The sequence below is a fragment of the Pinus tabuliformis genome, chromosome X (genome assembly GCF_031772625.1).
Source record: "Pinus tabuliformis cultivar Carrire ecotype Pingquan chromosome X, CPIR1, whole genome shotgun sequence".
NCBI lineage: Eukaryota > Viridiplantae > Streptophyta > Pinopsida > Pinales > Pinaceae > Pinus > Pinus tabuliformis.
Window position 1 is genome coordinate 35,896,852 of NC_142308.1, and position 72,089 is coordinate 35,968,940.

Sequence of the window (72,089 nt, forward strand, 5' to 3'; positions counted from 1 at the left end):
AACTCATTCGATTCTGCTTCCCTTATGCACAATGTTCACATAAATCAAAATCCAAGGAAGAATTAGACATACCTTCTATCATACCATTACCACGTAATATACGGAGGCCCTTCTCTCCAATATGTCCCAATCTTTGATGCCATGGCATAGTCTTTTCACCAGAGATTACAAGATTTTTTGCTCCACTTTCAAGAACAACAAAACTGTGGCACCCATTAATAACAGTACCTCCCAGAAGCTTGTATGATTTTTTAATCTAAACTCCCCTCATTAATACCAATTCTCCTTAAACCATCTTGCATGTATCTTTCTCAAACACTATCTTTACACCTGCATCATCCATATTGCTTATAGAACTTAGACTTTTGGCCAATCCAAGAATGTTTAAAACACGAGGAAGTGTTTTAATCCTTCCACCTATCAGCTTTAGCTTGACTTTTCCTCATCCTGTGATTCTAGTCTTCCTGTCATCACCTAGGAAGACATCACCACCATCATACTTCTTGTTTTTGCAGAACCACTCCCTATGAGGAGTCATGTGGAAAAACGCACCTAAGTCAATTAACCATTCTCCATGATCTATGTGTGTACTTGAAGAAGAAGCCAAGTGCACATCTCGACCTTCATATCAAGTGGTTTTTTCCTCTACAAAAGGAGCATCATCAAATCCCTTTCCTTTCTCAAGAGTTTTAGATCTACATTCCTTCTTGTAGTGCCCTTATTTTTTGTATTTCCAACAAACCTTTAAAATTTTCCCTAGAGGTTTAGATCTCCCTCTAGATTTAGATCTCCCACTTGCAGACTTATTTGTATTTCTATTTCTATTTTGGTACCGTCCCCTTATAGACAAGGCATCTCCATTCTGGCTCTCCATATTTTTTTGTCTCATCTTCTCTGATAACAAGGCTGAGACTATTTCATCAAATTTCGAGGTAGTTGTATTGCTACCTATGGTAACAACCAGACTGTCCCACGATTCTGGTAGAGAACACAACAAACTCATGCATTTATCTTCATCATAAATCTTATTATAAACAAATAACTGACTTACAACAACATTTAAGGTGTTAAGATGCTCTATCATCGAGCCTCCATCCCTCATCCTCGAGTTAAATATTTTTTTTTTCCACAAGAATAGTTTTTTCACCGAGAACTTAGATTGATACAAAGCCCCTAAATTGTCCCACAAAGCCTTTGTTATAGCTTCTCTTGAAACATTCAATAATATTGAAACTAAGACACACAACTGTATTGTTCTCTTTGTCTTTTGATCCAACTTGGTTCAGTCTTCTATTAACATTTTCGTTGGTTTAGTACCTGGATCTACCACGATCCATTGATCTTTATCCACCAACAGATCCTCCATCTTGAGCTTCCACAACTCAAAATATATTCATTGAATTTCTCGATCTCTATCTTCCCACTATTTGCCATCTTTTTTCACCACAGAATTGATCCCGCAAATCACCCACTGTAACAGGGTCTACCACAAGCCCGAGCAAAACCCCTCAGCCGCAAGGGCGTCCCCTTGAAGCTACAACTGCTCTGATACCAAATGAAGGTTTTAACCTTGTATAGAAATCACTTGCAAATGAAATCTTTAAAAATAGAAAAAATATACAATGATGATAACATAAAATATACATAGATATTTTTTTCTGATGGAACCCAAAACGAGGAAAACCAAATTGATTTTTCATTATATTCTTTTCAACGTTATAATACATTATATACATGTCGAAGCATTCATAAACCCATTTTCATTAACCTTGGATTAGAACATAACCATAGTTCCCTTAACTAGATCCACAAAATATCGTGGGTATAACCATCATGCTCAAAACTATGTGCAAAACCATGGGTAGGTCCGCGCACCATCATTAGGCTTGCCCCCCATCCTTGGGTCTGCATTTAAAAAAATGGGGGTCGCCCCCCCAAATGTAACAATGCCTACTACTAGTCATGCAAAAAATATAACATAGACGGAACACCTACGTCGAGGAACTCTTGCAGCTAAGTCGTGCGAGTAAGGTTTGAAAGGGTTGGGGTGTCTTTCATTGTGTCTGGGACTCAGTTTCTGGGAAACCAAGTGGCATGTTCATTATTGTATTTTGAGAGTATGTTGAGGGGCCAACTCCTTGTATGTTGCAGATTTATATTATGTTTGTATAAAGATTTAAGGGGTGGACCAAGGGTCTCCCCTCCCTTTTATATATGTTGCACACTTGTCTCATGATTAAAGTGTGATGTTAAATACATTTGACATTCTTATGTAGCATATGTTCATGATTATATGTGGATGTTCATTTGGCATTATACTTGTGTTGAAGAGTGAATGTTAATTCTACTAACATAATATGTCACATGAGTAAGAAGTATAAGTGTTAGAGGTGTAGTCTAGAAGTAAATTAATTGAAACTTCGTGATTACCATTGCGATGAACCTTGCTAGTGTCACATGTCTAGAGGATTGATGCACCTTAAATCAAGTGAATGCCCTGGATGCATGACAAGTGGTATCATAACATATATTTGAGCATATTGTCAAAGAATGTGTGGCAACATGATGGAGGTATCTGAGCCAAGAGGTATGTTTGCAGATTTTGACTTTCTTGTGAGAATTGGTGTTTTGGAAAACATGATGACTAGTTGCATAGGTTATGTTTTGTGGATTTGGAAATATGTGGGAGGATTTCCCAAGCACTTGTGGGCTCAGGAGATATTCATAACTTCATGAGAACAAGTCCAGTGAAATAATTTGGAGTACAAGTATCTTCTAGTGAAGCAGAAGTGAAATAGTAAACTCAAGGGATAGAGAAGCCAAGGGATTCACTACGAATGTGCCAATTCAAATTGAAGATTGGAGTGGATCTATTGATTTTACAGCCATGGTGATAGACGACTTTGATGTGATATTGGGACAATATTTCCTTCAAGGATACAAGGTTGTGATGATACCTTGGATGGATGAGACAATTGTGGTTGGAAATATGAAAGTGTGATCTTTGCATACTTCCCCCAAACGGAAGGATGTAAAGGTGCGATTAGTGTCAACACTGAGTATGAAGAGGGGAGCATAGAGGTTAGATGTAGAGATATGCAACTGTCATTAGGGAGATTGGAGACAATGATGGAATGGGGACACCTATTATACGAGAGATTTTCAATGTTTTGGATGCATTTGCAGATCATATGTCGAATGTGTTTCTAAAAGTACTCCCACCTAAGCATACAATTGATCATCATATTGAGATTGATCTGGGCAAGCAGTCACCAACATCGACTCCTTACAGATTCTCAGGACCAGAGTTGGAGGAGTTGAAGTGACACCTACATGAGTTGGTTGAGGTAGGCTTCATATGTCCTTCATAGCCTCCTTATGATGCTTCGATGCTCTTTTAGAAGAAGAGGGATACCGAGGAGTTGAGGATGTGTCTCGATTATAGGGCTTTGAACAAACAAATGATCAAGAACAAATATCCACTTCCTCTTGTGGCAAATTTCTTCGACAAGTTGGCTAAGGCTAAGGTATTCTTGAAGCTTGACTTGAGATAGGGTTATTATCATGTACGTATTGTAGAGGGTGATGAGTAGAAGGCAATTATGGTGACAAAAAATGAGAGATTTGAGTTATTGGTGATGCCATTTGAGATGTGGAATGTCCCTACTACATTTTGTACCTTGATGAATGATATTTTTCGACCATTTGAGGATTCGTTCATAGTGGTGTATTTTGATGACATTGTGGTGTATGGTGACAACATGGAGGAACATAGGAAGAACTTGGCGTTAGTACTTGAGGCACCGTGGTCGCATCAATTATTCTTGAAGAAATCAAAGTTTATGTTCACTCAGACTAAGATACCATTTCTAGGACAATGGATTAGACAAGGACATATCTGGATGAACCCTGATAAGGTCTGTGCTATTGAGGAGTGGGGGGAGCTGAAGAATGTCCATAATGTGAGGGTCTTCCTAGGGATGGCTAAATAAGATGGGAAATATGTGGAGGGATATTCCAAGATTACAACACCACTGACTGACTTGTTGAAGAAGGACAAGCCATGAAGTGCAAGCAAGCTTTTCATGAGATGAAGCACAGGATGGTGACTTCGGTATTGAAGTTGCTATTTTGAGTGATCTTTTGAGGTACATACAAATGCTTCAGATTTCGCCATTGGAGGTGTCTTAATGCAAGATGGACACTTGGTAGACTATGAGAGTAAGAAGAATCTGGACAGGGAGAGGAATATCCCATTCATGAGAAGGAGATGACATCAATCGTCCACTGCCTTTGGGTGCAGAAGAATTATATAATTGGGAGGCATTTTGTGGTCAAAACAAATAACATTGTGACGAGTTACTTTTCATCTTGGCCCAAATTGTCAATGAAGCATGTACATTGGTAGGACATTTTAGCATAGTTTGACATGGTTGTTGAGTATAGGTCAGGGAAGCTCAATGTTATAGCAAATGCCTTGAGTAGGAAGGCACACTTGGTTGCGATTGCGGAAGAGGAGAACCTATCTATGCTAGGAGAAAGTTAGATTCAAATGATAGAGGAGTTGTAGAGGAAGATTCGTGCATGGTTTGAGACAAATACTACAACGAAGACCATTATGAAGCAAGTGAAGTAAGGGAAGACCAAGAGATTCTACTTTCTTGATGGTCTCTTATTATTTGGTGACAATATCTATGTTCCCAAGTCGAGTGGACTCCGTAAGGAGATTTTGAAGGAGTGCCATGACTCGCCTTGGGCTGGCCACCTAGGACAATGTAGGACATTAACATCACTAGAAAGAGACTAATTATGGGAGCATATGAGGCATGATGTGGAGGACTATGTACAATCTTGCATCATTTTTCAACAGGATAAACTAGATTGCAAATGGCAGGGAGAACCACTACAACCCTTGCATATTTCAGATAGACCTTGGGTAAGTGTCTTAGTGGAGTTCATATATCAGTTTTTTATGGTTTAGGGGGTTAATGGGGTGATGGCCATTTTCGATTGTTTCTCCAAGCACAACATCTTCATTTCGACAAAGGTGCCATGTGGAGTTGAGGACATAACAAATAAGCTCTTCAAGTATATGGTGTAGTATTAGGGATCACCCTTGAACATTATTTTAAGTAGAGATACAAGATTCACAAGGAAGTTTTGGACCTCATTGTTTAATCTTGCGGGGACCAATTTGTCGTTTAGTTATAACTTTTATTCGCAAACAAATGGACAAACATGACACATCAACTCATTGTTCGAGGATCACTTAAGACATTTTATGAGAGCTAATAAGGAGAATTGGCTGGATCTATTGGATGAAACATAGTTCAACTACAACCTCTAGAAGAATTTTGTGACAAGTTACAATTTGTTCGAGCTAGTCATTGGAAAAATGCCTATTGCACCTTATACATTAACGCAAGGATTCTATGGGGAGAAGTCCTTTAGCCTCGAGATTTTTGGTATGTTGGAAGGAGAACATAGAATTAGTTCAGAGGTAGAAGATAGGATGAAGAAGTGGGTAGATAAGGATAGAGGGGATGCACAATTTACTGTAGGAAATGTAATTTTCATCATGACGATGAAGGAGCAGTTTCCACTACTAAAGGGGATGTTGAAGTCCTTGATTAAGAGGTTCAAGGGTACATTTAAGGTGATTGAGAAGATCAAAGATGCTACTTACAAGTTGGAGCTGCCATTCCACTTGTGTTCCCGCTATCCAAAGTTTCATGTGAGTAAGTTGAAACCATGTTGGTTAGACATGAAGGATTTTGAGAGAGCAGATCCATCGAAATTGACCAACATTGATTGTTGATCATCCGAATTTGGAGCTTGAGGAGATAGTTTCATACATGACTACGAGGATCAACAATAATTGGAAGCAAGAGTATTTTGTGCACTGGAAGAATGCACCTAAGGAGGATGGATGGGAGATGAGAGAGTCACTTTGTAGATGGGAGAAGGAGCTTTGCGAGTTCGAGGAGAAGATTCACTTGGACATGTTGGGATTGCCAATGACGACAATGAATCATGGTGGGGGAGGATGTAAGCCCCCTATGTGTCCATAAGCACATCTCGCATCTCAAGTCGAGTCACCATCTCAACTGAGTGCCTCAAGTGTTGGTTCCTCCCCGTCGAGTTGAGTTGAAGGCGAGTGCACTCGAGTTGAGATGGAACGAGGACACTTGAGTTGAAACAGAATGAGCGTGCTCGAGTCAGAATGAGTGGTGGAGGTAAGTTGGCCCATGAGACGAGCGCTTGTGCCTAACTGAAATTTGGGGTTTCCTTGTGACGGGTTACGACATGTGAGCCCACGAGCAAGTTATCTAGGAGTTCCTGACTTTACCCGTGCCTATTCGACTTGAGTATAGTGCTTGGATATTGGAATGGAACGAAGGTTGGTTGAGCTAGGTGAATCATTGACTCAACTAAAATGACGCGTCTATTCGTGTGATGTATCCCTTCACCTCACCATGGTTGAGTATATATTACCGAGTGGAGAGACGAGTTAGACAAGCAAGCAAGGCACTAATCTCTTAGACAAACCATAGGTTTGAACGAGTAGAGAAATTCACATGGAACTTGTTATACCCTTATTTGCATGCGAATAGGAGAATCAAGCCATGGTTTGAGATTTTCATTGTAGCAGCAAGTTGAGAGGAGTCACGACTAAGACGAGCAACCTCTCACACCTACATTAAGGAACTGTTGCACCCGAGTTGTGCGAGGAAGGTTGGAACAAGTTGGGTAGTGTTTGTTTGTGTTTGGGGCTTAGTTTATGGGAAACTGAGTGGGTTGTTCATTGTTGTATTTCGATAGTAGGCCGAGGGCCCAACTCCTTGTATGTTATAGACTTATATTATATTTGTATAAATATTTAAGGGGTGGACTAAGGGTCTTCCCTCTATATGTTGAATACTTGTCCCGTGATTACATTGTGATGTTAAATACTTGCACCGTTCTTAGCATATGCTCATGGTTATATGTGGATGTTCATTAGACATTATGCTTATGTTGAAGAATGAACGTTAATTTCACTAACATGATAAGTCTCACACGAGAATAAGAAGTGTAAGTGTTAGAGGCATAATCCAAAAGTAAATTAACCATAAGTTAGTCATTACCATTGCGATGAACCTTGTCGGTGTCACATGTCCATAGGAATCAACGTGCCTTAACTCGAGTGAATGCTCTAGGTGTGTGACAATCTTGAAACAACTTGGGCAACAATGGCGTATTGCATGGAAAGATAAATCACCAATGATATCATCAGTAAGAGTGCTCACTTGGAATGTGAAACCACAAGCGACATAGTCTTAATAGGAGCTTGAAGAAGAAAACGGAAAAAAAAGGAGACCCCACTGCTTAAATGGCATCTAAGGGCTGGGTTCGTTACATATGTATCTTTTGTATAATTAGTCATTACCGAAGGCTATGCAAAGACTATAACGATCGATTAATTGTTGACCCCGCATTAATTTGAGTTTGACCACATATTTTTTTCCAATCTCTAATGTCTAAGACATGAAGCACAATTATACATAACAATAGTAATAATAATAATAATAACCAACAAAATGATTCTCTCAATTTTCATTGGAAAAATTGTTGAAAGTCTTATTGAATGCTCCACTACTCCCTATAAATATATTTTATTGAAAGACTAAGGTAAGGTTAAGTTTAATGCATATATTTCATTGAAAATCTTAGGTAAGTTCTATAGTTCTTATGATAGATATGTACGATCAAAATGTCAATGTGATAGATATGTACTATCGAAATGTCAATATGAAATTATAAATGGAGCCTTGTCCCACTGCTTCATCCCAATAGATATGCACTATCAAAATGTTAATGTGAGATTATAAATAAAGCCTTGTCCCACTATTTCATCCCACCACCTTGTCATGTTTCATCCCATCACCTCATCCCACCATTTCATCTCATCGCCTTGTCACACCATTTTATCCCATCACCTAGTTTCACTGTTTCATCCATCACCTAGTCACCTTGCTAGCTTGCTAAATTGCTATTTGCATAACAATTACAAAACCAAAACAACGATGTTACCTTTTAACCACTATTACCATAACAATACACAACGACAATGTTACCTTCAAATCTCTAGTTAGATCAAAATCAATAGAATTAAGAAAGAAGAAATAAAGAAATAAAGAAATATTAACATCCATGAGAGTAAAAATAGTCTACGGGATGGCCAACCTCCCTGCTTTTCGCCTTTTGTAATTCAATCCTTTTCTTACTCAAATTAATGATGAGCTGACCCAACCTTTTAATAGTCCCCTCACTGAAAAGACAATGCCAAGGAACCGATGTTAACATACTACTGTAACTGTCTCTAATGTCTCTGAATGTATCACATTCCAAAATGAAATGTTTTTCCAATTCCACTGCCCCATAAGTGCAAAAAGTATACACCCGTTCTTTCCGAGCTTCTTTAGATCTTTTCCACCTACCCGTTTCACACTGAAGTTGATGCAAGTTAGTTGTTATTGAGCAATACAAATCTTTGCTCTCCATAGAATGCTAGCTCCAATGTACCTTGGTGATCACAAGTGAGGTTGAATTCAAGAACACAATATTTCTTCTTTCTACCCAACTCTTTTCCCTATATATGCTTGCGGAACTTCTCCATAACAAAATTTTTTAACTCCTTGCTATTTGTGAAATAATTATTAAAGTAAATATTCTATTTTTGTATCTATTTATTGTTTTATCTCATCTATAATTTATTTCTTTCACTCATGATTGCTATTTGTGAAATAGTTATTGAAATATATATCCTATTTTTGTATATATTTATTGTTTTATCGCATCCATAATTGGAGATTGGAAATAACTTTGTGCCTTAATTGAAGACATCATCACGATGGTATTACATAGATCAATATCAATAGAGTAGAATAACGTCATCGAGGGCAGAGGTCGTTGAACTCGTAGTTTTTGCGAAAGGTTGGAGATAAAATTCCGTCAAACGAGGTCTTAGGTAGGCCAGTACATCTTTACAACAGGCAAAGCCGAGAAGAGAATCGATTAGATAGCACGAACAAAAAATGGCAGGAAGGATGATGGGAATGCTGAGAGGAGGCATGGTGGCCCGATCAGCCTCTGGATCTCTGCGTCTCAGATCAGGCATGGGCATGCCCGTTGGCACCACCCCTCCACCGGACAAGCCTGTGAGTTCTCTGTCCTAGTATTTGTATTGGGTTTTTTCTTTTTTTTGGGTCATTGGCAACTGCGTCCTGTTATTAATAAATGACTTTGCTTCAGCTTCACATTCAACATGAGCTTATTTGGGATGATGGGAGCGCGTATCCAGAACCTGCCTTGGATCGGATTGCAGCCCCCCAAGTTGGAAAGGTACATAAAGCATTTTAATTTGTACCTCCATTGTATTTTTATAGTTCAATTTGTGATTCTGACACTCCGAATCTGGTTTTATTTTTGGCCCTCAAGTATGAGGCCCTTGCGTGGCTCTGTGGAGGCTTGAGCTTCTTTGGTCTGGTGGGACTTCTAGCAGTTTGGAATGATAAAGCATCTAAAATACCTTATGTAAGTTCATGCGCTTCGTACTTAATACACCATTTTTTGCAAACTTTATTACTCACAGCCAGAGATTTGAAAACACGGAAGCTCAGAATTGTCCATGGTCCGGGATCATCGAATTTGTTATTGATATCTTGAACTTGTATGAGGTTTATGTTTTTTGTGCACTGCCTGTTGTAAATTGCTTTAAGTATATGTATTATATATATAAATTTGGAGGTGCTTTAAGAAGCTTCCTCCCGGGGCTGCACTGCAAAGAACAGGTTTCCTTTGGTTGAAGCGCCAAGTCTGAGGGGCATTTAAGAAACTTGGTCCCCAGGGGCTGCACCACAAAGAACAGGCCTCTTGAAACTCATGCCATATGGGTGGGACAGCCTAGGAGAATGGAACCTTGTTGGATGGTTGAACATGACATTGACTCTGCCTATGAAACAATTCTTCATTGTCATCAGTTCTATATATAAATGAGAATGAACTAATTGGAATTTCTGACGTTTCCAGTGCCTAGCTGATATTCAAACCATTAATGTGTAGAGACGTTGGCTTTCTTTGTTCTTAGAATTGCAAGCTGTCCTGTTAACTCAGCAACCGTAACAGTACAATCTAATAATCTTCCACCATCCTTGCACATAGCATGGGAGCAGACATCTTTCGGCTTAAGTGTCAAGTTGGGAGATGTATCTGTTCTGCCAAAATTATTTGGGTGTTGCACCTGGCCTCGTTCCTTTGAAACTCATGCCATCTGTGTGATTCGTACCACAACGAGAATAGAACCCTGATGGACAATTTACAATTGCTGATCTCACCAACGAACAATGCCCCTTTGGCACATTTGGTAAATTTTAAATGAGAAGGAACATGATGGAATTCGTGAGGTTCTAGTACCTCGCTGAGCTTCAAACACTTAACTGTCCTCAAAGGACTTTCTTCCTTCTCAGAAGTGCAAGATGCCCTATTAACATCTATAAAAATACACTCTTATAACCTATTTAATTGTTCTTCAACATAGCACCCTGGTGAAGATTCCAGGCTCTGCAAATAGTTAGCATGCTCCTAGCTAACAGTGGTGATCACCCGGATTTGCTAAACTGAAAGAATTGCTTAAAAATCTGGAGTTTGGCTTTTGGGTGCAAGTTGCCTCCTGGTGTGATATCATCATTTGATCCATTACTAAGATCACTTAGAGCTGCCTGTGTGCTTTGCAGTGTTTTTATAAACCAGCAGAACCAGAACCATAACCAGCTAGTTGGTTTGCTCAGTTTCACCCTAAAAGAGAAACAAACTAGCCCTCAAACCAGTTTGGTGACCAGTTCCTTACTGAATAGGCTGGTTCAGCATGGAACCGGTAAGACCAGCCTGTTTAACTGTTTCAATTGGTTCGACACACACATATAAATTTTGTATTTTATATATATTTTTAGTAAACTGGTTCATAAACCAAGTTGTCAGCTGATTCCCATCCGAGTTTGGTGTGACCTTCAACCAATTTCTGAATCTGCTTCCTTCTAAAACATTAGTGTTTAAAGCTTTGTAGGCCCTTTACTTGTGCTTGTTGTCATTATGATGCCTTCATTAAATCGAAGTGCCATGCCCCTTGTTGAGGAGTTCAGTCCAAATTAATATGACTACTACCTTTGCAACACATGGCAAAGGTATCCGTATAACCTTCCAGAAGCTGATGACATGCTACCTTGTCCATATTCACCAGGACATCTCGCACCTTTGCACAAGTTGACTCCTACATTAAGATAAAATTTAAAGTGATGTATTTTGGATTTGCATGGCATTCTTCTGAGTCCAAACTTAATATTGCAGTTTTTGTGTATTCTACGAGTTACTTTAAGATTTTTCTTTTGTCTAATTTCTTTAAATTGTTTTATTGTTTCTTAATTTTTTATATGATGCAAACATTAATTTACTTCACTTTACCTCACTTATAGAACAGTGGGGGATCATCTCCTTTTTTAGCGCTGCTCAGGAACTCTAGCACTGGTATAAAAACAAAACTAGCCAACAGCTTAGGTACATAGTTGGCATTAGAGATTTTGTGAAACATACTGTCATGTCAGTCTCTTCGATGCTGCAACATTTTTGACAAAACAAGAACCATTTCAACATGCATTGGGTTGACTGCCTGCAATTACATTCATCAAAAACTGTTCTGGCTTAGCCACAACACAGTTTGATATTCACATTATTGCTGGAACAACTCTCCCCTGGATCCCTTACCATGGATAATGTTTTCTGAAACTTGCAATCCAGGCTAGTCGTCGATTTAGGCAGCTGGCTGATACATTTTCCCTTTTATGGTGAATTGGTGTCAGTTGTTCTTCGCAATTGTTATTTACTCATTCGTGGGTCACTGCAAAAATCAATTGTAATACATGATACAAGGGTCAAACCATTCCCGACTTTACCACAATAATTTTCAAAGTTGATTTCAGCTTAAAGCTGGTGGTCTTATGTTTTACCTTGCAGCAGACGAAAACAACATGAATTCGTTTGAAAAGGATGTGTGAATCTCCTCATGGTCAAACTAAGTCAGTCATACATTAGTTAATTTGATGCTTTTCAATGCTCATTTCTTTGCCATTGTCCTCATCTTCATCAGATCTTGTGTCAAGCTGGTGGTCTTACGCCACTTTTTCGGTACTTAAGTTTAATGTTTATCCAAATAAATATTCAAGGTTATAGGTTGTCTCTTTGGTGAAACCAGAGGTTTAATACTCAAGGCATTGTGGTAATAGAGGATTAAATGTAGATATTTTTATAACCTTTGATATTCAGTACCTCAATTTTAAACAGTTGTAACTTTTGATGTAATGGTTTGCTTGGTCACTGTCACTGCAAAATCTAGCAGCCTAGTGGAAAGGCTCAATAGGCATTCTAGGTCTAGGGCAACAATGAGATCAGCCACAATTGTCACCTTAGTGGCCTTTCCCCTACTGTTTGTGGCTGGATACTATCCTCACAAGGGAGGCTTCCGCAACAAGATTTAGAAGTAGATGACCAAGGAATCCTAAGCCAAATGGCTCTGTAAGGAGTTTGTTAATTTTAGGATAACAATGGTATGTTCTATGCTTAGAGCAATTTTACTTCAATTTTCTTTATGAGTCCAATATCATATCTAGTATAGCAATCACATCAACATGATAGTAAAATGCAGATAGAACTTAAACAATAACAGTAAAAGACAAGCCAACACAAAAGGACACAAGATATGGCACCAGCCAGGGACAAACCCCAATGTGGGGAAACCCTTGATCAATTCTTCTTATAATTTTTCAAAAGTTCAGCAGAGAGAGAGAGTACAATTTACAGTATTCACTTGCCCAAACTGATCAGTCAACAACAGAAACATAAAGCCCTAACCAAAAAGTCAACATTGGTCAACAGGGCTGAAATTGACCTCCAAAACAGCTCAGTCAGCCTTGGTCAACTCGGCCTCCAACAGCAAGATAATGTAGCCCAAAACAGTCTGAAAATAACCATTCAAATCTGGTCAACAAAAGTCAACGCAACAACCCAAATTAGGGCAGTCAACGCTGGTCAACGCAGGGGTCAAACTGCCTTGGTTTTTGTGCCCAAAACAGTGGCCTGCCCAAACAGAAGTCTCCCTCACAAAACCGAAGTCAAACAGGGTCAACGCTGGTCAAAGTCAGACTCCTGAAATTTTGGTCAAATCTGGCCAACGTAGCAGCTAGAAAAGACAATCTTCCTTTCGCACGTGTGGAGAGAGAGAGAGGCCCAGAAATCTGTACCCAATCAACATGAGAGAGAAAAAGATAAATGAGATGAGATGCCGAAATGAGGAGGAGGCACCTTGTATTTATATGCAACGTTGAAGGTTGGAGGAGGCTAATTTGATGGCTGGCCGACCTTGATAATTTGTCCATAATCAAAATAAATTCATAACTTCATTTGTACATGTCTCAGAATGGGATAATCTTTAGATCAATCCTACACCTCTCAGAAAGAGGAATCCAAGAAAAATATCAGCTGCCTCATAAGAGCTGTCCAAAGTGATGTTTGGCCCTAGTTGCCAAATTTAACACTCCCTCTCAAGTAGGGAGAACATCACCTGACAAACTGTTTGACAATCTGTACCATTCCTGTCACTGCTCTGCTTTGCTTTGCTCTGCTGAACCATGAAGAAAGAAGAAATGATCGAGAATGTATCATACGATTCTCCACTGACTCGAAGTCGGTGTCCAACAACAGAGAGTGTGTCATACCACTCTTAACTGACCCGTAGTCAGTTTCCATTGATCCCAGATCAATATCAACATCCTAGCATAGGGAGTACGGTAGTACACGATGCGTCCATTGGTAGTACTATGGTCCCGATCCTCATTTCCTTATCATTGGCCAGATGAGAGTTACTTCCCATGAGTCCGAGACTGCATGGGTAGGATGTGCCCTATTTTTCGTATGTTCCTTTTTATCTTAGTTCATCAAGCAATTACCAAAACCAAAACACAAAGATCAGGGAGACTAGATATAGGCACTTAGCCAGGGCTAAAATCCCTATATAGGGGAAAACCCAGTCAATAACTCTTCCTTCAGTAATTCAAATTGAGATCGACCAAGACCCTAGACCAACAATTTTTCCTCCTCCACCAAGTCAACCTTCCAAGATGATATAGTAGTCTCTTCTTATCCAACAATTTCAGCCCAACAACAATCTAGTAATTCGACTTCCTAGTTGTAGAATTTCGACCCCCAACAACAGAATTTCGACCTCCTAGTTACTGCAGTATTTCGGCCCCCTTCCAGCAGCAGCACAACTTCACATGTGTGGGAAAGAGAGGGAAAATTTCAACTTTTATGCTTGAGAGGGTCCCTTCTTCGCTATCCTTCTTCTCCTCTTCTTTGAAATTCACACTTCTTCTAAGACCATAAATTGCAGATCGAACTTGTTGTGAGTGAGTGACAAATGAGGTTGAGTTGTTGCCTTTATTTAGTGATTTTGCTGCCCAGTTTTAGGCCGACTTGTCCAATTTCGAGGATGATTTGGTGAAGGAGGCCTAGAAGACTTATTTTAATATAAAATAAATTTATTTCTTGACAAATAATTCTCAAGAAGGGTTTCTTACAATATGACATGGACAAGGACACTTGACATAAACTCTAGAAGCCTTCAATGGAGGCTTTGACCTAAAAACAATTGACCAAAGTATGAAATCCATGCTTTAATAAGTCAATTTTAATAATAATAAAATTTCTTTTTCTTTCTTTTGACAAATACATTATATTGTGACTTGAATACAATTATGAAGACCGAACCTAGTTACATTCTTCAACAAATGTCGGACTAAACCATCGAGGTCTCTTGATAGAAGTAGAAGGAACTCTTGTCTTCCCTTCTTCCTTGAAGATTCTTGTATTGCTCTGGAAATAACATGTGACCTTGGCTAAACCTTTGGAGTTTCCTGCTCCTCATCCTCTATCAGTGGAATAGGTTCATGGCACTTTTTGGTTGCAAAGTCTTCCTTAGACTTTACACCTAAGCTCATTATTGTCTTCCTCTGCTCTGGAATATGAACCTTGTAAGCTAGTGACAAATAAACCCTTTATGTTGGAGGGCTTCAACTTGGTCCTCTCCTCTACTGGTACATGGATATAAATTGTACAAACAAAGATGTAGAAATGACTCACTTATGGCTTCACACCAATCAATCCCTCCTTTAGTGTCTCAACCTCCAAGATCCTGTGAAGACACTGGTTTTAGATGTAGGCTGTTGTGTTGCATGCATCTTCCCAAAGAAACATCAAAAGTCTTGGTCACGTGTCATGGCCTTAGTAGCGCTTATGATGGATTGATTCTCCCGCTCTACAATACCATTATGTTGTGGGTTGTACGACATTGTTGTCTCCCTCTTGATTCTTGCCTCCTTGCAAAAACCCTTGAACTCCTTGGAGGTATACTCTCCCCCATTGTCTAATCTCAAGACTTTGATCTTCTTCCCTGTTTGGTTTTCAACTAGAGCTTTGAACTCTTGAAACTTGCTAAAGACCTCATCTTTGGTATTTAAGAAGTATATCCAAGTCTTGCGAGAAAAATCATCAACAAAGAAAACATAATACATGCTTCCTGTTATGATCCTGCGGACATTGGTCCACAAACATTTGAATGTACGAGGTCTAGAATCCCCTTAGATTTATGCTCGCTGCTTGGGAAAGTAGCCTTGGCACACTTGCTAAGCGTGTATCCTCGACATCATGTTGCTCAATACTGAACTTGGGAAAACCCATGATCATCTCCCTAAGAATAGTCAGCACCTTGTGATGCAGAAGCTCCATCCTCTTGTGCCACAACTTGCATAAATTGTCATTGGTATGCACCAAAGCTCGAATAGATTCACTTCACAATCTATACAAATTACCTTCACTAACCCTTATCACTTGCACTGTATTTGGGCTAGAATCCTTTGGCTTAATGAAGACTTGTTGGTTCTTGAACTGCACTGTAAAGTTTTTATCCTCCACAACCGAAATCGAAAGAAAACTCTTCATGAGACCTAGAAAAAGCAAGACATCGTCAAAATCTAAAGAATTACTTGACTTAAGATGGAAGGGGAAGGGGATAGTACAAACTCTTGCTACTGAGTACTTGGCATCATCACTAAGCTCAACTTGTATTCTTGATTCTTGTATGTTTAGACTAGAAAACAATTGCCGAGCTGATATCATATGTCAAGATGCCATGCTGTGCACATACCATGCATCCCTTGGAATCACACTTGTAGAAAGGCAAGATATTATCGAGAAGTCCTTCTCGAATGTGGCAACAAACTCGTTCATCTCAGTTTCTATGGAGATTGTTACCTGATTCTGTTGCTTCTCTATGCGCTTCTTCTTTTGTCACTTTGATGCACAATGACTGTGCTTATGACAAACAAAGCACTTGATTTTTACTCAAGTCCTTCTTCCTCGACTATGAGGTTGATTCCTCACTCTTTCTTTATCCTTGCTGGGCCCTTTGCCTTTGTTCTTATTTGATTGATGAAATAAAGCTAGGCTCTCATCACTACCCTTTTTTGTTGGCCTTTGACTTCATCTGAGTCCCCTCTTGGAGATTGGGCGCAATACCTTTGAGAAATGGATCCCATGATGCTGGGAAACCATTTAGTACCATGTTCACCAACTTTGCATCTATGGCCTTCTCCCCAACTGTTGTAAGTTGATCACGAATTTGTGTGATCTTCATAAAGTAGTTGGTGGATCTAAGTTTGTTCCATAATATCATCTTGCTATCTATGTTTTGATTCTAGAAAAGTCTAACTAGGGCATCATACATCTCCTTCGTCATAGTTCTCTCAGATACATGTGGGATCAGATGGTCCTTTATGGCATCCAAGATCATCTGCTTGGCCTTCAATTCCTTTCATTGTGAGTTGCCAAGTCTTGCTGATCTGTAGGTGGAGTCACAACGTCCTTAACAATATCCTAGAATTCATTTTCTTTTAGTAAGAGTGCAATTCTCACTTTCCATGCTATGAAGTTTGAGGCACCATCTAATCTATCCTCAAACTAGAGGCCCATTGTTGCAATCTCTAATATTTTTTGCATAAACTCCCATATTAAGAAAACTAAGAAATTCTTTCACCGCTGGTCCTTCTTCCTTGCAATAGATTTAAAGCTACAAATCCTTGAGAATATCAATTGGAGATCAAGCTCTGATACTATTGTTAGAATTTCAAGCCCTAGGTGACTTATGTTCTTATGATCTCAATAGATTGGTGAATTTAATTAATGCTGATATTAAATTTTAGACGATAGCATCTATCACACATAGCTAAAAATTAAATAGTGGAAGCATAAAAATTAATCTAACATACACATAGGTAATTGCTCCTTCAAATTGTAGAAAATCCACGAAATTATGTAACTGCTAATATGAACAATTTGAAAACTACTTTCTTTTCATATAAACACGAAATTTCTCTACTAAACTTTGCAACGGAATAGGAACAAAAATAAATCACAATCACACAATAGCAAAACACAATATTTTTTCTAGGGAACCCAATTGGGAAAACCCTCTGCTTGCTTGGGAATTTTGTTGAAGAAATTTGAGCAACAGATCTCTTACAAATACAACTTGTTTCAATCTGAAAACAACCTTGTTTTCCTGCCTTGAAGCAGGTTTGAAACCTTTGCAAGATTGCTAATCCTTGCCTCCTAAATTTATGCGCACAAACTTATCTTGGCACACCTTTCTCTCATGAGCTCCACACATAAACCTGTGCAATCTTCTCACACACCCGTGAGCTCTATTGTCTTGTCTCACCAACTCATGCTCACAAGATAATGATTAAATTGTGCCTTTGTTCCTCCTTTTAAATCAATTCGAATGGCTAAGTTTAGTGAGTTTCTAATTAAGGAGTTTGCTTTTGTGATTGATTTAGTTAACTAAGTGAAAACACACATGCAACTCATCTTGTCTTAATTCTAGAACTTAAGACACAATCACCCATACTTTTTCTCATGTAACTCGCACTTCCACTTGAGCGCACTAGTTAATTGCTTCTAAAATCGTCTTGATTTTTAGGAACGATTTCTATGTTCTAGGAAATCATCTTAAAATATAGGGAACTCAAGCATGCCAAGGAGAAACTCACAAATCAAGGAACCCTTTCTTGCTATTATTTTCAACACTCCCTCTTAGCGAGGAAGTTGTTCCTTGAAGAACCTCGTCCACCTAGATTTGTCTCCAACACTACCATGATTTTCATTGTTGCGACTGCTCCATCTGCACTAGAAGACTTCCCTACGTTCTTTTGTGAAACCTGCTTTGAAGACTTGTTCTTTCCCATTATGCTCTGCAAGTCCACCACTTTAGTTATAAGTGCCATGTACCCTGTGTACCTCTATGTCTACTTCTTGATGCTGGGAGACTCAACTCTCTTATGATTTCCCTTAACCAAATCCTCTGCCCACTTGGCTCGAACTCTCCCTATATTGGAAGTCTCTGACTGAGTGGTTGCCTCCACTCGCCCTAGGCTATGCCCCTCATCATCCAGCTGGTCAGCCCAACTGCCAACTAGCTTAGATTGAAACTGAGATACTGGCTGAGGCTCCATCTTGAGAGCTCTATCCTGCTCTCGCTCAACCACCACTTCTCCACTTTGAGAACTCCCTGCCTTGCTGCTCAAGGTTGCACTTGTCTTTACCTGCAACTTGTAGAGATTCTTCACGCTCACACCTATCTGCTTCTTACATCTAGAAGCTAAGTGCTGGAGGTAAGCTTGACCTCTGTTGAAGATGATATCATATCCCTTGTCCTCAAGGGTAGCTATCGAAACAAGATTTTGCCTCAATCTTGCAACATAGAGAACATCTCTGAGATGAATAGGATTTCCAGACTCCCTCTGAAAACTGACAGTACCAACTCCTCTAGTTGCATACCGATGATCATCTCCTAACTCAATCTGAAACCGCATGCCCTCCTTCAGGAGGTTGAAACTCTTCTTGTTCCCGATCACGTGGAAGGATGCTCCTAAATCAATATACCATATATTGCTATTTGCTGAGCTTGCCATGCAACACAATCAATGAGAAATCTTTCTCGAACTGGGCAAAAAATGCATCTACCTCCGCTGGTGCAGCAACATGATCCTTGCTGAACTCCTTCTTCCGATTATGACACTTAGAAGCATAGTGCCCAAATTCATGGCAATGGAAGCACTTGATCTTGCTTAGATCCTTCTTCTTTCCCTTCTCACTGGACTCAACCCCTCCTTGGCCCTTCTTGCCCTTGGTCTTCCCTGCGAGGGCAAGGTTCTATTCATCCACTATCATAACTGATCTCTCTTCTATGGTTCCTCTTCGGATCTCTTCCTGTATGCAGTCAATCCAAAACCTTTCCCAATTTGGGAAGTTCTGTCTCCCACTAACAACATCCTGGAACCCTTTCCACAACTTGTGAAGTCCAAGTAAGGCAAAACTCACAAGATCATGATCAGATACAATCACGCCCACCCCACCTAGTACATCTCGTACCTGAGTGAACCTTGAAAATATGGGATGATGGGCTCATCCTTGCTCATCCAGATACTCCTCAGCTTCTTCTGAAGTGCAAACTTCCTGCTTTTACTGGTACTCTGATACAACTTCAGGATTGTATCGTACATCTCAAACGATATCTTCTTCTCATGGATATGAGGCACTATATGATCTTTGACCCCTTCTAGAATGACTCTCCTTGCCTTGATATCATTCTTATTATGCTGGGCCAATTGATGGGGGTCTTGACTCTTGAGGTGGTGATAGTGCCTGCTTGATGTACTCTCCCACCCCATTATCTTCCAGCACTATCGTGATCTTCCTTTTCCATGGAACAAAGTTCAATGCTCCCTCTAAACAGTGATTTGCTCTCAACCCTTGGTAAGCCATCCTGCTACCCCTAAGAGCTCTCTAAAACCTGCCCACTAAAAACCTGTAATCCTTCACAAAAGATTCTACTTAGGGCTAGGAGGCTGGTCACTTAATTTCTCCTTTAGTCCTTCAAAGTCTGCAAACTCTTGGGCTTCAATATTTCTGCCACTGCTAGCACTCTTGTCGTCCTTGACAAGATCTGCTCTCCGGCCACAATTAGGCACCTACTAACAACCCTCCACCTATACTTAAGATGCCACCAAAACTGCCCCAAATCTGGTCTCAAACACTTAGAAAAAACATCAACTACATAAGGACATACTACTTCAGGATGTATCCTTCTTCGGCGTGTGCACTTCCTTTTGAATTTTGGTCCTCTGGTTAGGGCACCCTGTGGCACTACAAGCATGCTCGTACTTGGCCAAATTTCCATTCTATTCCCGTGCAATTCCCTTCTTAGAAACCCTGCCTCCTGCGTTGTTCCTTTAGGTGTTTCTGCCCTTGACTTAGGTTTTCTCCAAGACAAAAACCATGGCCAGGTCTTCTCGTAATAGGGCTCAACCCTTCTTGAACAAAACAGAGATACTACAACCTCTTTCACAGAGAATTACCACTCTTAGAACATGCACAAGTGACAAAACTGCCATTAAATATGCTAGCGAGTTCCTCTAACTAGGCCTGCTCCAACACAGAAAGAACTCTCAAGAAAACTCGTCTTTATCCCTTTGGACAAACACCTATAGAGGATGCGGTTCTCTTAACTCAGACAGTCTTCTTCATGAAGATTTGCACTGGTGTTGTTCTTAAATCTGTTCGAAGAACTCTGATACCATGTAGAAAATCCACGAAATTCTGCAACTGCTAATATGAACAATCTGAAAACTACTTTCTTTTCATATAAACATAGAATTTCTCTACTAAACTTTTTAGCGGAATAGGTACAAAAATAAATCACATTCACTTGGTAGCAAAACACAATATTTTTTCTAGGGAACCCAACTGGGAAAACCCTCTGCTTGCTTGAGAATTTTATTGAAGAAATTTGAGCAATAGATCTCTTACAAATACAACTTGTTTCAATCTGAAAACAACCTTGTTTCCTACCTTAAACCAGGGTTGAAACCCTTGCAAAATTGCTGATCCTTGCCTCCTAAATTTATGCACACAAGCTTCTCTTGGCACACCTTTCTCTCACAAGCTCCACACATAAACCTGTGCAACCTTCTCACAAACTCGTGAGCTCTATTGTCTTGTCTCACCAACTCGTGCTCACAAGACAATGATCAAATTGTGCCTTCGTTCCTCCTTTTAAAGCAATTCAAATGGCTAAGTTTAGTGATTTTCTAATTAAGGAGTTCACTTTTGTGATTGATTGAGTTAACTAAGTGAAAACACACATGCAACTCATCTTGTCCTAATTCTAGAACTTAAGACACAATCACCTGTCCTTTTCCTCATGTAACTCGCACTTCCACTTGAGCACATTAGTTAACTGCTTCTAAACTCGTCCTGGATTTTAGGAATGATTCCTAATTTTTTTAGGAAATTATCCTAAATTACAGGGAACTCGAGCATGCCAAGGAGAAACTTGTTGTGGTTCCTTTGATTAAGGCACAAATCAAGGAACCCTTTCTCACTATTATTTTCAACACAAATCAGCTTTTCATTCCTTCAAAAAAACTTACAAGGAAACCTCCACAATTTATCCCATAAAACAATATGCACAAATACCAAAAATGCCTCGAAATGAGCTTGTATAGCTTGTTGAAAAACCCATAAACAATAAAAAAATTGTTGTACAATCTAAGGGGTAATTTCTATGACTTGTATGGATCTGACTGTATGACTGTACATTTTTGAATGAGTTTGTCCATATGATGGTATAGAGCAGTTTTGCGAACATCTCGATAACATCCCGATTTTATCTCGAAATCACGATTTTTTGGCTGAGCTGAAATTTGTCGATTTTTACCGATATTTTGATGGTATCTTCATTTTGCCGATGTTTGTTGATATTTAGCGATATTTTCCTGATTTTTACGACTTTTTGGTTTTTCGAACCAGGCTTGCCGATTTTAACCCGATGACGATGTTTGCAACATTGGCATAGAGTTCCATACAACTTTACGAAATTGTACATACTGTTGTCTCAAACTGTGTGCAGCCTTGGAAAGTCTCTTCCTTGATTGCCTGTTCTCTCTCCATTGCTCATCTGCTCAAGTGTGTGTGTAAAAGCCTCTACCTTGCCTTGTTTCTATAATTTTAGCGGAGAATCTATTTTTAAGATTACTCCTAGTCTAAGCATAATTTTAGACTCAACTCCTAAAATAAGACTCACTTTTTTAAGTGAATTAGAAAATAGAATCACTTATGCAAAAATGCCCTGAGCTACTACTCGCATGTTCACATAGAACATGTGCAGAACCTCCATCATAGTGAAGAGTAGGAGATTACAAAACTCTTCCGCTTAAAGATACAAGTCAAAAGACAAAGGTGTATGCTTTATTTGACTCTGGTTCACAAGGTAATCTCACTCTAGAGGACTTGATGAGCAAACTTGAATTGGGAGTGCGTGACCATCCTTGTCTATATGCACTAGGATGGGTAAATAATGTTGTAAAGCCAAGATTTACTTAATAGGGCAAGATCCGATTTATTATCGGTGTAATTTACATTGATGAAGTGTAGGTAGATGTACACTTGATGTGTGTACTTTAGATGTAATGACCCTACATTTACATCAAAGATGTTATCTTCACGAGGAGAGCAAACTAGCGCCGCTTGGTCAAGGATGATGAATCTTTCATCAACATTGTGCACAAAGGTACAACCAAGATCTCTATGGTAAGTGCCAAGGAAGCAAAGAAGATTAGCTCAAGTAGGAAGTCTGTATTACTCTTCTTGAGACACAATCAATAGGGAGATGGATAAGTAGAGGTGAAGGGATCTCTAGAAGGCTGTACAAAAGTGCAGAAATACCAGTTGGAGAAGCTTTGAAAGAATTATATAGAGATGTTCTAGCTTCCATGAGCCTAAAGTGTTGCCACCTATGGTGAAGTGGAATAGGAAATACAATTGGAATAGGAACATTCCCTTGTGGTTTCACTACTTTATGCTATACGACCAATGCTAAGAGTTTCCAATGGCGAAAGAGTGAGCAAAAGGATTTTGAAGAACTAAAAGTAAGATTAGTCCAACACCAATCCTAACATTGCCCAATTTGTAGAAGCCCTTTGAAGTGTATATAAACACAAGTGGCTATGCAATTGGGGCATTCCATAGGCAAGGAGGTAAGTCAGTTTGTTATTTCTGAGTTGTTTCATGGAGTAGTGCTAAATTTCCCCACATATGACAAGGATCTCTATGCATTGGTGGAAGTTGTTAAGAAGTGGATGCATTATCAAATGTGCAATGATGTCATCATCCACACTGATCACTAGCTTTTGTAATACTTGGACTAGAGTAAGCTTCAACAGGAAAGACAACATTAATGGATGTGACTTTTGCAGTAGTTTCTTCTCATTATCAAATATAAGAAGGACAACATTGACAAGATGACAAACATCTTGTTAAGACCACAACATCTAGAATTACAACTCTAGGCAGTCTTATGCACATGGAGCTTTTCACACATGAAGCATATAAAGAGGAATAGATAAAAGATGAAGACTTCAAGGAGACTTCAACAACTGCATAGTGCAAGCCCAAGCTCATGAAGAAAAAGTTGACAGCAAGATAGATTGCGATCTCCATGATGGGATACTCTATAGGTTTAGATATGTTGTGTGTGTGTAAATGTGAAAGAACATAACTTACAAGAAAGGCCCATACCTCCAAAGTTGCAGGTTATTTGGTGATGGAAAACAAAAACCAACTTGCTAAGGTATGTCTACTATTCGAAAATGAAAGAAGAGGTAACTGGGTTCACTAGATGACACATACTTTGTTGTAGTAATAAACCTAATAATAGAAAGCAAGGATTGTATATCCTACTGCGAGTACCTACCATGCCATGGGAAAATATCTCCATGGATTTTTGTGGTTGGTTTTCCAAAACCCCAGTCTAAACATGATGATCTCTTTGTGGCAATGGACAAATTTAGTAAAATGTGCTTCGCAATTCCTTGTAAAATGATCATCAAAGGCTAAGAAGAAAGAAGCTTATTCTTTGAAAAGGTCTGAGTGCACTCTAGGATAATCTCCCAGAGTATTATTTTTGATAGGGATACCAAATTAACCATTTTAGGAATGAAACAATGTTTTTTGGGGTCAAAAGTTGGCCAAAATATGCTTCTCTTTGAGATATTTCTAACAATCCAAAGAACACCTCAATTGTAGTTTGTCTGAGAAAGTTATGCCCCTGGCAAGTTGATTGTTGCTTTGACCACCGCAATACAAAGTGCAAGCCACACCATGATCCTCCTATTACCTCACACATGTTAAACTAGTTACATATGGACTTGGATTAAGATTCTTGATGGTCCAAAACCCTAACCCAATAATAAGTAGGGGAACGCAAACATTGTAACGCTAAGCCTAATGGTTGTTTAGTGATGTCAAAATCCGAGTTGATAAGAGAGAAAAAGGAAAATGATGCTTTGAACTTCTGAAGGTACAAGGGTGCTTCCACAAAGTCCTTTAGAAAATAATAAGTAGGGGAATGCAAACATTGTAATGCTAAGCCTAATGGTTGTTTAGTGATGTCAAAATCCGAGTTGATAAGAGAGAAAAAGGAAAATGATGCTTTGAACTTCTGAAGGTACAAGGGTGCTTCCACAAAGTCCTTTAGAAAGAATAGTTAGAGTTGGCCATTTGACGATGGCCTACTATTTACTTCTTCTCTAGCATTCAAACTATGTGAGTTGCTTGAATGAAAAGTAAGCTTGCAAAATCTGTCTTCAGTCATTTCTTCTCTTGCTACAGCAACATTTTGATTTAACTTATCCATGATTAAGCATTCTTTATTATCAAATACTAACTTGTAGTTTTGCTCCATCATCTGTCCTATAGAAAGTAGGTTCTTATTCAATGCTGATATCAACAATACGTCATCAATACTTTTTTTTTTTTCCATGCAATGCTGGAATTCAATTGTACCTTTCCTTTCACTTCTGAAACACTATCATCCCCAAATATGACTTTACTAGAATAATTTTCCTTTATTCTAGTAAACAACTTCTCCTGAGATGTCATATGAGTTGAGCATTCCGAATCAATATACCATGCTTTAGTTTATTCATTATGTGCCATCAAACTTGATATGTATACCTTATCATTTCTAGTTTCTTCAACAGCTGTATTGGCACCTTTATTTTTATTATCATGAAATTTGCATAACAATCTTTCTCAAGATGACCAAATTTGTGACAATAATAACATTGTGGTCCTTGTATTTCTCAAGATACATCTCTTTCTCTTCTTCTTCCATGAGATCCTTCTCTGCTTCTTCCCTTGAACAGACTTGGACTTCTTCCCCTGCCTCTTGAAGTGAAAGCACTTCCTTGTGAATTCTGCTGATATCTGTTCTGATTCTGAAAACCTTGATAATGAAATTGTCTTCTGCTTCTTCCTCGTCCTCTATACATTGTGGAGAAAACATTTTCCATGTGCTTACTTGAACTCTCTTTAACAACTAACAAATAACCACTTAATTCATCAATCCTCATTACATTGAGATCTTTAGAAACCATGATACTTGTGGTGACCATTTCAAATTTTGGTACAAGACTCCTTAAAATCTTCTCAATCATCCTTCTTTTTGGAACTTGTTCACCCAGTGTCCTCATTTGATTAACGAGATCCTGAATTTTTGTGATATAATAGTTCACTGCTTCATTACTGTTAAATCTCCAATACCAGATCTGATTTATTTAAACGTGAACAATTATTTTATACCTAGAAATAATTTACTCAATACAATTTGAAAACTGCTGGAAAATAAATTTGCTGGTATTTTAACTTTCATGAATTAAATTTGCAGCGGAAATAAAATAGGGAAATCAATCTTACTACAACAGAATTTTTTTTTCCTATTTTTTATATTACTCAGGAAAATTAGGGCCTAGACCCACAAAGAATACACGGAAAAATTACAGCTGCATGGAACTTGGAAATCAATCCCTCTGGAATATTGGCCTAAAGGAACTTGACCCTTCTAGAACTTGAACCTCCTAAAAATTTTGACTCAGCTGTCCTCTTCAACAATTCGGCCTTCCTCCAAAATTCATTCCTCCTCTTCAACAATCCGGCTTCCTTCCAAAATTCAATCCTCCTCTTCAACAATTCTGCCTCTCTCTCCTAGACTCAACTTCCCTGAAATTTGCTCCCAAAATTTCCTTGCTTCAATCCTTTTGCCTTCTCTTCGGTCTTGGAGCCTCCCACTTCTTGAGAAATCGCTCTCTCAACAATGGCAATGCATATTGATTTTTTGTAGCATCAGATGTGCTTTAAGTCTCAAATTTTGCAGGGAGGCTTTGGCACATGTATTCCAAAGAACCCAAAAAGCGTTTTGGGAAATTCCACCTGAAGACATTTTTATTAAAATAATTAATTATTTTTAAAGAGTCCCTAAGTCTAAACTTAGGAAATTAAAAAAATTAATGGGTACTAATTTAACTGTGGGTGTAACTTCTAGAAAAAGACAAGGATCAAGCATAAATGATCTTAGCCATTGATTAGCTTCTAATCTGGGCCGTTGAATGTCAACAAGGAGATTATTTAAGGAAGCTTGAGGGTCATTTGGAAGACACACAAAGAGTTGATCAGTTAGATCGAATCGTTGAAGCTAGAGGTAGCGCAGTGATTTGTAGTGATCACGCAGTGAGGGGCAGAGAGAGTTTTGGTTGGAGGATCTTCTCCAGAGCCAAGAATACTCAGCAGAGAGGCAAAGAGACACACAGAGGAGGCAGCGCAGAGGGCAGAGAGGGTGACGCAGAGCCATGAAGGGTTCACGCAGGTCCCATGTAGAGCAGCGCAGGGGCCTCTAGTGCAGAAGTCCGAGTTTGCTGAAGACGCTGACGTTTCTGAGCCGGGAGGGCTGGAAAAGGCTTCTGCGGGCAAATCGATTCCCAATTGAGATGACCGCAGGGACCTCACAGGGACAGTGCAAAAGTAGCTGGGGAACTCGTTGGTTTAGCTGCCAGATCAGCGGGGACTTGTAGTGTAGAGTGAGGTAATCTCACCAGTTTCTTCTGCTAAGTGATTTTCTCTGTAACTGGATTGCCTGGAGGGCATCCAGTAGTTGTATTCAGAAATAACTTCAGCTTAATAATAATAAAAACCCTTAGATCTGTTGCACTGGTTTTCCCGCATTAGGTTTTTCCGGGAACGTTTGTCCAAAAACAACTGTGTCATTTGTGTATATCTTTCTCTATTGTTCAGTTTCTTGTTTCGGCAAATAACTGGTTCATGTAAAACTAATAAGTAAAGAAATATCATCAGTGCTGCAGTAGGAATTCCTCGATTTAAGGAATTTTCACATGGTATCAGAGGAGTGCAGGTGAAGCAAGAAGAACATTGCCAAAGAATAGAGCGTTGAGTAGAGAAGGAGATCGAAATAGCTGCAGGAGGTAGCAGTGCGAATCCCCAGAGGGGTTTTTGTCTAAGTGGAGGGCTGAATTTCAAGGCAATCTCTCTCTGAGTGAGTTGACAGAGAGGAAGGACTTCCAATCGAAATTTTGCTGTGGCAGAGGGAGCAGTGCTGAAGCCTCAGCGTGAGGAACAACTGGTGGGACACAGTTTTTCTGCAGGTCGTTTTGATGGGCAGAAAGACATCGGAAGAGAAGAGAAGCACAATTAAGGAATTGTTCCTTAGTAGACTTCCTGCCAAGAAGTCTGTTTTCTTATTGGCTAAGCAGCAGCAGTAAGAGCAGAGAGGAGTAGTTCGACATTTCTGAGGTAGATATGGAAACCAGTGGTTTGAGGGATGATGATAGATTGGACAGAGCATCCAACTATGTCATCTGGAAGGTAAGGAGGTAAGGATGTCTTTCTTTCTAGATGAGCACTCCCTCAAGACATATGTCGATAGTGTGGTTGCTGAGCCTGCAGATCCAGATCCGCTGAAGAAGTACAATGTAGAAATGGCAAACGCAAAGAGAATGATCCTTGACAGAGTGAAGGATCATGTAGTCTGTCACATCGCTAGTAGAGGGACTGCTAAGGAGATGTGGGATGCGTTGTCTACACTATATCAGGGATCCTTCGAGCAACGAAAGATTTACTTAGACTAGGAATTGAGATCTGCACAGAGATGCAGAAGGGGGAGCCCATAGACCCATTCCTCACGAAGCTTCAGGAGATCGGTGATGAGTTAGCAGCTGTGGGATCTATACCTCAAGGGTCTGAGTTGATTAGACTGGCCCTCAATTCAGTCTCAGATGAGTGGCAAGTCTTTGTCCAGAGTATCCTAGGTGGGGTGACTTTGCCGAATTGGGATGAGATGTGGGCAACTCTCAAGCAAGACAGAAGCAACAGCAGTGGGTCGAAGCCCAAGGAGTTTTCCATGATGATCGAGATACCTCTAGGAGGGAGGTGGGATGATTTAGAGCTGTAGTTTGAAAGAGCTACAGATAGGTAGGATCCTTGTGGAGCCCACCTCTTGGATCAATACTTTGCTACGGGAGCCCAGATCAGTAGTAGCAGGATGGACTAAGTGTCAAATGGTGTAGAGGAGTGTTGGAGCGACAGATGTAGTGGCTAGAACGCCAAGTCTGAGCAGTGTAGTGCAGTGTTGCAACAGTGCAGGGAGGCATAGTGCAGTAGAAACAACAATGCAGTGGCTTCAGAGGGACAGCGTGAGACTAGCAACAGTCAGATCTTCAACATAAAGATGCATCTATGTTGAACACTTGTTCAATAATTTGGGATGCTTTTCTGTTGCTGATGCAGTAGCAACAACGGTTTGCAATGCAAAGGTAGTGGGTAGTGGCAGTGCAAGTAGTAGCACGGATGCAAAATTTTAGAGGGAGTTGCAGTACGGATGCAATGTTGACAGTGGCAGTCAACAACAGTACATATGCAACATTTGCGCAGTAGAGGAGGCACCGCAGAGGGCAGAGAGACACACAGAGGAGGCAACGCAGAGGGCAGAAAGGGTGACGCAGAGCCATGAAGGGCTCACGCAGGCCCCATGTAGAGCAGCGTAGGGGCCTCTAGCGCAAAAGTTCGAGTTTGCTGAAGAGGTTGACGTTTCTGAGTCGTGAGGGATGGAAAAGGCTTCTGAGGGAAAATCAATTCCTAGGTGAGCTGATGCAGGGCCCACGCAGAAGTAGCTAGGGAAATTGTTGGTTTAACTGCCGAATCAACCGGGACTTGTAGCGTAGAGTGAGGTAATCTCACCAGTTTCTTCTACTAAGTGATTTTCTCTGTTACTATATTGTCAAGAGGGCATCCAGTAGTTGTATTCAAAAATAACTTCAACTTAATAGTAAAAACCCTTAGATCTGCTGCGAGTTTTCCCGCATTGGGTTTTTCCGGCAATGTTTGTCCAAAAACAACTGTCATTTGTGTGTATCTTTCTCTATTGTTCAGTTTCTTGTTTCGGCATATTATTTAAATGGTGTAAGCTGCAGTGTATGTATTTCAATGTTTGCCGTAGGAAACTGCAAATAACTTGTTCATGTAAATCTAACAAGTAGAAGAAATATCATCAGTGCTGCAGTAGGAATTCCCGAGTTTAAGGAATTTTCACAATGCAGTGTGTCTTCAGCGTCTCCCATAGGTTCTCTTTATAATTTCTCCATGGGCCAAATCCTTAATTTCCAAAGTAATAGACAGCTAAGATTAAATCCCAACCTTTTTAGATCAACGGTGGAGATTGGATCTGAGTCACTTAAATAATTTAATACTAAATAGTTATTCTTAGATAAACATTAGCCTAAAGTCAACATTAATTAAATAATTAATCAATTCACTTTTTCCTAAGTTAAAAAAAAAGGTTAGGAAGGAGATCAATCATCATATTAGTTGCTCTCGAACGACCACCTAAAGAGGACTTCTTCTGCGTGGTAGACACAAGCCTATGCAGAAGACCTTCTAAAGCTACAAAGTCAACAATTACTTTGCATATTAGCATATTCAAACTCACTCCTTAGTGTTTGTAATTTAGCAACTGCTGCTCCTTCATATGTGTTTTCTAATATAGTCCATGCATGTTTAGAAGTTTGTGTTGTGCTCATTCATGGAAAGACGGATTCATCAACAGCACTACAAAATAAAGAAAGTGCTCCATTATCTTTTTTATAAGCTCCCATAATTTTTGTTTTCCATCAGCATCCAATGCTTTGTATGCATCATCAAAAGGGATATCATAACCATCAATTACTAGTTCCCATAAATCTTTGCTGATAAATATAAGTTGCATTCTTTTGCTCCAATAAAAATAATTAATACTTGTGAGTTTTGGAAGCACAATATTACTTGTCACCATTTGAAGAAAATGAACAAGACACCAAAAAAGAGCAAGGGAGAACACACACGTTATCCCACTTTAACTCTGGATGAGAACAACTGTCTCGAAAAATGGGACTCACCCACCACCACCAAAAAAGATATTTTTTATTAAATTGAGAGTACAGAGAATGCTTAACTACACTATTCAAATGAGGGATAAACCCTTTTACAAGCTTACAAATTCTTTGTTTAAAATCTCCCTTAATGAGAGATGATAAGTAATATACCTTTTTACACTTGGGTAATATACTTTTAAGATATACCTAAAAATACCTTTCACAAACATTCGACAGAGGATCTTATGAACTTTGCTTAATATAAAAATATATCTCTAATATACCTCTCATACCATCATATGCACTTTTTAAAAATGCCTCATATTAAATACATTTAAGCACCTGATCTTGTTGATTCACTTCAACTCAAACCTACACACAGGTCTATCATGTTTATGCAAGCTCAGCACTCGGTGTGATCGATTCATGCCTCTGCTCTGTGCTTGAACCAGGCCATATCTCTACACTGCTCCATGCACAAGTCCACATGCAGCTTCACATAGACTCCACACACTCTGCAAGAATCCAAGCACTCTCTCAGTCTCGAAGCACAAAAGCCTCCTTGCTACTTCGTCTCCACACTGCAAAGCTCTATGCAGGTCCCGTGAGCTCCATGCACGTTCCACAAACTCCAGGTATATGCACCGGTTCTGTGCCACAGCTTGCTCTATGTGCAGGTCCATCCATGCCACATTCCATGTAAGTATATGTAGGGTTTCACATTCTATGCAGGTTAGCTCTCGTGCGCCATGCAGTTCCACTCTTCCACTATTCAGTTAGTACTTTCTCATGCTTTGATTCACACCTTTGATCGACGTTGCTGCTTCAATGCAACTCTGTGATCCAATTCTGCAGGTGACCGTACTCTTCACCTCTAATTACCGTCGTGCAACCTTCACAATGCCTCAACTTTGCGGCAGATAGTATTCACAATCTATCCAGATGAAAAAAAACTAAAACTAGCAAATTTAATCACAATTTTTTTTTTCACCATTCAGAATGATAGAAAATACAGTGAGTAGGAATTGGTGCTGCATCCGTATGCTACCATACATTGAGTCAAACACCAAACAAGAAGCCAAACATCCAAAAAAATAGGCAGCAGTATTACACTTTCTCAACCTTGGATCTATGGATTATGATTCACTATATCACTATACTTCTGCTGTTTCTCTGATACCAAATGAATTATTACACCAGAAAATATGGAGCAATGCACAAATTCAGTAATTATAACAGCAGCTCAAATCATTAACATTAAGAAGACCAATATTTATACATGTCCATGAGCAAATGCTTGAATCAATCATTACCTACTATCTCTCAACAACCTCCACAAATCTCTCAACAATAATTCTGTATCTCAAATTAAACTTTCAAGACATAAGAAAACTTAACCAATCTTTTGTCGACGCGTTTCGAACCAACCAGTGTGGTTCATCGTCAGGACAAGTTGAAGAACCAATCCGGCTTAGCTTGATTAAATAGAGTGTGCAGAGACTCCAACGGTTATAATGCCAACGGCTAATTTGACCAGAGGTCCTAGTCAAACCACTAATTTAACTATTAATATTCTTAGAAATAGCTAAAACCTATAATTCATTATTATTAGTTCATATATTAAGAGAGTTCATTAGTTAATTTGGGTATATCTAAAATATAAAATTTTTATAATCCCTTTCTTATTAATAATAATCTATATATATATTATCATTCAATATTATTTAAATTTTAATAATAGTGTTAAATCACTATTATTCTAAGAATTTTGTTACCTTAGGTAATTTGTGTATTTATTTAATTAAAAAGGTCAATACCCTAAAATATAAAAATTATATAATCCATTTTTTTTTATTATTTAGACATAATAGACATGTATAATCGTTCATATTTTTTTATTAATTAATCTATATATATATTATCATTCCAATATTATTTAAATTTAAATAATAGTATTAAATCACTATTATTATACGAATTTTGTTACATTAGGTAAATTGAGTATTTATTTAATAATAATTATTTAAATCAAATGGTCCAAAGGTAAAAAATTTTAAAACTAATTCAGTATATCTAAAATATAAAAATTATATAATCATTTTTTATTATTTAGACAAAATAGTCATGTATAATCGTTCATATTTTTTTTTATTATTATTAAATAATCTATATATATTATCATTCCAATATTATTTAAATAGTATCAAATCACTATTATTCTAAGAATTTTGTTACATTAGGTAAATTGTATATTTGTTTAATAATAATTATTTAAATCTAATGGTCCAAAGGTAAACTCTAATGTATTATTTTTATTAATTATTTAATTACAATGGCCCTAAAAGACAAATATAAAATTTTTAATTTTAATTTTTTAATAAAATTATTAAAGTTAACTCTGTCGTTAGGTAATTATATTATTACTAATACGGTTTAAAACGAGTTTTCTAGACAATAGTTAAAGTGAATATTAATTTTAAATTTAAAGTTATAGTAGAATTAGAAATAAAGGCATAAATAGTTGAAATTATGGAAGCAAAAATTCTAATCTAATTATAATATATCCAAAAGTATCATAACGGGATAAGGTTAATTAATTAATAACTCAATAATAACTCAAACACTTCATAATAATAGGACTATCTTGCCAAAAACAGAACTTAAGGGGAGGGAAGACAGAAACCCTAAGACCTAACAAAAGGGGGAATGAGGAGGCTCGGAAGACAAGGCTGGGACCCAGCAACTGCTAATCCTCCAGCCATCATCCCTATTAAGATTGTTCGGCCTTTTCTCAATCTCCAGGGCCTCTCTAAATTTGCGATGGTGAAATTGCGCAACTTTGGCAATGACTTGAGCCTCCTCTATACAAACATGATGCATAGTCTTCTCTGCATGCTCAGCCAGGGCTGAGGACTTGGTCCTACCATGCCTTAAGTCAGCCGAATGCTTGCTAATCCGCTGATTGATAGAGCGACCAGTGTCACCAATATAAGGGGTCCCACAGGAACAGGGAATGACATAGACGCCCTTCATGTCCTTAGGGTCAATCGGGTCTTTCACCGACCTGAGGGAGCCACGGATAGTGGCTCCCTCAGGCACCTCGGTCAAAAAGCCTTCCTCAGGGCCAAGAAGGAACCTTCAATCCGAAGGGTTCCTAAAGATCATATCTTGGGTGTGAACCTTCCTTACATCCAGGGGACCACGGACAGGATTGCGAGGATTCTGAGGAAGTACGATGTGCCCGCAACTTTTAGACCTCTCAACACTATCCGTGGCTCCCTCAGGTCGGTGAAAGACCCGATTGACCCTAAGGACATGAAGGGCGTCTATGTCATTCCTTGTTCCTGTGGGACCCCTTATATTGGTGACACTGGTCGCTCTATCAATCAGCGGATTAGCGAGCATTCGGCTGACTTAAGGCATGGTAGGACCAAGTCCTCAGCCCTGGCTGAGCATGCAGAGAAGACTATGCATCATGTTTGTATAGAGGAGGCTCAAGTCATTGCCAAAGTTGCGCAATTTCACCATCGCAAATTTAGAGAGGCCCTGGAGATTGAGAAAAGGCCGAACAATCTTAATAGGGATGATGGCTGGAGGATCAGCAGTTGCTGGGTCCCAGCCTTGTCTTCCGAGCCTCCTCATTCCCCCTTTTGTTAGGTCTTAGGGTTTCTGTCTTCCCTCCCCTTAAGTTCTGTTTTTGGCAAGATAGTCCTATTATTATGAAGTGTTTGAGTTATTATTGAGTTATTAATTAATTAACCTTATCCCGTTATGATACTTTTGGATATATTATAATTAGATTAGAATTTTTGCTTCCATAATTTCAACTATTTATGCCTTTATTTCTAATTCTACTATAACTTTAAATTTAAAATTAATATTCACTTTAACTATTGTCTAGAAAACTCGTTTTAAACCGTATTAGTAATAATATAATTACCTAACAACAGAGTTAACTTCAATAATTTTATTAAAAAATTAAAATTAAAAATTTTATATTTGTCTTTTAGGGCCATTGTAATTAAATAATTAATAAAAATAATACATTAGAGTTTACCTTTGGACCATTAGATTTAAATAATTATTATTAAACAAATATACAATTTACCTAATGTAACAAAATTCTTAGAATAATAGTGATTTGATACTATTTAAATAATATTGGAATGATAATATATATAGATTATTTAATAATAAAAAAAAAATATGAACGATTATACATGACTATTTTGTCTAAATAATAAAAAATGATTATATAATTTTTATATTTTAGATATACTGAATTAGTTTTAAATTTTTTTACCTTTGGACCATTTGATTTAAATAATTATTATTAAATAAATACTCAATTTACCTAATGTAACAAAATTCGTATAATAATAGTGATTTAATACTATTATTTAAATTTAAATAATATTGGAATGATAATATATATATAGATTAATTAATAAAAAAATATGAACGATTATACATGTCTATTATGTCTAAATAATAAAAAAAAATGGATTATATAATTTTTATATTTTAGGGTATTGACCTTTTTAATTAAATAAATACTCAAATTACCTAAGGTAACAAAATTCTTAGAATAATAGTGATTTAACACTATTATTAAAATTTAAATAATATTGAATGATAATATATATATAGATTATTATTAATAAGAAAGGGATTATAAAAATTTTATATTTTAGATATACCCAAATTAACTAATGAACTCTCTTAATATATGAACTAATAATAATGAATTATAGGTTTTAGCTATTTCTAAGAATATTAATAGTTAAATTAGTGGTTTGACTAGGACCTCTGGTCAAATTAGCCGTTGGCATTATAACCGTTGGAGTCTCTGCACACTCTATTTAATCAAGCTAAGCCGGATTGGTTCTTCAACTTGTCCTGACGATGAACCACACTGGTTGGTTCGAAACGCGTCGACAAAAGATTGGTTATGTGATTTTGCCGAAGATTTTCTAAACAATGTTATGGATCACAGAAGTCTAAATTCCTTAATAAGAAAACTTAACAATAATTGATTCTAGAATATGAAAAATGATCATTATTCCAAGACTATTGCAATAATTTTATATTCCAGAGTTTATTTATACAAAGGAGTGGGATATTAGATCAAAGTAGAGGAAGATGACAACCCTGTCACAACATGTGTTTTTAACATTGGCCAAACTGGGGTTGGAACTTGCTGGTTTGGTTGGTCTAACCATTGAACCCCTTGAACCAGCCATTGAACTGGTTCAGGGGTTGGTTTTGTACTAAACTGGCCGGGTCAATGTTCAAACCAGCTATAGCTTGTTCGATTCTATCCTAACTGTTATGACTTATGAGTATAGGCGCACAGGTTTTCTAAGTCTACCTTCTCGCACCCCTAAATCCTAAAATATAGCTGATCAATAATATACAACAGGCTAGTAACTTGTAGCATGTCATGTTTTGGACTCTATAGGCCATTTAAAGTCTTGTTGATCATGCATTTTTTGTACCATTTTGTTGTATCACCCTATACATGACTAAACTTTGCATATTTAATCTCTAATGGTTTGGAATCTTAGATTTATGTTGACTTATATATATATATATATATTCCATGATACATATCTTTATGTTCCATGTGAAGAATATACATGTTTGGATCCTCAAGGGACTACTCAGACTCAACGACAAGGCTCGAAGTCATTACAACAAAGATCATCACGTCACTTGCAGGGATTGACAAATATCCCTTGTCTATCATTCCCCCCCCCATTCTCTGACCAGAAATAGAAATAGATTTAGATAGGCCCCACACAGGGATCGACCTCATCCTTGTTCAGTGGTTCAACCAAATATATCAGCATTGCAAACATCCCGATTTTATCACGATAAAATCTTGAAATTTTGATTGTTAGGCCTAGGCAATGTTTGCCGAGTTTTACTGATATTTTCCCGATTTTTGTGATATTTTGGTTTTCTAGACCCTTGCCGATTTTATGTCAATTCTGATGTTTGCAACATTGAAATATTATTTGATTCCAATCCAAGTCTGGTTTGACCCTTTGCCAATTTCGAGTCTAATTTGGCATTTTAAAACATTGGTAACAACCTATGTTGCATTGGCTGTGGGAACGGGGGGACGGGGGGTATGGGGGAACGATTTTCTGAGACAGCGAGAGCACACCCCCAAATTTTTAAGGGATAGCAGGTTGGGGATGACAAGTGTGACAACTAATTTTTATATTTATTAAAAAATAAAAATAAAAATAAAATTTAGTAATTCAGCATAAACATGAATGATAAATTAAAATATAAAAATTAGAACTATCACTAATTTTGAAATTCAAATTACAAAATAAAACACTGATGTGTAATACTATCTAATCATCATTGTGTATCACAAAAACAATTTTCATCATCATTTCCCATTGTCAAGAACATAAGAAGTACTATTACTCTGCTACAACCTACAATATACTACTGTCTACATAATCATTCTATGATGCATGATGAATCATTTCAAAATTTAAATAGCAGCTAAACTTTAAAGACTAAAAGTAAAATTTAATAAAACTGTAAACATGAACAAGTCATTAAAATTTAATTATAAATCCCAAATTAAGAGTCTAGAAATTAAGAACCTTGCGGGACTTGTCATCAGTGTAATGTATATCATAATCATTCAAAATCATTATTATTTACAGAGCACAAAGAGTATTACCATCCCATCTATTTACCTTATAACATTAAGTGTTAAAGATGAGTTAGCCATTGTAATGTTTATTTCGAAAGTAACAGTGTTATGAAACCAACTCACAAAAAGATAGAAAAGATAGATCAACGACTTCAAAATCAACCTCTTCGAGGGGGCAACCTCCTTTACATTACACAAATGAACAATTTTTGGATGATACAAATGAAAATACCTCATTTCTATATATATGAGTCTAAGTGGTCCCAATATAATCAGAGCCTACTTAACAATAATATTGTAGGGGCACAACAATAACAATAGTGGGCTTTTATGGGGCACAATAATAACAACATGGGGACTACATGGGCACAACAATACAATAAGGGGGTTGCACTAAAACGATAAGGGGCTACACTAGTAGTATAGGGACCTAACATGCCCCTCTCCTTCAAAACCTGTTGTCTTCAATGTTTGAGTAGTTATGGATGCTTTTTGTATAAAATTTTCGTCCTCCCATGTGAAATCTTCAGCGGGTAAGTTCTTCCACTTGATAAGATACTCTGAAATTGATAGATTTTGTAGCTGTCGGGTTCTGGTTTCCGTGACTACTTTGGGTTCCAATGTGATTTTTCCTTCCTTGTCAAGTTTCGACAATATTGTTTGAATTGGGAGCTTATCACTTATAACCTTATTTAAGCATGAAACATGGAGAGCTGGGAGCACCTAGGAAGATGCAGGAAGCTCCAATCTGTATGCCATAGTACTAATCTTTTGCAACACCTTGTAAGGACCATAGTACTTTGGTGATAATTTATTATCCTTCTTAGCTTGCTTGAGGGACATTTGTTTGTATGTTTGTAGTTGTAGAAATACTTAGTCGCCTACATCAAAACTTCTTTCGCTGCGAGTTTGATCCACCTGTTTTTTCATTCTATTCTGTGCCAAAGTGAGGTTATCCTTTAAGAGTTGGAGGACTTCTTGTTGTTGAGGGTCTACCTTAACACCTTCATGAGATACAATATGACCCAAATATTCCACCTCTTGTACTCCAAAGAAACATTTGGAGGTTTTTGCATATAACTGTTTCTCTTCCAATAGTCTGAGCACTCTATCAACATGTTGAACATGATCCTTCCAAGACTTGTTGTAGATTAGTATATCATCAAAAAATACTAACACAAATTTTGTAAGGAAGGGTTTGAAAATGGAATTTATCAAACCTTAAAATGTAGAAGTTGCATTGGTAAGGCCAAAAGGTATGACCAAAAATTTATAATGACCCTCATGAGTTCTAAATGTTGTCTTTAGAATGTCTTCAGTCTTCTTTCTGATTTGATGATATCCTGCATGAAGGTACAACTTGCTGAAGTAAATTGCTCCATGCAATTCATCAAATAATTCTTTTTTTTGTTGTGTAAGTCAGCTTGTTATATTAAAAAAGAAGTATTTATAGTACAAAAAGTCTGCACCTGCAGACAGAGGGCTGCCAGACTGCAAGCCTATCTTCAAAATTGACCAAAAGAGATAACCATACTACCACGAGCACACCGCGCAGGGTGGCAGAGCAAAAGAGCTTTACTAAAAACATACAACTAAACACCTGCCTAACTGAGGCAGCAGACAGACTTCAGAAGCGACAAACCAACTAACCAGCATAGCAGAAAGGACCATAACAGACCAGCCGAAAGAACCCAAAAACCAGCCGAGGCAAAAACAACCCCTTTACATCTTGAGCACAACATAATTCCTGGATGCCTCCGGAGCTGGTTCAGACATTGAGATGCCTGCCTGCGCAGGCTTGGGATGATTGCTTTGATAATCACCTGTCGGTTCTTCCTTTTGGTTTTCGACTTGCCTTGCATCCTGACCAATAGTTTGCCTTAAGAGTTTGATTAACACCGTAAGCTTCTTTGTAATGATATCTACCTGTTGCTCCAGCGCGCTAACCTTGAATTCCAGGCTCTCTAAAATCGCTATGTGTTCCTCAGTCTTAGCCTCAGTGATGTGCTGGACCTTACGCATTTGCTCCGCATAGTTGCCCTGCATGCTTAAGGCTTTAGCTAATAGTGTTTTCATTCTCCAGCTTTCTGCTTGTGTCCTCACAAATTGGGTAGCCCGCGTGGTGACAGTTCCTGGATCCTGGAGCCAGTCCACTTCCTCTTCCATTTCTTGCTCTTTCAGCTTCTTTTCTTCCTCAGTTACCATAGCTTCCAGGTCATTAATCTTTCGCTTATTCTTCTGCGATGTGCGAGTTTCATACATCTCTCTGGCCATCTTGAGATCTCTGTTAGCAGAGGCGTTACGACTACCTTCCCCTGCCATGATCGTGCTTTCACTCACGGTATAGTTTTGGGTGCTTTCAGCAGAATAGAGGGGTTCTGGCCTATAACACGATAAAACAGTGCTTTTGCCCCTGCCTTTGGTTGATATTAAATAGAGGTTGCCTGGGATATTACCGGCTGAAGACCGCCTATTCCTTTGCAACTTGCAGGTCATATCATAATTACTTCTGCGTGATGGAGAATTGTTTTGGTAGTGGCTCGCATTCTTTCCCTTACGGTCACCTTTTCTCTCCTGCTTCAGTGCCTGCCAAGTGTCCCACTCCTTGACATGGCTTAGGCGGCGCATATCCTTATTAATCATATCTGATAATATATCATCTTTCTTCTGCTCGCGCCATGAATGCGCCGGATTCGCTTGTCCTTCTTTCCTCTGCCAATCTTTAATGGTGCCTGCATTGCCAGCATGTCTCATCATAGTATGACGTCGTTATAGCCTTCCCACAAATCAATCTCATTCATCGTCACCCAAATCTTGCCTGGAGAGCTGGGTGCACTTTTCTTTTAATTCCGGGCAGTCTACATTCTGCCAACAGCTGTCCCACGTAGTGTTTGGGTGCTCGATTCCATAGTTCGCCAGATGGTCCGCAACCATATTAGCTTTCCGTCGCACAGCCTGAAAAATCAGACCTTTCATCTCTCCCAGCAATACTGCGATGTTGTCTGTAACCTTGGCAAGTCTCCAATGTTTAGTAACCTTACTTGCTTTAGCTCCCACGTAAAGCTTCCTTGCCGCTGTGATTGCCAGCTCTGAATCTCCCTCAACCACCGCTGCGCCAACCTGTGCATCTCTGAGGATTCTGAGTCCTTGTTCCATGGCAGCAAACTCCATCTCGTTATTTGTTCCTTCCCCTAAGGCTCTACTGTAGATGTGTAGAATCTCCCCTGCACTGTCCCTTATGATGCCCCCGATGCCCGCCAAACCTGGATTACCTCTGGATGCTCCGTCGAAATTCAGCTTGAGAAAGCCTGAAGGTGGACGCTTCCAGCCAATTGACGCGGTTTTCGGTTCCTGTTGGCAGTTCGTGGTGACCATGCTTCTGCCGACGTCCAATTTGAAAGCTTTTAAAATGTGTAAGTCTCTAACCGAAGCTTGGTTATCTGGTTCTGCTCTGCATCTTACCAGGATTAATTGTCTTACATTTTGGGTAATTGTATCTAGAGAATGATTTATGTCTCTGTATTCATTCTGAAAGATTCTTCTATTCCGTTCCTTCCAGATGGTCCAGGTTATAAATCCTGGCAAGGTTTTCCATATGCTATTAATTCTTGTATTACTTGAATACCCGCTCTGCCAATTCATAATGGTGTCCTGGATAGAGTCCCTGGTTCTATCTGTCTTTTGCATAATGTTTTCCGCCCAGTTCCACAGGTGACAAGCCCAGTCGCAAGTGTTGAAGAGATGGTTCATCGTTTCTTCAGCCAAATTGCACATGGGGCATCTAGATGGGCCATGAAACCCTTTCTTGCGGAGATTCTCCCAAGTGAGGGTTTTCCTTCGCATCAGGAGCCAGAGGAAGGTTTTAATCTTAGGCCAAAACAGAGAATCCCAAACCTTATTGCTCCATTGAATCACCTCCATTTGCTCTGGATTTTCGAGATGATCTCTGGCTTCCCTGAGCGTGAAGTTACCACTCCCTTTCATGCCCCATCTTAGCTGGTCTTTTTCATCAGCTTTCCTTATCTTCCTTTTGTTTAGTTGGTTGAGCAGATCTCTTATTTTGTTATTTTCCTCAGTTGAACTTTCTGTGTCGTTGAACATCCAATCTCTCCATTCCTGGTCCCTACTGCTGTGATTCCAGTACTGATGGACAGTGTTTCTTCCCCTTTCCTGACATTGTCTCTGAAGGGCTGCAAACTCTGGTCCTTCAAGCTTCGGGAATTGCTGCCAAGCATCTTCCCAGAATAAAGCTGTTTCCCCATTTCGAATTTCCCAAAAGCTATGATCCTGCACAATGTCGCGATTCCTTCTTGCTAAGTTCCAAATGGGAGATCCTTCAGGAACCTCCTGCAATCTGATTAGATCCTGAATGTCGCACTCTGGGGTATACTTTTCCTTCCAGTGTCTGGCCCACGGGAGATTGGGTTCCTTCAACCATCTCCACCAAAGCTTGGCTCCACAAGTCATGTTGATCGTAGAAGGATCCACTAGATTTAAGCCTCCTAATTCTTTCGATTTGCAAAGTTTATTCCATGCTACAAGTGCCCATTTTTTTTTCTTTCTGCATTGCCAGTCCAGACGAAAGATCTTTGGATGACTCTTATCTGCTGTAAGACTCCTTTTGGGGCAGGGATAATAGAGAGCAGGTACTGCGGAATGGCTTGCAATACTGCTTTGGTAAGGACTAATCTCCCAGCGAAATTGAGGGCTCTGTGAGTCCAGTGCTGACATCTCTTCTCCATTTTAGCCAGAATTTTCTCCCAATGTTTCTTTTGCCAGGGTTTGTCCGTAAGGGGAGCACCCAGATACTTTGAGGGGAGGCTACCTCTTCGGAAGCCTAGAATACTAGATAAATGTTTTTGAATGGCCAAATGCGTATTGAAAAAAATATAGTAGATTTCGAAAGATTAATTTCCATACCTGAGGCCTTGCTGAAGAGATTTAGTATTTTTTTAAATCCCATGGCTTCTTTGACAGTCGGCGTCCCATGCAGCATTGTGTCATCCACAAATTGCTGGTGAGTTGTCACTGGAATGGAAAGAAGGGGCTGTAATCCTTTGATTTTTCCTTCATCCTTTGCTTTGCGGATGAGTCTGCTCAGACCTTCCATTAGGATAACAAAAAGGAATGGAGACAGAGGGTCTCCTTGTCTGATTCCACGGGAGGGAGAGAAAGGGTCGGAAGGGGAGCCGTTGACCAGGATAGAAAATTTAGTGGATTTAATCAGGGCCAGTATCCATTTAATCCACTGTTTATCAAAGCCAAAAGCGTTCAGTATGGCTTCAAGGTAGTTCCAGTTGACCTTATCATAGGCTTTAGATAGATCTAGTTGCAACAACATTCCTGCTATTTTCCTGGTCTGAAGAGTGTGAACCATTTCCTGGGCTAGTAAAATATTGTCCAAAATTTGTCTTCCTTCAACATACCCCGACTGCTCTTCCGAGATGAGGCCAGGAAGAATGGGTTTCAATCTGTTGGCGATAACTTTAGATATGATTTTATATATCACATTGCATAAGGCTATAGGTCTAAATTTCTCTGGGGAGTTGGCCTCTTCTTCCTTCGGAATTAGAGCGAGGAAGGTAGAATTTAGCGACTTAAGGATGGAGCTGGAGCGCCTGGAATCTTCTACTACTTCCCATATTTCAGTCTTAACAAAACTCCAGCAGGCTTTATAAAAGTTGATGGTGAAACCATCAGGCCCAGGTGCCTTGTCATTCGGCATGCTCCTAACAGCTTCTTCCACTTCATCCAATGAGATTTCCCTACTAAGAGCTAGGTTTTGCTCATTGGTGATAATTTTAGGAATGGCCTGAGTTAGTTCCTCAATTGCTTCAGTTCTGTCTACTCCCGGCTCCTGAGCTATATGATTAAAGTGCTTTGTGAGCAGTGTTGCTATTTCTTGGTGACTTTGGAGAGTTTCCCCTTTTTCATTGTTGAGACATAGAATTTTATTGGCCCCTCTGTAATCCAGCGCTGACCTATGAAAGAACTTGGTGTTCTGTTCCCCTTCCTTTAGCCATTGTATCTGGGATTTTTGTTTCCACAAGGTCTCTTCCTGTTGACAGCGTAGTTGCCACTGTTGCATCAGGACTTTTTCCTGTTCTGCTGAGTCCTGGTTGCTGTTCCCACTAGTCCAATCCTTGTGAATCTGTTCTAACTTTTCCTCTATAATGGTTTTCTCCTTGAATATGTTCCCAAACTCAGTTGCATTCCACTCTTTAATTTTGTTTTTGATGTTTCTTAATTTGCTTTGAAGTTTATACATTCTGGTTCCTCTGATGTCCATTGGTTCGTGCCACCATTTCTCCACCAGTTGAATAAAATTAGGGTGATTCAACCAAAATTTCTCAAATCTGAAAGGCTTGTTTCTGGGGGTTCCTTGGATGGCCGCTACCAGAGAGATTGGCCAATGATCCGATCCTCCACTTGGAAGAATGTCAGATTCCACTATTATTCCTTCAAGTAGTATGCTTTCAGAAATAAGAAATCTATCTAATCGAGAGGCTATCTGTTTCTCACCTCCTCTTCTATTATTCCATGTGAAAGTTCCACTTTTTGGCTGGATGTCCACTAGTTTGGCAGAACCAATGAAATCAGCGAAGAGCTCAGCATCCTTATTGAGTTTTCTGATCCCTCATTTTCTTTTCCAAAAGTGAGGTTATCATATTAAAATCTCCACCCATGATGATTTTCGAGCTGGGATATCTGAGCTTTAGATTTAAAAGAGAGCGGAGAAATGAGAATTTTTCTTCTAGCTTTTGAGGTCCATAAACATTTGTGCATAAGTAAGTTTCAGAGTTACCTATCATTTGAGTTTCCATGGCTATAAACGATCTTGTTGCTTCTGTCGAGAGGATATTTATCACACGGGAGTCCCATAGAGTTACTAAACCTCCCTCCCAACCTTGACTGGCGACTTCCATAAATTCTATGTATTTACCAAGCCTTTTGCTGACATTCACCATGTTGTTGCTAGCACACTTGGTTTCCTGTATAAACATGATATCCGGTTTCTCTTTTTGGAATTTTCTCTTTAGGAGTCTTTGTTTCGCTTGGCTATTAATCCCTCTTGCATTCCACGATATAACTTTCATTTTTAACTAGACAGATTATTGGTAAGAAGGGAAAGCATCCAGAGCCTTCATCTTACCAGAGTTTAACATTAAAATACCCAGTTCCTGCAGTACTTCACTGTTTGTTCTGCGGCCTCTCTTCCTTCTCTGTTTCGAGCTGGTTGAAGTGCATAAAAGGCTCTTTGAATGGCTGCCTGTTCCTTTCGCTATACCTAATTTCCTATTTTGCCTGTCCAGCTCTGCCTTCTGCCTTGCAATGAATAGTTCATTGATCTTTTTAATCTCCTCTTCCGAAATGTTTTCTATTCCTTGAGTTTTCCAGTTTTCTGCCATGACTGGTAAGTTCACCCCTTCCTGCTCTAAAACCTCATTTAGCTCCATCTCCTCACTTCCACCATCACTGGTTAGCATATCTGCATCTTCATCTAGCTCTTTTGTTGGCCCCTGCATCTGAACTACTGCATTGAGGGGATGTTCCTCCCCTTCTTTGGTTGTATGATCTGTCATTTCTTTGTTCCCTTCATTAGTATTTGATTCCTTATTTTGTTCTTCTGAATCTGTATCTGTCTCTAAGATTTCAAAGGCATTGCTGGTATTGCCTTGTGCTGACCCTGTTCTGTTTGTTCTTTTTCTGTTTGCCCTTTGTCTTGCTTTTGGTCTTATGAAGGCATCCCTGCTCTTTACTGCTTGCTCTTTCTTAGGTTCTTCCCCTGTTTTGTTTAATGGACATTCTCTTATTAAATGTCTATGTCCGTGACATTTTCTACAACGGAAAGGGATTTGCTTATAGTCAATGGCTTGGAAATAGTCTTCATCTCTGTACTCTAGCCACAATCCTTCGTGTAAAGCTCCTGAAACATCCATCTCCACACATATCCTCGCACAAGAAGTGTATCTTCTTTGCAGCGTGGCTTCCTAGGCTTTGATGAAAGTTCCTAGTCGATCCCCTATCTGCTTTAGAGCTGAAAAGCCCCAGTAGTCTATTGGAAGGGAGAAAAGATGGATCCACACTGGGACCTGTGTGAAGGTTTCTCTTTCGGGCACGAAATTGGGTTTTCAGGGTCTCATGTAGAGACCAGCTGAAGCGAAGAAGTAGGGTCACCCATCAAATACTCTATCCTTGTCCTCTAAATTCGTAAAAACAACAGTAAAAAACCTTTCGCTTCTAGGTGTAGTTTAACATCACCTTTGGGTTTCTATTGACATAGCGCTCTTTCTGTTGGCCACAGTCCCATGAACTTGCAGATTACTGCATGTTCGGACATATGTTCTCTATAGGCTTGTATCTCCGGATCTGTGATCACTACTCTTAGGGCTTCTGCTTTTTTGGGTTTGCATGCTCCTCGTGCTACTCTATCATTGCTGGGGTTTGGTACGATCTCCTTTTCCTCTTCTTCTTTTGATTGATTCCCTTCCTCTCGTTCCCCTTCCTCCTCTGCTTGTTTATCTTTGTGGGCTGTGTGTCTCTGCCCTGTGTTTTCCTTCTTCCCACTGTTCTCCTTTCCAGTGCTCTCTTTTCCTTTCATTCTTGGGTTGCTGGTTGCCTCCCTGTTCTCCTTTTGTTTCTTCTCCTTGCCTGTACCGTTTTCTTGCTGAAGCTTTCCATACCCTGTTATCTTCACTCCCTCCTGCGCTGCTTGTTTCTGCATGACTATTTGTCTGAAGGATGGGGTCCCAATGGACCCCCGTTTACCATTTGTCGGGTCAATCCTTGTCCTCTTCTGAGCAGTTCCGCTATTCTGATCCTGTGCGCTTCCAGATCCGATCCTGGTTCTGCAGGCTTGAAGAACTAAACCCTAAACTTCGAGCCAGCTTCGTCCCCCAGAGCTTTTCGGTTGCATTCATCAAATAATTCATCAATGAGAAGAATGAAATTTCTTTTTAATAGTGAGCTTGTTAAGCTCCCTATAATCTAGACACGTGCGCCATGATCCATCCTTCTTGTGCACCAATACTACTAGAGCAAAGAAAGAACTTTGACTAAGTTGAATTATACCAATGTCTAGCATTTCTGCAAGCATACGTTCAATTTCACTCTTTTGTGCATAGGGATATCTGTAAGGCTTGATGTTTGGAGGAACACTTCCCGGAATCAAATAAATAGCATGATCATGATCATGATCACAAATAGGTGGGAGGCCTTTGGGAGTCTCAAATACCTTGGAATGATTGTCTAAGACTTTTTGGAGATCTGGAGAAATATATAATTTCGACGTGGGAACCTCTAGTGAACATAATTGTGCAATTACGCCACGTTGTTCTTTTGTTAGAAGCTTTGTCATGCCGTTAGCGTTGATCATCTTTCCCGGTTTCCCTGCGATACCCCTTAATTCAACTTCCTTTCCTTTTGAAAGAAATTCAAGAAAAGTTCTTGAAAATTGAAAGTTATCGTACCCAAAGATTGTATCCATTGGACTCCTAGTACAACATCAACACCACCCATTGGAATGGAAAGCATTAGACTATTCAAAATATATTCTCCCATGGATCGTTTGATATTATGACGCTTTCTAGAGCAATTTATGGTTCTTCCATTTGTAACCATCACTTGACGTTCTGATGCTGGATATAGGAAGCAATTCAATTCCTAAACTAACTTACAATGAATAAAATTATGAGCACTGCCTGAATCAATCAACACTATTACCTTTTTCTTCTTGATATGTCTTTCTATCTTGATAGTTTGAGGAGTGGTTATTCTGGCCAATGCATTACAAGATATGGTCAGATTCATTTCTTCTTTCTCTAGGCTTTGTTCTTGGTGTGTATCCTCTTCTTTTGATGTTTCTTGTTTCTTTTCTTCTCCCTCTTCACAATCTATGTAAAATAATTTCTTCTCAGCACACTTATGACGTTTAGTGTATTTGCTATCACAACTGTAACAAAGCCCTTTTGCTCTTTTTTCTTTCGATTGTTGTGGTGTCAATCTTGTAGGTTGTGGAGGGCTAGGGGCAACAACACTTCCATCTTTATAGTTGTGATTGTTAGGCTTCCTTTTTCCATAATTTTGCTTTCAAATTTTCTTGCCAACCTGAATGCCTTCTCCAATGAATCAGGTTCCCAAATGCGAACCTCATGCTGGATGTTATAATTTAATGTCCCTATGAACACATTACTCCTATGCTCTTCTGTAATATCTTTTACCCTTATATTCAATTTTTGCAAGTCCTCAATGTGCTCCACCATTGAACTTTTTTGTTTGAGATTTATCAATTGGTTAAATTTTTTTTTGCTTTTTGTATCCTCATAATGTGCTATCATTTCTTTTGTAAAAATTGCCCAAGTGACAATTTATTTACGAGAGCAAAGCCATCGATACCATGCAAACTGATGGGGTTCCAATTATAAAGTTGCAATGCATACATTTTGTGTGTTTTGCACATTATGAAAATCGAAATATTGCTCCATCTGAAGTATCCATGTTAAGGAATCCTTGCCATCAAACTTCCTCATATTGATCTTTGGAACGTGGTGAGTCTTTATTCTAACGTTAGAGTCTATGAAATTATGATTAACATTTCTTTTGTTCTCATCATGAATTTTCTCTACTACCTTTTCGCCATTAGGCAACCTTTCTTGTAGCAACTTTGTCAAACCTTCGATGTCTTTCTTCAAATCTTCAATGTTGTCATTCTTCGAATCATGATTAAAATTTCTTTTGTTTCATTATGCGTTTTCTCTACTACATTTTCGCCATTAGAAAGCCTTTCTTATAGTAACTTTGTCAAACCTTCCTTCCAACCTTCCATGTCTTTCTTCCAATCTTCAATGTTGTCTTTCATGCCATCCATCTTATCTTCCACGTTTTTCTTTAAACCATCCATCTTAGCTTCTATTACTTTTTGTGAGAGTGAAATTTGTTGCACTTGGTCTCGTAATTTTGATATATCATGTTGCATTTCTTCCTCTTCTTCATGAGTCATGTTAGCGCTTTCAAGTTGCTTACTAGGTGTTTCCATTTTCTTTCTTCGGGGCATCAATTAATGATAATTATGCTTCACTATGCCCTTTGAATTCTTTCAAACTAGTTTTTCAAACCAAACTTATGCCAAAAAAAAAAAAAAAAAAACTATACACATTTTTTCACTTTATAGGAGCTCGATATTGAATCTTATGTATTTCCGAAATTTCGGATCTTCAAGGTCTGAAATTGTGAACTGTGGTACCTCTCTGAGTCCTCTTTCCAATGCCACTAGTCTGATCAAAAATGGATTCTCCAAGAAAGCGTTATGCCCAATCTCCCAAGATAACCTAATTATACACTTTTTCAGTAGAGCGAACTTGTATGAACCTTCAACCTTTGGACCTGAAAACGATGCACAAAAAACTAAAGTCCGTCCTTTTTCTGTAACTTCTTACAAAATTTCAATCTGATACTCAGAGAGAAAGTTATGACGATTTTCTCAAGGTCACTTGTTCGGGAGCCTGCAAAAAGCTTAACTTCCTTGGATCATATCTCTGAAAATATAGCGAGACAAGATCTGAAATTCAGACCCGAGCTTCATGAAGATTTCGACTGAAATGGGTTTTAATTTCAGAGTTTGAACCTTCGTAGAAAAAGAATTATAGCAAAAATGCCACGATGACATCTTTGTGATGGATTTCTGGACCTTGTAAAAACGTTAACTTCCTCAGATCATATCTCCAAAAATATAGCGAGACAAGATCTGAAATTTGGACCCGAGGTTCAAAACTATTTCAGCTCAAATGGGTCTTTTTTTTAGCGTCTGAAACTTCGTTGAGAAAAAGTTATAGCGAAAATGCCATGATGGTTTGTTTTGGAGCAGCGAAACCCTAGAATCTAAAGCTCTGATACCAAATGTTATGAAACCAACTCACAAAAATATAGAAAAGATAGATCAACGACTTCAAAATCAACGTCTTCGAGGGGGCAACCTCTTTTACATTACACAAATGAACAATTCTTGGATGATACAAATGACAATACCTCCTTTTTATATATAGGAGTCTAAGTGGTCCCAATATAATAAAAGCCTACATAACAATAATATTGTAAGGGCACAACAATAACAATAGTAGGCTTCAATGGGGCACAATAATAACAACATGGGGATTACATGGGCACAATAATACAACAAGGGGGTTGCACTAATAACGATAAGGGGCTACACTAGTAGTATAGGGACCTAACAGACAAATGTTATGTATATAAATAATAATGTCATAAAGTGAAATAAATTATATATAATAAATGATGTTTATGTTAATGTATTTAGAGAATTAGTTGATTGGTTCCTAAAATGAATAATGGAACTTGTTACGTATATAGACAACACCACTAGTAATTTAGTAGCACATTGATATATCATCTTATCTCTCATTTGGTCTATTCTGCTTGTCTCTTGCATATATTTATCATGGTATTAAAGTCGTGGTGATTGTGGCATAGGGAAATTTCAAAGATTCATGCCAAGAAAAGGTTTGTCACAGACATGGAGAAAGAGACAAGTTCAAATTGAAGGAAAATTAATTCATGGAGTATAGTGACTGTAAACTATAAACATGAATAAGTCATTAAAATTTAATTATAAATCCCAAATTAAGAGTCTCAGATTTCGCCCTGTTGCTCGACTCTTACTTCACCTGCAACCTTTCCTTGAGTTCTCTCAACTTTGTTTACATTTCCCGCCACGAATGGAGTTCTCTGTTCATTGTTTGCTTTCGCCCGCTGTCTCTGTTGGACATTGTATAAACCAGTGCTCCCCGTGTGTTTCGTGACATGGACTAACCACCTCTCGTGGATCCTTATCTCTGGCGATGCGATTGTTGACTAACACCTGTGGGTTTTGGTCTAACGACAATCGTGATTCCCAACAAGTGGTATCAGAGCGTAGGTCACGAGTTCGATACACACCCGACTCACGTTGGGGGGAAGATTGTTGGACATTGGATAAACCAACGCTCCCCTTGTGTTTTGCGACATGGTCTAACCGCCTCTCGTGGATCTTTATCTCTGGTGATGCGATCATTGATTAACACCTGTGGGTTTTGGTCTAACGAAAATCGTGATTCCCAACAGTCTCAAACTTCACTTGACTCTTACCTACAACCATCACAACTTGTGTTTACCTGCAACTTTCGCTCAATTTCAGTGTTTCCCTGCAACCTTCGCAACCTGTGTTTACCTTTGCTGTCATGTTTCTATAACAATGTTTACCTTCTTCGCCATTGTGTAGTGTAGTTTGTAGTATGCGGTAGGTTTAGTTTAGTGTGAATGTGATAGGTTTAGTTTAGTCGATAGCTAAGTTGCAGGAAACATTTGAGAAGGGTCTATTTTCGGCCGGAAACGAAACAGAAACGAGGAAAATCGTACCGTACGTCCGGGAAACACGTTTCCGGCCGTACTGGCTCGTTTCTCGAGGAGGAAACGTGGCCAGTACGGCCGGAAACGAGTTTCCAGGCCGTACTACGGAGTTTCCTCTTCTAACTTGACTTTTTCTTGTAATTTTTTAAATTTTTTCGCTTATAATTTTTTATTGGACAACTAAAATATCTTCTGGATGCTTCTAGATGCCTCTCAAGTTATAAAAAAGAGGATTTTTTTGAGTGGGGCAGCCTAATGTTCAACCTCATGGCCCTAGTGTTGATATGCAGTTCATGGTAATGTTAAATTCTTAAAGTAAAAGGATGAAAATGAAAAATAAAAGAGAATGTCACGGATGAAAATGAAAAATAAAGGAGAATGTCACTTTTACTTAAATTTTTAACATTACCATGAAATGACTCAGGATGTTTGAGAGTGGTTTCGCCCTCATTGGATTTCATATGGAGAAAGTAGAATTTTAGATCTCACTCAAAATCCAGCAGACTTATTTGTTTTTCAGGATATCAGGATTGGGGGGATTGCAATGTTTCCATTGGATTTTGTCATGTACTAGGGTATGGAACTTGTATTTAATCAAGAGCACTAAGGTCATTCGACTATGTGGGAGGAGACTCCCAATCAAGCACGAGACAAGAAATTAGGAATTTCTCGTGGCTGATTTTGGATATTGCCATTTTCATTATGTGATCATTCATGAGTAAATGTGATGTAAATTTAGAGACTTATAGTTTATGCATTGACAATTGACAATTTAATCATAATGTAATAAAATAAAATGTATCATATATGCTTTATGATTGCACATATTTCTTAAATGTCCTAATATATATATATATATATATATATATTGCATTTCCCCGTTTCCAAATTTTGGGGGGGGGGGTCACGTTTCGGAAACTCATACCCGTTTCCTCGTTTCGTGCAACTTAGGTCGATAGGTTTAGGTTTCAAAATTTGTTTTTAATTTTTTGACTTTAAAGTTTAGAACTTAGGTTTTCAATTTTTTTTTTTTAAGTTCAATGTGCATGATATTGGGGACGTCCTAAAATCCCCCGATTTTTCGAGGGACGGCTCAGGGACAGCCTGGAAATCCCGAAGTCCCCAATGGAGTCCCCAGCCAATTGGGGAAGTTTTCTATGAGTTCTAAAGTACCCGGATCGTTGGGACGCAGGAAACACCATCAATTTTGGTGGGGACAGGTCCCCTTGCAACATAGGTAACAACCTTTATCAGGTTACAATGTTCATTTGCTCCATAGTGATAGTGAACTGTTATTTTTCTACATATTTTGCATTGTAAATCTGAGAATAAAAAGAGCAAACAGTTCTTCAATTTTTCTCTCGTATCTCCAGGGTAATTTCTGTGTCCATGGTGTTCTGTGGTGCGATTTTATTATTGTTGATCTCTTCTGATTTATTAAATTATTACCTTAGTTTTATTGATTGGAGAAATAATTATTATATCCTAATAAGAAATAATCATGGCATAATAAATTACCACTGGAGTTGCAGTAACATGTTAATGATCTGCTGTGATGAACTGTCCATTGGATTAACCAAGGCAGTTTACAGATAGCTGAGAATTGTGCAATGAACTAATTAAGAACTTAATATCCTTTAGAAGTTTTTCAACTTATAGAAGCTATCCTGATAGCAATTTTGTTCAGTGTTTCGCACTTTATTATTAAGGCCTATGGGTTAGACTCCCTTACATTACATATGCATGTCACTTATAAGTGTAAGGAAGCACTTGGCTAGAAGTTGTTTTGGGGGTCTCTGAAATATATTTTGTCATGAAGTTGCCTTGTCTGTTGTATATGTCATCCAGCAAATACTGCCTTTTTCTGTATGAAGCTATGATAGAGATTATAAGAGGCCTATTTTGACTACTTTGCTGCACCTGAAACTGTGCTAAGATTGTACCGACTATTTGACAAAACACTCGGGACAGCTTCAATATTCAAACAAACTCTGGAAGAACTTTAAAGAGGTCAATATGAGGATAATCTCGATCTTGCATATGTAAACATTGTGATATGTACTCATAAAAACTAGGGACGTTCTCAACATTGGATATTCTCGACAGGTGCAAATCTCATAAGTTTGCATGGATCTCCTTTACGGGTTTGTAATTTAGTTTGCTCACCACATTTTAAAAACTTATTTCAGTTTTATCCTCATTTGTTTGCATACGGAGGTTTTGAGAGTGACTTATTCTTACTGTTTGTAACTTTGTTGTATTGTAATTTACCAGTGGTTTGTGTCTTATGTCTGTACATTAGCTTCTGCATCTTCTTCAGTTTGAAAAGACTAGCCACTACACTACTGAATGGCATGGTAGGTTTATTCAAACATAGATAGTTGCTGGGCTGTGACAATGTGATTGATTGTAAAATCCCCCCAGCTGATAAGAGTTGATTTATTGTAGCCCAAGTTGTTTTTCAAATGTAGGGGTGTATTGATTCCAAGGTTAGCTGATTAGCTTGTCATATCCATTAAAAGTTGGCTTGTTTAGTTCAAGTTGTTTGTTTCGTTGTGGTGTATCCAGTGACAAGTAATTTTATCATTTATTTAATGTTACAGAATGTAACCTTGATGCTAGTATCAGAAAATGGTACAATCTTTCATTGCTCTAGTTCTGGAAAATGGACAATGTTTATTGCTTTTTTAACCCCTTCAACCTTCGTGCACTTAGCATGTGATTATTGGTGGGCTTTTTGCTTTTTATCAGACTCCTAAAGAATATCCTTTCAACAATCTACATGTGGAGCTTGGCGGGGACCCTAATGTGAAGAAGACCACTGCATCAGTTTGATATGTTTCACCTTCATCTTGCCATGTGCATTAGCATGCAGTATGTAGATTGAGAGTAGAGTTGAGCAAAGAATTATTGGAATGTGATGGAACTTAGTCAAATATTGCAAAACTGGGTGGAATACTGATTGCCAATAAAAAAGGCGGTTAAGTTTACTATCTGAGACAGTCTATTATGGGATGTCATTCTTCTCCTTTGCATTTTAAAAGCAGCCAAAAGTCATGCTAGTATTTATAACTTTCGATATTTTGGAACATTGCTATGTTTTTTTAAATAAGAAACCCACGTAATATGTACACCTGAAGGAATAGGGATCTTTAGAAACGTAAAGGTCTTCATATGTTTCTTGTTTTGTACTTAAAAAGATCCTAATCTCCAATAAAATCTGTTTTCGTTGATGCAAAATAATCATCTCGAAATCCTTCATTTGCTACGTTAATAATCTTTGATGTGAAGCTTGATTGATTCATTAGTAATAAGTATATTTGCTCGTCTCTTTGCCAAATGTATTTACAACTCCCTTGCTGTGGTAGTTAATTTTTTTCTCTTACTACAAAACCTTCAGTGCAAGGTCCACTCTTAAGCCTAGCTATTATAGGTCCTAGTTATCGTGATTAGTAAATAAAATGGTTCAAAAAAATGCCATGCATGCATGTTCCTGGTACACAATTGCTGGGATTGCTTTGATAATTTGACAATCTCGACGTTTTTTTTTTCCTTTGAAGTTGATATTTGTTTATTATTTGGCATCAATACAATAATTGAATATCTTTTTTGAGTGTTGACTTTGTTAATATTATACAGAATTTACAAGACTCCTGGTCATATTTGTAGGTGTTTTGGTTTCAGGATGACCAATATTTCTGTTGACTATCGCGACTTGCAGAACCAATGACATATCAGAACTATGACAAAACCCCTCCCTACATAGTCTGGACTTGTGCATAACAGAGTGTGTTCTTCCTTTTATCTCTACGTATAGATGATACTGATTTTCTTTGCCAGGCTTTCATCTTGATTCGTAGAGGGCTATTTGAAATTTTGATACTAAGTTTGGAGTGCGAATCAAAAGAAAAGTGATGGTGAAACCCTTGCCGGAAGAGTTGGGAACCATGACCAGATTCCAACTCGAAACAATGATAGAAGCTGGAAAAATCCTTGCTATGAATTCTGTATTATCTTGTTCAGGGCAGTCCCAATTTGACTCTTGTGAGGGCCAGCAAAAATTTACACATGCCAGACCGCTTGCCTTAACTGAGAAAAGCTTATTTTACCATGCTCTCTTTATGCTCGTGCCTTGAAAAACAGAGGGCCAACTTATCATGGCTCACTTAAAAGGGGACTGGAAACCAAAAAGTTATTAAAACTCGGTGTTGCAAATATCGGCATTGGAAAAACATTGGCAGGGTCAAACTGAAAATTATGAGGAAAATGTTGACGAGCATTAAAGATATAAAATAAGAAATAAATTTGGATTTTTTTGCTTTATTTATGCCTCTAATTGGATATTTTTGAAGATATTGTTTTGTCACTATTTTTAAGATGATATATCTTTTGGCCGGAATATATACCTGCGATGTTTGCGACACTGCTAGAACTAGCCCCTTGAAAACAAAATCATATATTAATAAGGTTTCACACTGCTTAATCTGCCGTGTCAAAGAGAGGAATAATACATCCTTGTTTAGATATAAGGAGCCTGGATATCTAAAGGACCAAAAACAGACCTTCCCAGACAAAATAAACAAACATAGATAGAACCAGAAAAGGACAACGTGCTTGTCAGTTGTTCCATGTGTGTTGGGTCATCAGAATCTTGTCGATGTCGTCATTTTCTTCATTATTATACTCTGACACTCTTCTTATTATTTGCGACACTGCTAGAACTAGACCCTTTAAAACAAAATGACTATTAGCATATATTAATAAAGCCCTCTACTTCTTAATCTGCTCTGTCAAACAGAGACAAAATATCCATTTTAGTTAATAAGATACCTAGAAGGACTAAAAGCAGACCTTTGTAGACAAAATAAACAAACATAGAGAGCTGGAAAAGGACAACTTGCTTCTCCCATGTGTGGTGTATCGTCAGAAACTTCGGGTATGCCATTATTTTCTTCATTATTCTACTTTGCCACGACTCTTCTTCCTCATTATTCACCTTAAGCGGTATCCTTCAGGGTCATAACGACAGTTTTATATTTCTAGCAGTGTAGTTGTGTAAATATACTAGTGGTTAATACAAATATGTTTCTGTTACCAAAATATGGTTTTCATTTCGGTTCCATTCATCCTAGTTTTGCCATTCTCATTTGTTTATGCCACATGCTTCTTTATTACCTTATGAACAGTATGCTCTATTATCTAAATCATGAAGTAAAATTGCTAATAATATTAACAATTAGATTAGAAAGATTCATCACACAATTAATAAATCAATATCGTGGCATTATCATTTTTATTTGTCTTATGAACAATATGTTTTATTATATGGCCATCTTAATTAAAATTACTAATAGTCTTAAAGATTAGATTTTAAGATTGGTCACATTTAACATATTAGAATTGTGATATTATACTTTATGAAATATTTTAATGCTATTATTTATTTAGGTGAACATGCCCCTAGAATTTGAACCCCATACTCTTCCTCGTAAGTACCCTCTCCTTACACAGCTGTAGGTAAATGGACATCTTTTTATCAAGTGGAAAACATATTGCCAAATCAAAAATAGCTCAATTAAAACTTCTTTGAGTTGCAGATAGCGTTTTGTTTGTTTGTTTTTTGGTTGTAAGTTTTTAGATGACTTTCTTTTAAATTTTAAACTTAAATATTTTTTGTGAAATACATATCTCAGGGAAACCCATCGGGTGCTTCCCCTCATTCCGAGGATGGTACCAAAGGGTAAACTAGATTCCCCAAAAGCTTGAGGTGCTTCCCCTCATTCCGAGGATGGTACCAAGGGTAAACTAGATTCCCCGAAAGCTTGAGGATTTCTCAAGGCAATATTTTAGGAAGTTACAACAATATCCTTATTAAAAGCTTAATATGTCACTTGTGGAACGGAACTTGGGTGAGGAAGATAACACTTCTCACAACTGCCAGGCTAGATCCAATTGACAATCTGTTTATTAGTGTTATAACTCAACCACATGTGATCTTTGTTTTCAAATGCTTTTGTGTTTTTTTGTGGGTGTGAAATTTTCATCACATGATAAGCATATCTGCACTCGAAAATAAGAACCTATTGCTAAATATGAAAATGACTGATTCCTTATCAAAAATAAAGATTTGAAAACACTAAAACAAAGATTTGAAAACACTAAAACTTGTCTGTGGAAATTCCAAAGTGCAACCACAACTCAAGATATATCAAAACGGGGATTGAATTTGTATGGATGTACATAAAACAGAGTTCTGAAAATCGAAGCATGCAGCTGAATATTTCAGCAACAATTGCATATCACTTTATCAAAATCACATCTGCAACTAGCTTATCACAACCAAACTCTAGCTTGAAACTAACATAGTGAAGTGCCCCTTCTCTCTTATATGTGACAAGTTATTAGATGTTACAATGAATTTGGACATATCTACTGGAGGACCTCCTTTGAAGAGGTCAAACTCTAACCTTGATGTGCCATGGAAGAATGTGGCTTCATGAATGAGTTTGCCTATTTAGAACAACGCACATTGAAGAAGAATGAATACATGCATGAGAATTTCTCTCATGCATTGTGCCCTAGAATAGAAAAGTTCCTACATGCAATGTGCCCTACTTGCAATGGGGTTTGTGCTTACCAAGATTAGAGGATGCATGTGCCTCCCTTGCACTGGGATCCATCCACTTCAATAATAGAACACACATGACAGAATGCATGCACGTGACACCACTTGATGCCTATAAAATTAGGTCACCCCATTAAAATCTCTCTAATGTGAAACCAGATTTGTTGAAAACACGAAACTGATGGAGAACAAATCGAGGCAACAAGGTAAAACTAACACCCCCTCTTTGCAAGGAAGGTGTGCTCTTGTAGACCAAGTTTCTCCCTCAACATCTCAAGCTTTCCCTTAGTTAAGGGCTTTGCACACATTTCAAGGAACGTAATCAAGAACCGCATGCTAATCTAAAGGACCACAATTGAGAATCACTACTCTTTTATTCTATCTTCCATAAAATTTAATAAATATCAATATGCTTGGGGAAATTGTGAAACATTAGATTTTCATAGAGTTTGATGCAAGCTGTGTCACATTATAGAACAATGAGCTCCAACTTTTGATCAATATACATTATTATCACATGGCCTCACAACAAGTAGAAGTGAATGCTTTATATTTTATTGCTGCCGAACTAAGTGGAAATGTAGTATGCTTCGTATTGAACCAATGAAGCATATATTGTGCGTGAAGTGAATCAAAATCTAGAAGCAGACAAAATATTCTACTTGAAGCTTCTCACTAGTGAAGGGTTCTTTTGGTGTCTTTCCCTTCAATATCCTCTTAGGACATTGGTTCAGATTTACACAGTGGTGTAGCGTACCTTTGCCCAAAGATACATGGGCAAATCCATATCATGGATCATGGTTGTGATTGCCTCAATGATGGATTGGTTCTTCCTCTTTTCAACCCCATTCTGTTGCAAGTTGTTGGTCACTATTAGCACCCTCTTGATCTTTGTGTCCTTGTGAAAGGCATCAAAGTCCTTGGAGGTGCACCCATCCACTGTCAAAGTGAAGCACCTTTGTCTTTCTACCCCTCTGATTCTCCACAAAGGCTTTAAACTTTGTGAACTCACTAGAAACTTCATCCTTAGTTTCGAAAATTAATTTTAAGGTGTTTGTGAGGAATTGTAAATAATGGAAACATAGCACATGCTCCATGTTAATGAAACCAAACACATTGGTCCACATGCCTTTGAATGGATTAGGATAGTAATCTCTCTATATATTTGCTCATTGCTTTAGAAAGCATTTTTTTGTATGCTTGTCAAGTGCTTTGCACTTGCACATCCTTGTGTTTTCAATATTGAGGTCTTGTAATCACTGCACCATATCTTTCAATAAAGGAAGTTTACCATAGTGTAGGTGACTTAAGCATTTGTTCCACATCTTGTACGACGTGTCATTGTCATGCATTAAAGCATCATGCTTCATTGAATTGATGAATATCATGTAAATGCCATATTCTTGCACTCATTTGGCCAAAATTTGGCTATGTGCATGACTACATTATCTTATGATAATTGTTGATCATCAAACTTCGTGACACATCAAATCCATCATTGTTGAAATTGAGAGAAGGTTGCTAGTTAAAGCAGGAACATGGAAAACATTGTGCAAATTGAGCACATCCCTTGAAGACATTCACAAGAATAGAGCTCATTATGATAATTGAGTATGTGGTATTATCACCCAACTTCACTTATACCCCATCCTCTTGTTCTTGAAATTTGCAAAATGTCTTCTTGTTAAGAATCATGTGTCTAGATGCTCTACTATCTACATAACACTACACCAAAAATGGTGTAAGTGGAAATGCCAAAGACCATGGGAAAAATGGTCTCAAGATTGGATGTTAACTCTTTGACTTTGGTTGAAGCTTAAGGGCTCTTTGCACATTGCTTTTGCTCCTGCTTGCCCATGGCTTTCTCTTTTCAAGACATACACTTGCATATTTATCCCATCTGATGGCACTTGAACCATTTCACTCTTAGGTCTTCCTTTCTTACCACCTCTTCTGACTTGCGTGATGAGTGCTAGGTATTGGATCTTGTCAAATCCAATTGCAATTGTGGTTTTCCTGGACTCTTCTTGGATGGAATTCAAAGATATAAACTTAACGAGCAAAATGGCTTATTAGGTTGCAAAAAACCCATTTAGTGGAATGTGCATAGACTCCTCATCCTCAGGCTTCATCTTGATAGGAAAGCATTGATCTTTAAGTGTAGTGGTCTTCAACAAGTAGCTTTCTGTTAGGTCCCTATAATACTAGTGATTCCCCTATTACTATTGTCGTTGTATCCCTTATTGTTATTGTTGTGCACCGATTGTCCCCATATTGTTATTATTGTGCCCCATAAAATCCCACTATTGTTACTTTTGTGCCTTTATATTATTATTGTTAGGTCGGCTTTGGTTATATTGTGACCCCTTAGACTCCTATATATAGAAAGGAGGTTTTGTCATTTGAATCATCTAAGAATTGTTCATTTGTGTAATGTAAAGGAGATTTCCCCCTCGAAAAGGGTTATTTCTAAGGTGTTGATTTATCTTTTCTATCTTTTTGTGAGCTGGTTTTATAACATTTGGTATCATAGCTTTGGATTCTAGGGTTTCACTGCTCCAAACAGGTCATTGTGGCATTTTCGCTATAAAGTTTCAGAAGCGAAAAAAAAACCCATTTGAAATGGAATGCGGTCTGAACCTCGGGCACGAATTTGAGATCTTGTCTCGCTATATTTTCGGATATATAATCTGAAGAAGTTAGGGTTTTTGAAGACCTGTTGTACTACGAAACAACCCCCCTATTTTATCTAACAATAGATAGCATTTGAGTTATAAATGGGGACGCTTTTTAAATTTTTAAGCCTAGGACAATAATGCCTAACTCTAAAGAAAAACTTAGCAAAACCTTGCAAAATGAGCTAAAGAGGAAACTTATATCACAAATTGCATATCACTCTTTTTCACATCACTATTTTATAAATCCTTTACGAAATTGCAATATGTGAAAAGGTCTCCCACTTCGATAACGTCATCTTGTCACTGCGCAATCGCAATTCGCAAAAAACTTGAACATGCCTTAGAACAAACGTTAATGATTTGCGAAAGGCGATGTTGCGAATCTTGCAATTGCATTTCGCCCGATATATCTGATAAGCGTTACACGGTACTCCTTTAAAGACCACGATCTACAATTAAGGAGGTAAAGCGTGCGGAATAATTACGTTTTAAATAATAAGAACAAACGAGTTGACAAGTTATTAAATGTTTAGCGGCCCGAGGGAGGATAATCATTCTCCAGGTTATGGGTAGTTATAATCGAATATCTCATAAAAACCTTTCTCACGATCCAAGGTCATTTCATAGAGGATTTCAGTCTTAATTACTTGATATCATCTGTGCTGATATATCTTGTCTGTTTCAGGCAAGCGACAAAAGGCATGTCGTTAAGAAAGGTGATGTAGAAGCAAACTAAGAAGACTATTGTTAAGACAGAGGATACATAGATGGCTCCTATCTTTGCTGATATAGTCTGTGATGCAGCTAGAGGCGCAACAGCTTGGGAAGTAATTTACAACAGACTGGAGGACGAGCGTCCTAAAATTACTGTTACGAGAGCAACAACTGGGTCGACAAAGCCTTCAGGACCTCAATGCAGGGATGCCTCCTGTTCTTTCCTTCATAAGATAGGAGCAAGAGCCAAAATCCTTCCCTACACAAACATGATCAGATGGGTGGTCGAAAACCTTATCATTGAAGATAGGCAGTTCAAGAATTCAAGGATGGAGCTTGTAGGATCGTTCAGGGCAGAAGACTTGAAGGCTATGTATCACATACCTGACCCACAGGAAATCTACGACAACACATTTGTGGCTAACTTCGCAAAGAATAATCCAGACCCCTTCAAGTTAATTTAGACTTGGAGAATGTTAGACAACAAATTCAAGTATGACAAATCGGGTATGTATGCAATAGCCTCTTTGGCAAACCCCTACAATTATGCAGTAGCAATGTTATGTAGACTGTATGGACTGCCAAATAACACTAAGTTTTCAATAGAATGGATTCCCTTGATCGATGCTTGTGTTAATTCCTATATCATGAATTGGCCTTCTATCCTATTTGACAACTTAGCCACCTCCATTACTGAATATCGACAAAAGAAAGCCTCCTCTTCAAATAACCTCTCTCCCTTCTATTTCTGTGCTTATATTATGGATGCTATCTGTTTTTGCACGAAATTTCCAACCATGGGTTGGAAAAGGACCATACAAGATCCTTACCCAATCCATCTCAGTCATAAAGAAATATGGGAATCACATTACATACCTCACTTTTACAAGATATTTCATTCTATTGTGTTGCCCCTACACCAAATGATTTTCAATAAGAACGTCCCTAGGTTTTACCAAGACGCTGCATCAGACTTGCTTGCTGTAGGCAAGTATTTCATTGATGAATGGTTCACCTACATTAGGGTTTTTGGTAGCATTGCTGATCCACACGTCCTTCCCTTTTATGTTTCTGATAAGCTATTAGCAAGGGAGATTGCCTACCAGTCCGTGGGAAAGGGCCTGACTAAAGTTCTTAAAGATGGCAAGAAGTCATTATGGCCTACTTTCCCTATCAAATGCGGCTCTTTTACTTTAGCTAATTTTGTTCACGCTACTAAGGAATCAACACAAATGGAAGCCCTCAGGTTTCATACAGTGCCTACAAGGCAATTCGATCCAAACATACAATGTCACTACAGGACTAAAGCTGAAGGCATACAATCATGGAGATAATTACTTTGAGGATTTTTTACTGTCAATAGTTTCTTTCGAGCAAGCACTTGAATGGGAAAAGGCTAACCTGAAACCCGAAGATTTTCAAAGATTTCAGGAATTCAGGAATGAGAGGCTTCAGATCATTCCAATGCATCTATTAAAGCCTGAGGATAAGCCTACCCCAAGTAACACTGTCGATAGCCTAGCGCCTAGCTCTCAAAAGGACTCTCAGGTAAACACTGAGAATACAACAAACACAGGGAAAGTCCAGGGTGCAGACTATATGGCTGAGTCCAACAGGAAGCCAGCCAAAAAACAAGTAATGGACACTTCGGCCATAAAGACAAGTTCAGATGCCCAAGGCACTAGTTTGGCGCAAGAATGGGATCAATTCAATAAGAGATTGCAAGACACCCCCAAAGATCCAAACACCGAAGAAACAGAGGAATTCAATACTCCTCTCAAAATTCATCAAGATATAGAACCCAAGTCTGTCGGCGAACAATCTACACCTATGGATCAATAAGCAACAACATCCCAGCATGCTGAAATCATCCCCGCTCTGCCCACATCAGAAATTGTTCTAGAAGTGACGAAGATACCTCCACTTGATGTATTCTATAGCCCTCTCCACAAGGTTGTAGTCCGAAGGCAAAGGAAAAGGAGAAGGGTAGATGCACCCGAATTCTCACCTGGAGATGAGCCAATGGACATTGTTTGGAAGGGCATGCCTTTTAATTCGGCCGAGAACTTGCCTAGACTGTCATAGTTCACAGGAGCATACGCGTCGACCACTGTGGATAAGGCTATTGAGGTATCTACTCTGCTAAAGGAAAGGGATGAAAAAATTGCGCAGCTTGAATAAGAGCTCGAGACAGAAAAGGCAAGCACAAACAAGCAGACAACCGAGCAACTCGCACAATTGCAGCAGAACATGGAAGTCTTGAAAATAAGCCATGAAGCCGACTTATCGGCCAAAAACATGCAGCTCTAGGAATTACAACAATCCTTGGACAGGTACAAGGATGTTCATACTGCTGAGGAATTCATTAAAGAGGCTCTAGAACTAAATTCTCTTCTAGTCAAGCAGCAAGAGTATTTCTGCAAGAAGCTGTCCAACATCACTTCCTACTTGATTACCAATGACCAGCTCACAGACAAAGCCATTGACTAGAGAAAAAAGTTTAATAATTTAAACACCAAAATCTCCGATTTCATTGAATGGCAGGAATCAGAAGAGGGAAAGAATGCCAATCACCCCAAATTGAGGAAACTCACAAAGACATCCTCTTTACTGATTGGGATGCTAGGATAAAACAGGCCGAGCTGGCAGTCGCGAGGGTAGCTGGAGTATCAAAGAACATCATTAAGGCAGTAAATCATACCCTGTTCGCTACCAATGTCATGAAGGAGGGTAATTCGAAAGAAATGCCTAACTTAACTGCTCTGAGTAAAGGTTGGCAAGAAAAAGCGGGGAAACAAAGAGATGCAATTACAAAACTGACTACGACCGACTGGGAGTCGTATTGGCAGTATCTAGTCAAGCCACATAGCCAGATCATGACCCTCAACTGTTCCCTCCATGCGACTCAAAGGATGCTACCACCTCTTGCCGATGCAATCTTTACAGGACAACTCAAATCTCATTTCGGGCCACCTCCTCAAATTCAACCGATGATCGATATTTGTGATTTAAAGGACAAGCTGGCAGACAACAAGTCATCCTCTTAGTTCTGTTTAGTTGATCTCTGTTTATTTTTGGAGTTAGTTACCTATGTAAGAGGAAGGTTGTTTGAAACCTCCTCAAATTTTGTATAATCTATTTTTGCATACTTAGAATAATATTTATACCCTTCTCATGCATTTAGAGAAGGGTCCAGAATTTTATCAAAAACATTTGCAAAGAATGCACGATTGTAAGTTTGTGAATGCTTTGGTGAAATGATGGAACATGATCTTTTCTTTTAGATATCAAACTACTTTCTTTTGTTGATGCACTTCTGTATTCTTGGGAGACAATTTGATTTGAAGGAAGAATTTGGTCTATGTCATTTGTCAAATGAGCAGGACTTCATATATCTAGTACTATTATCATGTATGCATAATTTTGTTTACATTTAATTAGTGGAAAAACTTTCTTTTCATTAATTATATGTGAGATTTATTGTTTATGTGAAGCATTAATTGCACTTCTGTATTGATGCCATAATTGAGGTTTTGCATATATAACTCATTAGACGTGCGATATATTTTATAAATTCCTTTGACTAACTATTTAGTCAAAGGAATTATCTTTTACATTATCATCTCCATTTAATTGTGTTCAATCTTTATTATCACATGTTAAAATGATATCTTTGTAGATCGCATACCATGCAAGAACACTCGGGTTTATATTAGAATAAGTTTAAGTTGGAGAAATTGCATCATAGAATAAGTCACTTAGATTATCATTATTCTATTGCAAAAACACTCATGAACCACCCACTCTCATCTTAAAACTCACATTGGGAAACTAGTCCCATTATCCCCAGTCGGAGCCACCACTTTAAACGGAAAATGAGTTGTCTTAAGGTCCGGACCAGGTGGTTATCCCCCATGTTTCGACAACAGAATTCTGAAGCCGAAACATTTTGGCGCTAGAAGGAGGGAATTCAAGCTGTGAATGACATATAAACCTAAAGATCATTCGGAAAGCATTCACAAGATTCAAAACCCCTCCACCACTTCTATACCTTCTAGATATCATTCAGAATCCTCTGACCAGGAATATGAAGTTGTGGAAACATCTCCCTCGTCTCCTGAAGTAGTAAGGCAACCACCATCTCCAGATTATATTCCCGAATCTCCCGAAGTTCATTCTTTGATACAGAAACTGGAACAAATATCCATTTCTGCTGAGAAACCAGAGAGACCCGAATTATCTAAAGAAAGCGTTACCTCCTTATTACAATAAACTAGTGTATTGACTAGATTGCAAAGTGAGAAACTTGGGGTCACTCCTTTTGAGTTCCCTATCCCTCCACGATGTAGGAAAATCACTTCATCAGTATCCGAATCAGATACTAGCAAGGTCACTTCACCTTTCCACCTATCTATTCCTTCATCCACTTCTACTCAATCCACTACTTCTCAAATATCCACTCCCCTTATTAGTACTACAATTATCGATACTAACCCAATAGTAAGTTCTTCGCCATCTATACCTACTTCTGGACCGACCATTCCATTTTCTTAGTCCTCAACTCAAGTTATGGCGAATCAACCCCCGCTGTCGTCGTTGCAAATCCAAATGTGCTCCCAGCAAATCCAGAAAAATGGCTGCGTAAGTATAATCCTGATGATGCTCTCCTGACCGAAGAACATCTAAACAATTTTATGTTAGCCATGAACCTTAATGGGGTTGCACATGAAGATGTTGTAATCAGACTGTTTCCTTATACCTTCCAAGGATCTGCTGGATCTTGGTATTTTTCCCTTCCAGTGGGTTCAATTAGAGACTGGGATGCTTTTCAAGAAGTATTTCTTGCAAAATTTGGTGATGACAGAACTGTAGCATTCTTGATCAACGATCTTTCTAATTTAAAAGCTAATACAGATGAAAAGATCAAAGATTTCAACTCTACATTTAACAAATTGCTAAACAAAATCTCAGTTGCCTCTAAACCTGCTGTAGATGTACAAATATAATGGTATATATCATCTCTTCCTTCTAATATTGCAATATTTGTAGATAGGGCTAATAAGGTTATCCTTGTAGAAAACATGAAAGAAGCCATGTCTGTAGAAAGAAGAATCTTAGCTTTAGAAAAAAGATCACAAACAGATGAGAGGAAGACCAAGAAAGTAACGTTTAAAGATGACTCTAAAACGAAAACTTCAAAGGACCCTTTTGATCTGGAAGGCCTTTAGAAAGTGTTAAAAACAATGTCAAATGAAATGGTAGAAATTAAAAAACAGGTTGCAAAATCTTTTGCTCCTAAAAGACTTTTCCGATCATTCAAAAAGAACTCCTCTTCTACATCACAATCTCCAAACACCATTTCAAATGCTGAATCTGACTAAGAACCAACAGAAGGTTCACCAAACGATGAAGAAGTTGAAACATAAGAAGAAATTGTACTAAATGGGATGTGGGATTTTATTCTCCCAACCGAAGAAGAGGCACAAACAATTCCAGTAACTACCAAAAGCAAAAATTCTCCTGACATGTCTACCACTAATCAGAAACAAAACGCTGCTACTCCTGCAAAAGAGAAAACAGTAACTAAGAAATCTAAAACCAGCCAAACGGACCCTATTCCTCTAGACTCTCTGAATGCTTAAAAAACATTGGTAATCTTGGATACGGTCGAATACAATATAGTGGAAGACATGAAAAAGACCAAAGCTAACATTACATTGCATGAGCTCACTAAACTCAAACGAATGCTTCAAAAACGTTGGTAATCTCGGATATGGTTGAATACAATATAGTGGAAGACATGAAAAAGACCAGAGCTAACATCACATTGCATGAGCTCACTAAAATCAAACAACAACAAAAAATCATGTTAAGAGAATTGAAAGCAATTCCACTGTCTCCCCTGCCATCTGCTATAGTTACTCAAGCCGCCTACAATATGGGAAAACCTCCTTCATCCTCAAATAAAGTAGATCCTTCAGATCTAGTTTTGATTGGCGATCAATCTATTTCTCATGTCCCTCCCTTTCTGCTTACTTATGAAATTTTCAACAAGAATGTTCATAATTGCCTTGTTGACTCAGGAGCCTCCTCAAACATAATGCCAAGCGTTGTGTGTACTAAATTGAACATTACACCTCAAAAATCTGCAGTACACATAGTTCAGTTAGACAAGACGAAAGTAGAGGTACTTGGAGAAATAACATCAGTTTCAATTAGGCTTTCTTCTAATCCAAAAGTTTCACAAATAATTGATATATTGGTGGTTGATATCCCTGAATTTTATGGTTTGATTCTTAGCAAGGATTGGTCTGAAAAGTTGCATGGTTATTTTGCAACTGACTGGTCTCACATGTGGTTTCCACACAACGGTAAACCAAACCAAATCAGGGTAGACCGAGAAAAATTCATGAAGTATACAGTCACAGACCTTGAGGGAAGCAATGAACCTGTTGCCTTCACTAATAACATCATTGGAAATTATTCAACGGAGTCCTCTTTAGGATCTTTTAATGCTCAAAAGTCTCCCTTTTTAGATAATGTTGTAGTTTCTCAAATTGAGAATTTCTTACAAACAGATGCTTCCAAGTGTTTAATTTAGTTGATAAAGTTTATAACGACTCTCTGTTCTGGACTCTCTATTTTGGTGGTTCTAAATCAAAAGACAGCGTAGGTGCAGGATGCATTTTGATCAATCCACAAGGAGAGAAAATTATGCTGGCCTACAGACTTGAATTTCAGTGTACAAATAATATCGCCGAATATGAAGCACTGATCCAAGGACTGTATAAAGCCATCAGTCTTAATGTCAAATACCTTCGAGTCTATGGTGACTCTAAAATAATTGTGAAACAAGTGAGAAATACAATTCACTGCGTTTCTGGGCATCTTAAACACTATCAATCTTTAGCTCAGAAATTGACTTCTCATTTTTCTGCTTTCAACATTTCTTCAATCCCTAGACTCCAGAACACAAGTGCTGACTTACTTGCCAATGTGGCATCTAGACTTATACCATCAGAAGACTTTAGTCCAGACAGATTTTCAATAGAATTAATATTTAGGCCATTTATTCCCAACAATATAACAAATTGGAGAGTATTCAATAATGATGCAGATATAGTAAATTTCTTTACATTAGAAGGATCATATGAAGAGCAGATCATAGACGAGCATGAACATGATATAGAAATAAAAAATAAGCTTGATTTAGACCCAATTCCGAAGTTTGTGGTTAATATGGAAGATCTTTATGATTTGAAAGATAGATTCAAGAAAATTACTAACTCTAAAACTCAAAGTTCTACTCTGAGATTTGAAGTAAGAAACCTAGGATCAAATGAGAAACCTCAAAATATCAAACTAGGTCTTGACCTAACATCTCAAGAAAGAGCATCATTCATCAGGTTATTGAAAACATATAAAGGTTTCTTCGCTTGGCATTATGCAGATCTCAAAACCTATGATACATCTATAATTCAACATACCATACCCATGACTTCAAATGAAAAACCAGTTCAAGAGAAGCTTCGAAAAATTCACCTGAACCTTGAAAGTCAAATCAAATCGGAATTGAACAAGCTTCTGAAGGCCAATATAATCTTCCCTGTCAGGCATTCTAAATGGGTATCGAATATGGTACCTGTGAGGAAAAGGAATGGTGATATTAGGATCTGCATTGATTTTAGAAACCTAAACAAAGCTTGCCAAAAGGATAATTTTCCTCTGCCTACTATGGAACATGTACTGCAATCAGTTATAGGTTCCAAATTAATGTCGTTTCTAGATGGATTCTCAAGATATAATCAAATCCTTGTGCATCAAGATGACAGATTAAAGACAACATTCAAGAACAAGTGGGGAACATATGCCTATCAGAAAGTGCCTTTTGTACTCATAAATGTTGGTGCCACATTTCAACGTGCTATGGACATTGCCTTTAGAAGTCTAATTAATAAATCGGTTGTTATTTAGTTGGATGATATCACAGTATATTCCAACGATAGGAACAATCATTTAAGTGACCTCAAGCACATCTTTGAAAGATGCATGAAATATGGCATTTCCTTAAACCTCGAGAAATCTTATTTTGCTTTACCAGAAGGAAAACTCCTTGGGTTTAAGTATCCAAGAAAGGAATTTGCATTGATCCTGATAGAGTCCAAGAAATAGAAAAAATTCCCCTCCCACACAATAAGAAAACCATGCAATTATTCCTAGGCCAAATAAATGTTGTTAAATGATTCGTCCTAGATTTTTCACAAATAGTCTTACCCCTTCAAGCGATGATAAGAAAAAATGCAGTTTTCAGATGGAACAAGGATGAAAGAGATTCATTTGAGTTGATAAAGAAAGCCATTATTAATGCCCCTTCATTAACAACTCTTGACTATCTCAAACCCTTTGTATTATATAATTTTTCATCTAATACTTCATATGCTGCAGTTTTGACACAACTGAACGATGAAAATGTCGAGGCACCCATCTCCTTTTTCAGTTCTAACTTGCAAGGCACCGAATTAAATTATTCAGCTGTAGAAAAACAAGCATTTGCGGTCTTTAAAACTCTGAAGCATTTTAGACCTTTTCTTCTTAAAACCCATACAAAGATAGTTGTGCCCTACCCTGCAGTAAGACAACTACTGATTCAAAGAGAAGTAGGGGAGAAAAGAGCTAATTGGGTAACTGCACTCCAAGAATATGATGTAGAACCATCCAGCTAAAATTATCAGGGGCCAAGGTTTTTGCAGGATGTTAACAAGAGCTTCGCAGTTGCCATTAGAAGAAATTCAAGGTAATGAATTGCAAATATCAGAGGTAAGCGTCAACGATACACAATCACAATATGTTGATTTGAAATTTTATCTTAAAAATGGATATGCTCCTATGCACCTTAATTATAAAACAAAGAGAGCTTTAAGATTAAAGTCAAATTAGTATGAGCTAGTCAATGACATATTGTTTAGGAAGAATTATGATTCAGTATTGCTAAGATGCTTAGGGAAACTTGAAGCTGAGAAGGTCATGCAGGAATTTAAATGATGGACTAGCTTGAGGACATTTTGGAGGAAATACCACTGCTCACAAAATCCTGCATACAGGATATTACTGGCCAACGATATTTAAAGATGCACATGAATATGAAAAGAAGTGCAAAACTTGTCAAACTAAGACCGGAAGAGAAAGAAAGCTAACATTCCCTTAACAACCAGTTAAAATCCAATAACCATTTGAACAATGGGGATTATATATAATTGGTGAGATTATTCCTAACTCTTCCAAGTAGCATAGGTACATCCTTACAACTACTGATTACTTTACTAAGTGGGTAGCTATCCCATTAAAGATAGCTAATACGAAAAACATCACAGATTTCATTGATCAGTACATAATTACACGGTTTGGCTTACCCTCAACTTTAATGTTTGACAATGCATCTTAATTTTCTGGGAATGCAATGGTAGAATTCGCTCTTAAGTGAGGTTTCAAGTTAAAATATTCAGCTAATTATTATCCTCAAGGTAATGGATTAGCGAAATCAACAAACAAAAACCTCATCAGAATTATCATAAGAATTATTGATCAAAATCATAGGAATTGGCATAAAGCATTAACATTTGCTCTATGGGCAGACATGATTACTTAGAAAGCCTCTATTGGTTCTTCTCCTTTTGCTTTAGTTTATGGAAAAGAAGTTGTTCTTCCCACAAACGTAGTAATCCCATCTCTTGCCCTAGTACAATTTATCAATGAAAGCCCTTCATCTTCTCTCCAGGCTGGACAATTTCAAATCTCAAACTCGAAGAAGAAAGAGAAAAGGCTAAAGCAACCCACTTCCATCATCAACAAATAGTCAATGCTTCTTTTGATACAACTTCTTCCAGTAAAACATCCCTTGAAATAGGTGACTTAGTTCTGAAATGGGACAAGGCACATGAGGAAAAAGGTAGACATACCAAATTTCAAAGACTATGGCTTGGCCCTTTTCAAATTATTGAAAAAATTGGACCATCAACGTTTCTTTTACAAGATTTGTCTGGGAGGAAAGATTATTTTCCCGTTAATGGGCAAATGTTGAAAAGGTACTTTTCTTAGGAGATAACCTCTTCCAGTTTTGTAATATATTGCTTTTTAGGAAAATAACGGTTAACTAGTATTTACTCTTGGCTTTTCAAAATAAGTCTTTGATAACATTTCTGATTTTTCGATTTTATAAGAAAATAGGAGTTAAAAGGAACAATTAGGACATTTGAGTACTAAAATAAACTTCATCCTTTTGGAAAAACTTAATCTTGCTTAAAAACATTTATTTTACGAAAAACTCTTATCTTTATAGGATATGAAGGTTTTGTTATCAGTCAAGAAAAGAATCTTTAACTTAGCAAGGACTCCCTGTAGAGTAGTATCTTAAAAACTCTATCGTTATCACCCAAAACCCTTAAAAGGCCAATGGCCCACCTCATCTGTTAAAATTTTCATTTTTCAGAGTGTAATTCTAAAATATAAAAAACTTAAAAGATAAGGAGTCTCATTATGAGCTTGTTTGCCATGTTCATAGGGAAGTAATTAAAACTGATATTAGTAATACTGCATATCAAAACAGGGTAATAGCTAATGATCTTGATCAGAAGACAAGGGGTCTCATCAAGAGACAACTTGTTCAGTTTATTTACAACCAGTGAATGGCATTGTCATCAATAGGTTACCACACCTAGAAAATGTCTTTTAAGGAAAAAATTACATTCAAAAGGTAAAAAAGAAGGGACAAAGTCCAAGAGAGATTCAATTCAAACGAATATCATTTTGAAATCTGAAAATTCATACAGATGGGATAATGGATCATTGTTGGTTAAAAGGTAACCTTGTCGAGGCTATGAACGCCTGTTAGCAGCAGAGGCTCTATCTGTGATAAATGAGTAAAAAAAAAAAAACTAATCTGTAGGAGGCACCTACTATATTATTTTAAACTTTATTATTGGCTGATGCTAACGTTTATATTTCTATCATTACAGGGGTGAAGGTATTAAGTAGATGGGCCTGAGCAAGTAATGGTGGTTCAAGAGAAATGTTGTTTACCTTATAACTCATGAAATCATTATTCTTATAACTCCAATTACTTTGAAAGTTTTTTAGAAATTTCAGAAAACTACTTAGAGATAACTGGTTCTCCCAAGTGAATCACCAATTGTTGTACTATGAAACAACCCCCCCATTTAACTAACAATAGCTAGCATTTGAGTTATAAATGGGGACCCTTTTTAAATTTTTAAGCCTAGGATAATAATGCCTAACTCTAAAGAAAAACTTAGCAAAACCTTGCAAAATGAGCTAAGGAGGAAACTTATATCGCAAATTGCATATCACGCTTTTTCACATCACTATTTTATAATTTTTTTACAAAATTGCGATATGTGAAAAGGTCTCCCGCTATGATAACCTCATCTTATCACTGTGCAAACACATTTTGCAATTCGCAAAAAACTTAAACATGCCTTGGAACAAACGTTAACGATTTGCGAAATGCGATGTTG

The 72,089-nt window shown here is 38.1% G+C and overlaps 1 protein-coding gene across 1 annotated transcript; it reads left to right on the forward strand.

Annotated features, from left to right (window-relative positions):
• The first annotated feature begins 8,909 nt into the window (after nt 1–8,909).
• LOC149138209 (NADH dehydrogenase ubiquinone 1 beta subcomplex subunit) lies at nt 8,910–53,536 on the forward strand. Its single transcript, XM_089448860.1, has 4 exons — nt 8,910–9,200; nt 9,295–9,384; nt 9,481–9,576; nt 53,293–53,536. The coding sequence occupies exons 1-4, from the start codon at nt 9,078–9,080 to the stop codon at nt 53,374–53,376; spliced, it is 393 nt and encodes a 130-aa protein (XP_089304986.1). The 5' UTR covers nt 8,910–9,077; the 3' UTR covers nt 53,377–53,536.
• Nucleotides 53,537–72,089: the final 18,553 nt, after the last annotated feature.

Coding starts and splice junctions, on each gene's coding strand:
- LOC149138209 (XM_089448860.1), top strand. CDS start 9,078: ATGGCAGGAAGGATGATGGGAATGCTGAGAGGAGGCATGGTGGCCCGA. Junction 9,385..9,480: donor CAGCCCCCCAAGTTGGAAAG/GTACATAAAGCA, acceptor TTGGCCCTCAAG/TATGAGGCCCTTGCGTGGCT. Junction 9,577..53,292: donor AAGCATCTAAAATACCTTAT/GTAAGTTCATGC, acceptor GCTTTTTATCAG/ACTCCTAAAGAATATCCTTT.